Source organism: Podarcis vaucheri (assembly GCF_965113315.1).
Source record: "Podarcis vaucheri genome assembly, chromosome: 3".
Classification (NCBI taxonomy): domain Eukaryota; kingdom Metazoa; phylum Chordata; class Lepidosauria; order Squamata; family Lacertidae; genus Podarcis; species Podarcis vaucheri.
Window position 1 is genome coordinate 34,917,403 of NC_138761.1, and position 71,716 is coordinate 34,989,118.

The window sequence follows — 71,716 nt, forward strand, 5'->3', positions numbered from 1 at the left end:
CCATGGGCTTTAAAGGAAAGATTCCTGATTTACTCCAAGAGCATACACATATATATCCAAAATCCCTGGCAAAACCAAGTCAGCTATTGATTAAAAGGTGGTTACACAAACACACACACACGTTTCTTTTCATTATGTGCTTGTGGGTGATGCAGGGATTCTAATTTGTGTTGAGAACTGAAGGAGGAATTGGTAGACATTTCAGATTAGCATGGACTAATGTGAGACAAGATTAAGTTTCCTGGGAAAGGAAGAGGGCATGATTCTTTCATGTTAATATTTAGAGATTGACAACCCAGTTTTTAAACCATTGAAGAGTAAGTGTTCAACCAACATCAGCTGCTTTAGTCTTCTGGGTTCACAGGGATGTAGACAAGCTCAGGCTGAGCACCCCAGATTTAACGTATATAAAGTTATTCTGTAGCCAGGCTAATCAAGGTGGATGCTAAGTTGCAGTCTCTTCTGCCCTGATGTAACCATAGAAATAACACACAAAGAAAATTCTGCCTCCACTATCTTCACACTAGGGTGACCAGGGGTGTGTGTGTGGGTCAGTCCTTTTGGGCTTCACACCAGGCCTCCATCATAGCCCTGAATCCCAATAATTCACTATTTATTATGCATCTCAGTCAGGTTACAGGTAGGTGACATATTACACTGATTCCACTTAGGTGATTACAGCTTTACGCAGATTGCCAAAAACAATAATAGTAATAAAAGGGGTGGGAGGGCAGGGAAAGAAACCTGGATTGGCAGTCTGAGATCTCGTGGGAACCCTTGTGACTTTCCTAGAGCGGTAGTCTCGTAATCTGGGGAACCGGTTCGCGTCTCCGCTCCTCCACATGCAGCTGCTGGGTGACCTTGGGCTAGACACACTTCTCTGAAGTCTCTCAGCCCCACTCACCTCACAGAGTGTTTGTTGTGGGGGAGGAAGGGAAAGGAGAATGTTAGCCGCTTTGAGACTCCTTAAAGGGAGTGAAAGGCGGGATATCAAATCCAAGCTCTTCTTCTTCTTCAAAAAGCTCTCTGCCTTGTGCTGGGTGTGTGTGGAGAAGGCCCACTCAGTGCTGGCTTTGGACAGGTTGGGATGCAGGTCCATTCTAGGGATCATCCAACTTCGTGCGATTTTTGCATATATGCATGATAGCCAGGACTGTAACCCCTGCGTAAGATGAGATCTATTTGTATTTGAAGGCAACGAGGTAGTGGAGAAGCACAGCTCTTCACCTTCCTCTCCCCTTCAGAGCAGGAGTGCTGATGTCATCTCAGGGTACCTCAGAAACACCCCCCCCCCACCACCACCTTTGCTCTGGTAAGTAAATAAGGTGATAACAAGGCTTTCAAGTTTGTTTCTGATGGATGATAAAGGGCACATTTGGAGAATGAGGAAAGGATTAAAGCTAAGGCTTCACGGCCTTTTCCCAAGATTGGTTTTTGTTTTTTCATGCAAGCAGTTCCAATGGTAAACTGCCTCTTTGCAAAGTTGTTTGCATTTCCAGTTAAGAGATAAAACCTGCATTTAGGTGGCTCAGGGTCTTTTGTTAAAGCTCAGTGTGCCTGACATGGTGAAGCCATTATAAGCAGAAATTAAGTACTGGAGCTCATGTTTGAAAAGCCATTCTTCTCTGGATTTTGCAGCACAGTTCTCCAGCCAAGTTAAAATGCGTATACCAGGGTAAAATGCAGATTATTCCCAAAAACAATGTACCAGAATGCGTTAAATGTGGGGGGACTGCTTTGCAAAAATGTGTATATTAGGCAAAATTGTACAGGAAAATGAATATATTAGGAGAAATTTGCAGTAAAATGCTGATAAACTTTTTTTAAAAAGATGTGGAATGTGGAAATCAAGAGAAACTGAAATTGAGAACCACCCATCTCTATTGCTATATTGGTGTACACTCACCTCAGGATGCTAGAATTGTTGGTGTGGGAAGTAACCACTGCACCAGTCTCAGGCATATGACTTCTTCACTTCAAACAAGACCGGAGTGATGTAGGAACAGCTATGCCACAGTGACTGCCATGCTGTGCAAGTAATGAGTGGATTGGACCTGATTTCTTCCAAGAACCACACAAAGAGTTTTTCCACCCTTGTACTGTTGGCAATGCCCTTCCTTATTATTCATGTTCATGCTCCCCATGTGGATGAAAGCAGCCCTCCTGCCCTCAATGTGAATAGCAGAAATGGCTCTGCCGGCGTTCTGAAAATGTGCATCTCGGGGGCTGATTCCCTGCCTAAGTCATATGGGGAGGACTCAAACCGAGTAGAATAAACTGTTACTCAGCACTGACGCAAAAGTGAGGCAATAGGGAGAGCCAGCCTTTCAGCTTTTGTTCAACTTGAAAATTGTCCCTTAAAAAAAACACCACCAAACAAATTGCCAACTACAGCTATTCACTGCCTGCTTCTGCCTTTCCCCCCTCCTTGTAGCTGTGCCCACGTTTCAGTCTATGCATACAGCACTGTTTAATGGAAAACATGCTCCCCCTTCTGGCAAGAGAATGAACCGGCAAAAGCAGCAGAATTATATTTCACATCAAAATTACAGGTAGTCATTTGGGCCTCTTAGGAAAACAACCACCACCATTGCCCATTCCTCTATTAACCTCTTTCTGTCAGTTGTATCCATGGACTCTCCCTGTTCTGCATTGTTTTAAAAGCAAGAGGGCATTACTTCTGCAATCATTTAAGAGTCCTATACAGTGGTACCTCAGGTTAAGAACAGTTTCAGGTTAAGAACGGACCTCCAGAATGAATTAAGTTCTTAACTTGAGCAACCACTGTAACATGATGCCAGCTATCATTTCAAACTAAAATGGTCAAGCTATGTACAGAATGGTCTCTTAGTAGCCATGCTCAGGTTTCCACAACACCTATGGACGTGTACTTGGGTCAAATGGTGCTGCTCCCCAGGGGTGCCAACTCGAATAAAATATTGGAGGGGCCCAGGTAAGCCCCACCCCACATAATCACATGATGTGGTGGATGCACAGTGTCCATCAACCTGGGGGGGCGGCCCCCTCAAATATTTTATTGGGGGGCAAAAACGCCTAGGCCCCTAGGAACTGGCTTCTATGCTGCTCCCTAAGAGGCAAAATAGGGGCAGTGTTTATCAGGGATTGATACTAGCTCATCCAGAATTCTGACCTTGAACATTTATATAGTGCCCCCCCCCCAATATCAGCGACAGAATGAGCAAATTACCACTTTATAAAGTGCCCATCCTACAGCATCCAGACTCACGAAATCACTTCTGCATGGAACTCTGCTCTTTTCTGGTGAAGGTCTGGAGCTGTTTCCTTAAAGCACTCTTATTCCCATAAATACTGAAGGAAGAAGATTCACAATAAGGTATTAGTTATAATTAGAAAGATGTACGTCAGCAGCAGAGCCTTCCGCAAGCTAGGAAGTCTTAATGGGATCGTGAGTGACCCTAGATCGTTTCTTGATGTGATCTCCTTTGCCTCCAGTGGAGTTCCACCTGTGCAATATTTGCTTCTAAGAGCCTTAGTAAGTCATCTTGGAGCGGTATTGGCTAATTCCAGCTTGCAGAGGCATGACCTGGCTGAGTTAACAGTAGCTCCTGCCCCCTTTCCTCGGTAGGGCTGTCATCCAGATCACATTCCGGGAGCATGTAAGCTTATACGCACAGGAAACCTGGCCTGGTTGGAAGCAACCCAGCAGAACAACAAGCCGCAAGGAATTGGGTTAGAATGATAAAATGTGTTCACTGTAGAAGATCAAATGGCAGGTATGCTTTTTGCTGGCAGACATCATGGCTGCAAGATATGATGATGGTGATGATTAAATTTATTACCTGTCCTTCACCAAGCAGGTCGCAGCGTAGGTGACAGCAATTTAAAATTGTTAATTAAGGACAGGCAAAACAGCACAGTCACAGGAATAGAGTGGACCCAGAAAACACACATCTCAGCAGGGTCAAAGGTAAAGTGGTACGTCTTTAACAGTCACTTAAAGTTGTACAATGAAGAAGCCACACCTCTGTGGGGAGGGAATTCTACAACTTTGGAGCTGCCACAGAGATTCTCCTCTTCTAGGTCGTCCACCTGAACTTCTGTGGGAGGTGGAACTATCAAGAAGGCCCTCTCCACTGGCCTTAACACCTGGGAAGGGCAGTAGGGAAGGAGATGGTCTTTCAGAAATTTGACGACCGTTTATACAAGGGATGGGGCATTTTTGTGGCACTCCAGATGTGGTTGGACTCCAACTCCCATTAGCCAATGATCAGATCTGGTGGGAGTTGAAGACCAGCAACATCTGGAGGACCACAGCTTTCCCATCAATGCTGGATCAAGGTACAGTACCCTGCCACTGAATGCCAACTGCTGGGGAACTGCAGCCAGACAGGGCTGCTTGGGGTTCATCAGAGGCATGTGGTTGTCAACTACAGGAAATGGGGTGCTGGATTAGATATAGACCCTTGGACAGATGCAGCAGAGCTCTTCTTAGGGAAACTCACATCCACTGCAAGATAAAGGAGTTTTCTGCATATTGAGAGAAATGTGCCATATATCAAAATGTTATGTGTAGTGGGACTCAAATTCTCACATGCAATAATTTCTTTTCTTAATTCTCTTCCTTGCACTTTAGAGTTGCAAATTGATTATGATGATGACGACGATAATCTTATGCGCAAGGATGAACTTAACCCTATTGGTCTCTATTACCATGTTGAATATGAAACAAAGGCAGGCGGGGCTTAACCCTGTGTCCCAAACACACATTTCCCCCTTTTATCTTGAAGCTGAAGCCTCTCCCTCCTCTCTTAACATCCTCAACCATAACACAGCCAGATCGCCACGCCTACAGCAACACTAACAGTGTTTGTTGTTGTTGTTTGTCGTTTAGTCGTGTCCGACTCTTCATGACCCCATGGACCAGAGCATGCCAGGCACTCCTGTCTTCCACTGCCTCCTGCAGTTTGGTCAAACTCATGTTTGTAGCTTTGAGAACACTGTCCAACCATCTCATCCTCTCTCATCCCCTTCTCCTTGTGCCCTCCATCTTTCCCAACATCAGGGTCTTTTCCAGGGAGTCTTCTCTTCTCATGAGGTGGCCAAAGTATTGGAGCCTCAGCTTCAGGATCTGTCCTTCCAGTGAGCACCCAGGGCTGATTTCCTTCAGAATGGATAGGTTTGATCTTCTTGCAGTCCATGGGACTCTCAAGAGTCTCCTCCAGCACCGTAATTCAAAAGCATCAATTCTTCGGCGATCAGCCTTCTTTATGGTCCAACTCTCACTTCCATACATCACTGCTGGGAAAACCATAGCTTTAACTATACAGACCTTTGTTGGCAAGGTGATGTAATTTGTTTTACTCTGCATCCCAACTGTCCACCTTTCCCATGTTGCCTCAACACAATCCTGAATAAATATTAATTTAAACTACTGGTTATCCAGGTATTGTTGATAACCCAAGGCCAGGAAGCTATTTGGAAACATGGTTGTGCTAAGATAAGGACAGCTAAGCCAAATTGACAATGTGAGAGACGCAAGAAATACATTGTTGGGGCAAGACTGGATTAGCACAGAAAGCCTTGGGGAAAAGATCAGAGAGACTCCCCTTGGCTTCCTTGTCAGCTCCTGTCTCTACAAGGAGTAGAGGCTATTACTAGGACTAGGACTGAATTAAGCGCTAGCCCTGAAGCTTGGATAGCAACACACGATATTGATCCATTCTAGTCCAGTATAATCTCCTCTGAATGAATCTTTCAAAGGTCTACAACAGAGATCTTTTTAGCTATGAGACGCGGGTGGCGCTGTGGTCTAAACCACTGTGCCTCATGGGCTTGCCGACCCAAAGGTCGGCGGTTCGAATCCACACGATGGGGTGAGCTCCTGTTGCTCGGTCTCAGTTCCTGCCAACCTAGCAGTTCAAAAGCACGTCAATGTGCAAATAGGTACCACTCTGGCGGAAAGGTAAACGGCGTTTCCATGCGCTGCTCTGGTTTCACCAGAAGCAGCTTAGTCAAGCTGACCACATGACCCGGAAAAACTGTCTGCAGACAAATGCCGGCTCCCTCGGCCAGTAAAGCGAGATGAGCGCCGCAACCCCAGAATTGGCCATGACTGGACCTAATGGTCAGGGGTCCCTTTACCTTTACCTAAGATCTGTTGCACACAAACAAAGAATTGGAAGGGACCACGAGGGTCATCTAGTCCAACCCCTGCAACGCAGGAATCTTTTGCCCAATGTAGAGCTCAAACCCATGACTGTGAGATTGTTTGATGCTCTGCTGACTGAGCTTACATGTGGTATATTACTGAACTGTGGGCTCTTCCCTACGGATTTTGGATGACTTTAAAAGAGGATTAGACAAATGCATGGAAGACAAGGTTGATCAGTGGTTACAGCAAGCTCCTTTGAAAGCATGCTCTCAGAGGAGGTTGCTGTAACTGCTGATCAGCTGATCAATGGTTACAATGACCTCCTTCAACAGCTCTCAATCACCTGACATCATTGTGACATCTGGCGACTGACAAGCGGCACTGCTGCACACCTGTCAAAACTGGCCCACTGGAGGTAGAGGAAATAAGGATCCAATTCTCCACTCCTGATATAGGGAAAGGCATTCCTTCAGATATTTGGCCCACAAGCAGTTTAGAATTTTCTGCGTCAACATCAGCACCTTGAACTGGGCTCAAAAACGTATATGCAGCCAGCAAACGTGCCCCAGAAGTTGGACCATACAACTTCTTAACAGCTGCATTCTGCAAGAGTTGCCATTTCTGAACTGTCTCCAAAGGCAGCCCCATGAAGCATGCATTACAGAAACCCAGTATGGAGGTTACCAGCGCATGGGTTACTATTGGTAGGCAATCTCTGTCCAAGAATGACTATAGCTAGTGCATGCCGGCAATGATGGCCTTGTTAAGCTGGTCAGATAAAAACATGAAATACGGTACATGGGTGCTGACAATGGATAAATGCCCCAGCATGTGCTAATTACCTTGCTTTTAAGTTGTTTTTTGTGCTTTTATTGTATGGTTTTAAAAATATTTTTACTGCTGAAAACTGCTCTATTTTTATGGTTTAGCAATATACATATTTTTATAAAGAAATAAACAAACTAGTCTGTATACTGTATTGAAATCTTCCATATAAATTATTGCTAAGGAAACGGAGTTCAAATTCACAGGGGAGGGTTTATCAATGCAAGTGTTACAAAATGTGGGCACCCCAGAAAGCACAGCAGAACAGAGAAAGCATTCATTTTGTTTCTTTTCAATGAAGGTGTTTTGCACCAGGTGCCTGCATAAGAATACAAGGGTTGCTTCTTAAAAAGGAGTGCACTGACGAAAATTATCCCAACCGTTTATGTGCTTTTCTTTCTGAGCAGCAGGAGGAGATGTTGAGCTACCTTGAAAACTGCTTCCAATTCTTTATACAAAACAAAACACGAATAACTTGGGTTGCCCACTGAGCTAGGTTCCTGTAGTAGTCAGCAACAGATGATTTGAACAAGCGTAAGGAGTAAATTGCCTCTCAACGGTCACTTGAATTGGTTCTTCCTGTGTGGTATCAGCCATTCAGTGTGCAGAATTTATTCTGAGTCTCCTAAGGTGATGACTTCTCTTTGGAGCCACGATCATCCTAAAGCCAATTTCATTTCCTCCTCCAATTGACTTCCCACGGTGGCTCATAGACTCATGTAATCTTCTTCCCTCTTTCAGCATGCAACAACAATATGAGCCACAGCACAGCACTGTATATTCTCCAAGTATAAGCACAAGTGCATTGAGGACAAGGCATGAGAATCAGCTTGGTGACCAGTTGCTTGGAGTCATCTTCTGCAATGATTGCTTTACTTTTTGGCCAGGCTATAGTGTAAGGGGAGGCAGGCAAGGTGCCAGGAACAGGAAAGGTTATGTGGGCATTGCTAAATGAAATCCAAAGCTACTTAGCCCTCCTTTGTTCCAGAGATTGAGAGCTTCTCTAGCTGTGAAAACTAGTTTAAACTTTCATCTGCAAAGACAGTATGGTCTGTCAGGCTGTAGCAGCAGGTCATGCTTTAGACATCCAGGTTCCTGGACCCAGGGAAACAAACTGGAAGTCATATGATGAATCATTGTGCAGAAGTGGATGCTGAATTAGATGGAGCTTTGGTCTGGTCCAGCAAAGGCTTTCTTAGATGCAGTTCTAATAATAATAGCTGGTCCTTCTACACAGAATATGAAAACACTTCCAATTATAGATGCACATTAAGCATGGCTCAGAAGAAACCCAGGACTCCAGATGTCCACTTAACACAATCTTACAGAGATCATGCTCAAATGTAGCTTGTCAACTCCTCAAGGCAGAAGCCCAGCTTTTTGGGAGTGGGTGAGAGAGGAGTCATGTTACTCTGCAAAGCACCATGTACATCAGGGGAGCCAATCAAAGACCCTCCAGATGTGTTGAAGTCCCATCAGTCCCAGCTGGCACAGCCAATGGTCAGGGATGATAAGAGTTGCAGCCCTACAATATCAAGCCTGGATAGCTCAGTTGGTTAGAGTCTGGTGCTGATAATGCCACGATCATGCATAATTTCGAAGCTATACTTAGAATCATAGAATCATAGAATCATAGAGTTGGAAGAGACCACAAGGGCCATCGGGTCCAACCCCCTGCCAAGCAGGAAACACCATCAGAGCACTCCTGACATATGGGTGTCAAGCCTCTGCTTAAAGACCTCCAAAGTAGGAGACTCCACCACACTCCTTGGCAGCAAATTCCACTGTCGAACAGCTCTTACTGTCAGGAAGTTCTTCCTAATGTTTAGGTGGAATCTTCTTTCTTGTAGTTTGGATCCATTGCTCCGTGTCCGCTTCTCTGGAGCAGCAGAAAACAACCTTTCTCCCTCCTCTATGTGACATCCTTTTATATATTTGAACATGGCTATCATATCACCCCTTAAACTCCTCTTCTCCAGGCTAAACATGCCCAGCTCCCTTAGCCGTTCCTCATAAGGCATCGTTTCCAGGCCTTTGACCATTTTGGTTGCCCTCCTCTGGACACGTTCCAGTTTGGCAGTGTCCTTGAATTGTGGTGCCCAGAACTGGACACAGTACTCCAGGTGTGGTCTGACCAGAGCAGAATACAGTGGCACTATTACTTCCCTTGATCTAGATGCTATACTCCTATTGATGCAGCCCAGAATTGCATTGGCTTTTTTAGCTGCCGCGTCACACTGTTGGCTCATGTCAAGTTTGTGATCAACCAAGACTCCTAGATCCTTTTCACATGTACTGCTCTCAAGCCAGGTGTCACCCATCTTGTATTTGTGCCTCTCATTTTTTTTGCCCAAGTGCAATACTTTACATTTCTCCCTGTTAAAATTCATCTTGTTTGTTTTGGCCCAGTTCTCTAATCTGTCAAGGTCGTTTTGAAGTGTGATCCTGTCCTCTGGGGTGTTAACCACCCCTCCCAGTTTGGTGTCATCTGCAAATTTGATCAGGATGCCCTTGAGTCCATCATCCAAGTCGTTGATAAAGATGTTGAATAAGACCGGGCCCAAGACAGAACCCTGTGGCACCCCACTAGTCACTCTTCTCCAGGATGAAGAGGAACCATTGATGAGCACCCTTTGGGTTCGGTCAGTCAGCCAGTTACAAATCCACTGAGTGGTAGCATAGTCAAGACCGCATTTTACCAGCTTCTTTACAAGAATATCATGGGGCACCTTGTCAAATGCCTTGCTCAAATCAAGGTAGGCTACATCCACTGCGTTCCCTTCATCTACCAGGCTTGTAATTCTGTCAAAAAACGAGATCAGGTTAGTCTGACATGACTTATTTTTCAGAAATCCATGCTGACTATTGGTGATCACAGCAGTCCTTTCTAGGTGCTCACAGACTGTTTGCTTAATGATCTGCTCCAGAATCTTCCCTGGTATTGATGTCAGACTGACTGGGCGAAAATTATTTGGGTCCTCTCTTTTCCCCTTTTTGAAAATAGGGACAACATTTGCCCTCCTCCAGTCTGCCGGGACTTCGCCTGTTCTCCAGGAATTCTCAAAGATGACTGCCAGTGGTTCTGAGATCACATCTGCCAGTTCTTTTAATACTCTTGGATGCAGTTCATCTGGCCCTGGAGACTTGAATACATCTAAACTAGCCAAATATTCTTGTACTATCTCCTTAGTTATTCTGGGCTGTGTTTCCTTTGCTGAATCATTTGCTCCAAATTCTTCAGGTCGGGCATTGTTTTCTTTATCGGAGAAGACGGAGGCAAAGAAGGCATTGAGGAGTTCAGCCCTTTCTGTGTCCCCTGTTTGCATTTCACCATCTTCTCCTCTGAGTGACCCCACAGTTTCTTTGTTCTTCCTTTTGCTACGAACATACCCATAAAAGCCTTTTTTGTTGCTTTTAACCTCTCTAGCAAGCCTGAGTTCATTCTGTGCTTTAGCTTTTCTGACTTTGTGTCTACACGTGCTGGCTATTTGTTTGAATTCCTCTTTGGTGGTTTCCCCCCTTTTCCATTTTTTGTACACATCCTTTTTAAATCTTAATTCAGTTAAAAGTTCTTTAGATAGCCACCCTGGCTTCTTTAGGCACCTTCCATGTTTCCGTCTCATTGGTATTGCCTGACGTTGTGCTTTTACTATCTCCCTCTTAACAAACTCCCAGCCATCATGAACTCCCTTTCCTTTTAGTATTGTTGTCCATGGGATCTCACCCAGCACTTCCCTAAGTTTTATGAAGTCGGGTTTCTTAAAGTCAAGAAATTGAGTCTTATTATGCTTGGCTGCTCCTTTCCGCTGTATAGTAAACTTCAGAAGAGCATGATCACTCGCGCCTAATGATCCTTCCACATCTACCCCACTAACCAGGTCATCAACATTGGTTAGGACCAGATCTAAAATGGCTGTTCCTCTTGTTGCTTCTCCCACTTTCTGGACAATGAAGTTGTCTGCAAGGCCAGTGAGGAATCTGTTTGACCTTATGCTCTTGGCTGAGTTTGACGTCCAACAAATATCTGGGTAATTGAAGTCCCCCATTACTACTATCTCCCTTCCTTTTGCATGCTTGGCCATCTGTTCCAGGAAGGCATCATCTATGTCCTCCGTTTGGCTTGGGGATCTATAGTAAACTCCCACAATGAGGTCTCTGTTATTCTTCTCTCCCTTAATTTTGACCCAAATGCTCTCACTTTGGCTTTGAGGTTCTAAATCTTGGATCTCTTCACAGGTATACACATCCCTAACATATAACACCACTCCTCCTCCTTTCTTGTCTGGTCTGTTTCTCTGAAATAGATTGTATCCCCCCATTATTACATTCCAATCGTGGGACTTATCCCACCAGGTTTCAGTGATGCCTATTATTATGTCATATTTAGTTTGCTGTACCAAGAGCTCAAGCTCATCTTGTTTATTTCCCATGCTTTGCGCATTAGTGTACAGACATTGAAGTCTATTAATCATTCCCCCGTGTCTCTTATTTAAGGATTTTTTCCTCCCACCACTAGGTCCGCGTGCTGTTTGCTCCATTTGGTCTATGACATTTGGATGATCATCTTCATTAATTGATAGACTCCTACCTTCAGGAGCACTGTCTCCCTCCCCCACATTAGTCAGTTTAAAGCCCTCCTGATGAGGTTTCTGAGATTTTTGGCAAAAACATTTCTCCCAACCGTTGTGAGGTGCAGCCCATCACTTGCCAGAAGTCCATCTTCAAGAAACTGCAGTCCGTGATCTAAGAATCCAAACCGTTCCTGTTTACACCATTTGCGAAGCCAGCTGTTCACTTCCACTATTTTCCCCTCTCTCCCTGGGCCACGTCGTTCAACTGGGAGGACAGACGAGATGACAATTTGTGCATTTAGTTGCTTCAATTTCCTGCCGAGAGCCTCGTAGTCTCTTTTGATCTTCTGGAGGCTATTGCTTGCAGTGTCATTGGTTCCCACATGAACCAAGAGGAAGGGGTATTTGTCAGTGGGTTTTATGATTCCTTGCAGTCGTTCAGTTACTTCCACATTATTTTTGTCCCACTGAAAGGGCATCTCGTGAACAAAACATATTTTTTATCCAGATCCTTCCTGATGCAATGATTGTTTCCTGCCTTTAATTAGCTGTCTTTGACCACAGGAAGTCCTCCCAACATCTTATCTACACATAACCTGGCAACCTTGCTACGGTGATGGTATGTACTGAACTGACTGTGGGGACAGCCTCGCATATCAAAATGCAAAATGTGAGTTGGCAGATACTGTAGTAGTGATTAAGACGTTACTAGTCATGTCTTCAGCATGTGTATCATATCAACAGATTTCGTGGTGCATGACTAAGATGTACTATCAACAGCAGCAGTTCATCTGAGAGGAAGCATTTGTCATATTTGGGGCTGAATTGCTGTTCCTTTCTCTTACAACTTTCTTAGAAGAATGGCTTTATGCCCAATGAACAGTCATGACTGGAGCTTCTTGAAAGTTTTGTCTGTTAAATATCTGTTTCATGTGCACCTGTTCAAAGGCACAGAAGCCCTGGCTGAGGGATAGTGGATGGACCGGCCCACTTGTTAGGCAGAGTGAGGCTGCTACCTCAAGCAGTAGATCTGGAGTGTCATAAACAGGCAACAAATTGTTAGTAGCTATTACTACTACTATTTCTATTAAGACTACAGCTTGGGAGGTGCTTATGGGATTCTATGCCTCCACTGCCAAATTAACTTGCTCCATCTCAGACAGCAAAATGTCTTGGGCTGGCTTAATTATGAAAGCAGGGAAGAGAGAGAGAGGGAGTTCATTGGAATAACCTGTCCCCTATGGGTGGAATCCAACTGGTGCCCTTGCACTCATGTGGAACTTTTGCCCTTCTGTAGGCATGGCCAGTAGGCAGGAATCCAATGACTTCTGAAGGAACACAGGTTTATCATAAACCTGCACTAACTAAAGCACAGGTCTGAAAATCAGTTCTGGTGTTGGAGGACCTGCCAGAATAGGCTGGGAAGTGATGTGGGGAGTTTTAGGAGGAGAGGGATTGGCAAAAAATAATCTCCTCATCTCTTTGTTAGCAGATACCGCCACTGGATCCAGTGTATTCCGTTGAATGTTTTAAATCAGGGGGAGGCAACCTAAGGCCCGTGGGCCGGATGCGATCCAATTGCCTTCTAAATCAGGCCCGTGCACTGTCCAGGAATCAGCATGTTTTTACATGAGTAGAATGTGTCCTTTTATTTAAAATGCATCTCTGGGTTATTTGTGGGGCATGGGAATTAGTTCACCCCCCCAAATATAATCCGACCCACCACATACGGTCTGAGGGACGGTGGACCGGCTCATGGCTGAAAAGGGTTGCTGACCCCTGTTTTAAATCTTTTTCATGCCTCCCTCAGAGCACATCAAAGAACAAGAAGTAGGGAGGGCACATACATGTGGGACAAGCAGCAGCAGCTTAATGCCAGAGTCATCCACCTCCCAACTTTATTGATCTCTGCCCATCCCACACCTCTAAAAATTGTCTGAACTGGAGGATCTGTGATGCATGCACCAGATATAAACCCAGTGAACAAAAATAACCTGGCTTAATTCTTTCCTTTACTCACCGGCCTGCAAATGAAGGACAGTGTAGGCTGTATTCCCCCACCCCCCCCCAAAAAAATGGCAGCCTGGAGCATGCCCAAAGGCCTGAAAGTGAATCACCATCTATCTTCTCTGCTGCTAACTAGCCAAACCCTGTAGCAGTCTAAATCATAAGGCTCCATGAAGATCTGCTCATGAAATGGTACAAGGGTTTTGAGACTTTATATCACATAAGTGACCACGGGCGTAGCCAGGATTTATGTTGGAGGGGAGAGGCTTTATGTTATTGGAGGGCAGTTAGTTAGGTATTTTTATTCATTTACTTGATTTTAGGGGGGGCAGCTGCCCCCTGCCTCCCCTTAGAGATGCCTATGTAGGTGACCCTATTTTTGTGATTGTGTACATACACCAAAAGCATTCATAGAATCATAGAATCATAGAATCATAGAGTTGGAAGAGACCACAAGGGCCATCGAGTCCAACCCCCTGCCAAGCACCCTACTGTCTCTAGGTGCCTACAAGGCCTTTGCCCCCCCAAGGATTGGGACTTTATCCCTGAAGTTTCGTGAAAATACCGAATGGGAGAAAAGTTCATACAAACCATCACTACTACGGTAAATCATATCAAGAGAACTATGCTGTACTCCGCACTCGTTCATATGATTCTCAACCCATAAAGCTGGTCAGGGAGACTAAACAGGCCATCCACACTTTTCCCCACTCTGGAAACACTGGCAATTTCATTGCATGATATTATGTATATCCAAGGCCAACAGACTGAGGGTTAAGAACATAATCATATAAGGCTCTATGCAGACAACATTGCCATTAGGTTGAGTGACCATTGCGAGCTACATCACATTTAAAGATAGATGAGAAAATAGTTGGCTTAAAAATTAACTTTGAAAACTCCAATATTATGTTTTCAGTATCAAACCAAGAGATCAATTACCGTATTTTTTGCACCATAACACTCACTTTTTTCCTCCTAAAAAGTAAGGGGAAATGTCTGTGCGTGTTATGGAGGGAATGCCTACGGGTGGCATGCCTACGGATTTTCCTCCTCTAAAAACTACGTGCGTGTTATGGTCGGGTGCGTGTTATAAAGCGAATAATACGGTACATCTTCAGAAATTATTGAGTAGTTGAATTCATCCCCGGTCCTTTCAATGCTTGGGAACTAAATATACCATGAAAGTTGAGCAAATCATACGACCTAAATTCCTCCCTTGCTGATACAGTGAACAAAGAAACTGATTAAACAGTGGAAAAACAGGAACTTACAACTCCTTGGGTGGCTTGCTGCAGTCCAGATGAAGGTCATACAAAAATATCTCTACCTATGCCATGTTCTCTACATCGTGCTCTGGTTGGTGCAGCTGAAGCAATAGCAGAACATTCTAAATGACTATGTGTTTCAAGGTAAAAATCCTAGGCTCCCACCTGAACATCTGTATGTTGAACCAGCTGGAGGGGCATAGGGGCTCCTAAGCTTGGTCTTATATACTATGCATTCTTTCAGCTCTGCATCATTATCAGCATCCTTACAAAGACACCTAAACATGGATCAATATAGAAGTGATTTGTTTATAGAGAAATGCATACGGGTACAACCCTCGCTTAAAAAATAAACTTAGCTGACATTCAAAACCTCTTAATCAAAAATACCTTCTCTATACAGAAAAAATCCCTGACATTGCATCTCACCTCTTTATTACCTATTACTCACCATCCATCAATTCAAAATGATGCTCCTAAATGAACAACATTGTCCTGAAAGAATGAGTGGCAATTTAAGCTGTTGGGAGTTTACAAGAATGAAAGAATAGTCACTATAGAGCAACTTCAAGCATGATATTAGAAACCGAAACTGTTAAAAGCAGAGGAGCCCTGCCAGAAGAAAAGTTAGAGACTTTGTTTGGTCTGTGTTTTCATCACCAAAGAGTGTTTGCAGTCTGAGCTATACCGTGAACAAGGCCATAGTAAGATATTTAGTCCTACCTCACAGCATTTTTTTTCAACCACTGCGATAAGCAGCAGTGGAATATTTCTGGAAAAGGAAGACGCAGGAAGATTAATTAGCTTTCTCAGGGCAGTTCTGGGAGTAGCCTTAGAATCCTGTTGACAGAAATGGAAGAATATTACTTATGAATAAGAACCTAATTATCTCCTCCCATTGTGAGAGTGCTCTCAGTACTCTTTGTGCTACATCAGCCCCTTCCTTAAAAAACAAGCCTACTTTTCATCAATATGTGTGGAAACTGTCCAAGGGTAGGGGAGAGTTACCTCAGGCTTTTGTACCTGATTTTGCTGATCAAAGGCAGAATCTCAGTATAGCTCTTGCCTCCGTCTGTCTACCACTCTAGGAACAATAAAGCTCATATCTATGTATAATTGGAGGCACAATAACATGGGTTCATCCATATCAGTTAATTACAAAGTAACTCCAGCCACTTACATTCTCGGGCAGTCACAGGAAGTTAATAGGACAACCTCTCAAGATTTATAGCAATGTTCCAGACAATTGAGATAAGAAAGGGACATCCAGGAAAGTTTTTGCTAACTGAGTTTCCAATGGAGGCAAGAACATAAAATAACATTTAAAAAGAGAATTGTTTATTCACATACATTTATTTAAATACTTATAAGCTGCCTTTCTGGGTTGAGTTGACCCAAGGTGGCATAAGAAATGCAAGCATAAAAATACACAGCATTTGTAAGAAAGCTTAATAAGTTCAAAATAAACAACCCTGGTGCATCAAAATATACTTCCACCACTTTGAAAAATCAGTTACAGAGCCAAAACAGTGAAACACCAGTACTAAAGAATCAATAATACACTTCAAGGACCAAAGAGCCTTGTGGTAGCCAACAGATTTTTAAACAGCATAAACCAGAGGTGGCCAACATGGAGGTCAGCAGATGTTTTTGGACTATAATTACCATCAGACCCAGCCTGAATGGCCAATGGGCAGGGATGATAGGAGTCGTAATCCAGCAATCTCCCACCTTGTTGATGGTTTCTATTGATGGGTTAATGACTGGTCATGTCAGCCTTTGTTTCTTAATGGCTTATCCCCAGTCAGCTCTGTCAAGGTGGGCTAACTTTGGCTTTTTTTTGCACAATAGCTTTTTGGGTGTGATCACCCACTTGCCCAAGGTCAGCCGCCACCACTGAGCCCAAGCTGCCCAGAAATTTGCTTTAAGAGGTAAAAATTCCGCTGGATGGGTATGTAGGCCACCCAATAAAGAATTATCCTAAACTTAACCCAGCAGTGTTTGGCAGAGTTGTAACCAAATCTTGAATAATTATTCTACCAATTTCAGAAATTATGGGTGCCCCTGCACCCACAACTCAGGGATTCTTAATGCATTATTAAAATGTGACACCAGAGGGAGCTGCAGAGCACCTAGCAACAGGCAGCAGGGAGACAGAAAGAAACCAAGGTAAAATTTGCTAACTTCAGCTTTTGAAAACAGATGTCTTGTATAAAACTTGAAAAGCACAAAAGTTGAAACTGCTACATTTATTTTAAATCACAAGAATAAGTAACAATCCTCAAATACAAAAGAAAATGCTTTAGCACACAAATCATTTTGAATAATCTCCTGAGATGTGATGTTAAAATTCAAGTCTCTTAAAAGTGCTGGTGCTTGGGCATGTCCAATGGATCTTGTTGCCAAGACAACTAGTCTCCTTTGCAGCATTGCTGAACGTATGTAATTTTTTAAAAACAAGTTTGAGCTTTGACATCAAGAATCACAAAACAGAGAAACCAGTAGGAGAACACTTCAATCTCCCAGGACATTCTATACAAGATCTCAAAGTAGCTGTTTTACTACAAAGGAATTTCAAAAATAGACTGGAAAGAGAAGCTGCTGAATTGCAACTCATTACCAAACTTAAAACCATGGAGAGACCTGGTCTGAACAAAGACATTGGATTCTTATCTCATTATACATGACAAGCCATTTTTCACCTTCTCACCCCTTGCCTTTTCCTGTAAGACCTATTGCAGTCGTTAAGAGTCGTCAACAGGCTCATCCCAGCTATCTGCCAATCTCCCATTCCCACCACCCTTCTGAGTAATACCCCTCCCCACCTTCTCACTATATAGAAGGATCTGGCAACTTCTGTTTCAGTGTATCTGAAGAAGTGTGCATGCACACGAAAGCTCATACCAAGAACTAACTTAGTTGGTCTTTAAGGTGCTACTGGAATTTTTTTATTTTGACTATGGCAGACCAACACGGCTACCTATCTGTAATTTGAGCTTTGAGATACTGTACTGCGTTCAAAATATAAAAGTAAAATATCAGGAATTTATAAGATACTGTATAGCAAAAGCTAATCTGCATAAAACTGTGCCCACCAAAAGTCAGTACTGCTTCCTTTTAAGGTCTGCACCCTAGGCAGCTCCCTAATAATAATAGCCCATGACTTTATATGTGAAATTAAGATATATATTTTTGCACCTCCTTGAATCACTTTACACTAGTGTACACAGGATTGGTTCGCCACTTTTTGGCCTTCAGAGATGGCTAGCCACCTCTGTGCAAGGCTGGCGGTTGGGGGTGCGGAAAAAAAATACAAAAACGATTGGTGATTGCAAGCCATAAAAATCAGCTTTAAAGACCCATTTCCAAGGCGGAGACTGCGCACTGGGGTAAGTCTGAGCCAAGCGCTGCTACAGGCATCAGGTAAAAATTAAGTCAAGGTTCTGAGGCAAATAAACGACCAGTACCTGGGCTCAGCAAAAGCAAAAACAACCACCCCAAACTAAGCCACATTATAGCGCCGGCGGCCTCCAAGCGTCGCCAACAGAGACCAAATAAAGGCATTAAGCTGCTCGGCGCCTGGCTCTTTAAGGAGGTCCCGCCTCTCTTCCGCTTTGCGCCCCGCCCCACCTCGGCGTCCGCCTGTCGCCGGCAAGGAGGAGAGCGGGGAGGCGCGGCACGTGCCGGGAGGGGCGTGGCCACCGAGACAGCATGGCGGCGGAGGCGAGGCGCCGTTGGGGTGGGGCGTGGCTTCGAGCGGGGAAGAGGCGGAGCCAGGGGCGGGGGCGGAGGAGAAGGGCCGGAGAGTGAGTCTCACCCAGCCAGCTGAGTTGAGAAAGAGAGAGAGAGAGAGGCCGGCGCTGTTTAAGCAGCGGCAGGGGAAGGAGACGCGACAACTCCCCCCCCCCACAGTCGGTCAGTTGGTTGAGGCCGTCGCGTGGCCAGTCAGTTGCTGCGTCCGCCCGCAGGTAACGGCTGTTGCTCGCGCCGGGGGGGGGGCGCGGGGAGGAGGTCGGTCGGGGAGGCGGGTCGCTGAGGAGGGGGGGGGCTGCCTGGCTGCCTCCTTCCCGTCTCCCCCCCCTCCCTGCTTCGGCGAAGACCCTTGTGCCTGTAGGTATGGTGTTTTCCCTGCGTGTTTTCTTAACCCACGCGCAAAACGCTCCCCCTCCCCCCGTTTCCCCCCCTCCTTACTTCGTTTGAGGAATAAACAATAACAGCCTCCCCTCCCCCCCAAAAGCAGGCCCCTCCTTCGCGTTGTCACAATAACGTCCTCGTCCTCCTCTCTCCCACCCCCCCCTTGTCCCTTTGCATCATCCCGCGGCGGCCGCACCCCTCCCCGGCCAACTCCTCACCCTCCTCCACATCCTCGAGCGCAATAACAGGCCCTTCTGCGGGAGCTTGGGCGGCCCAGCCTCCTCCTCCTCCGCCAGCCCTGTCCCTCCCCGAGAGCGCAAAAGGCAACGTCGGCCGCAACAACCACGACGACAACAATAACAACACAACGCTCTTTGTGCAGCCTCAGCCGCGTAGAAACTGTAAGCTCTTTCTCTCTCTCTCTCTTTCTCTTTCTCTCTCTCTCTCTCTTTCTTTCTTTCTTTTTCTCTCGCCACCAATGGATCCCTAACCTCAACCAAAAACAGTGAAGGGTCCTGTCGCGCTTGGAAGGCTTGCCGATTTTACTGGGGGCCTTGTTCCGCTGCTGTTACTGTCTTCTTGTAGTGTCTTATGTAGCTGTTGCATGACTAGCAAGTTCTTTGTCGTGTTAAAAAGACTTTCTTTGTTTTCTTCTTCCCCCTTTCTTTACCTTCTCGGAAAGCTGCTTTTCGGGTCCGGACGGCCGAGTCTGTTTGAGATGTTCACAAATAGATCAATTACTATAGCCTCAAACACTTAACAACTGTAAATAACATATGTTGGAAAACAGGTCAGGCTCTGCTTCCGGTCTTTTCCTGCTTTGCTTCTTTCCCCTACCCTGGCTGCTGCATTCTGTGATCCAAAACAGGCCAGGGACAATAACTTTTTTCTCTCGTTTTGCCTTAAACAGATATTGGCACCTTGCTTTTCAATTCCAGGAGGACACCTGCTCAGAATTATTAGTGCCCCCGTCACTTCGTTGTTCCAAATGCTCTAGTTTTGCATTAGTATGCTCACTTCCTTGATTTATAATCCTGTAAGCAGCCTCAGCGCTCTTTCCATAATTTATAAATGCATGGGATCAGTATTTCCCGGAGCAGAGTGTTGATAGGAAGTTTTTTTTTTTGTGGGGGGGAGACTGTTGATTTGCTTTTCTGACTGTGTGGTACCAGTGACTTGGGGCCCACAGGTCTCCCTTGTCAGCTGTTTCCTCTTATTTGTTGTCAAATCGCCTGTGCTTCTGGGAAAGTCTCATTCTCAAACCAGACATGGGCAGAACCTTTGCTGATTGGATGTCGTAGGCCATGTGACCAGAATCAGGGTGCGCTCCCTTCCTCCTCCACCTTCTTTGTGTGTAATTACTGTTTTGGATAATAAGAGCAGGACTGTATGTTCTGGGTCTTCTGGGGGAGGCGGCAGAAACACACTCCTCTTGCGGTGCTCTGCAGTGGCTGTTGAGAGAGGAGGATCCTGCTGCAGTGGGGGTGCTGCTGCTGTTAACTGCTCTCGTCTAGCTTTACTGTCTACCAAATAGAGCAGCTGCCCAAGTGATTAAAACATTATCAGAGCGGAACAGGCTCTGCTTCCCTTCCCTTCTAATGTTTTAGTTCTTTATCCCCAAGTATGGTTGTATATGACTCACAATGATTTCTGCATTCTTTATAAAGGGTGGAATTTTTTTATTTAACTGTTGAATAGTGATTTAATTCTTTTTCAGATCCTTCCTACCTCCCATTCCTGGGCTTTGTTTTATATATATTACCTTGAGCTCAAACTTAAAAAAAATAATTTAGGGTGTAGTGTTGATAACATTTAGTACTTAGCATCTCATTGAAATCAATGGCTGGTTCAAACAGAGTTCAGGTTACTGTTGTGCAACAAGGTACATTTTGCAAACATACTGAAAGCATCATATAAAGTTAAGTAACAGTAAAGTGTTTGAAGCACTTTATTTTGATTCTCCTTACAGGTATATGTGAGGCAGAGAAGGTTTGTCATGAGGTAGTGGAAAGTGTGAAATATGAATCGGATACTACCTTTTTTATTATCAGTCTCTTACTTCTCTATGCCAGTATATAGTACCAGTATGAAATACCACATTGCAAACAGCTCTTCTCCCATGATATTGAGAGGAAGAGGAAACATGTATACCACTGTTTTGTACCCTCATACGTGGCCAGAGCATTCTCTGAAGGCACAAGATGCAATCACTTTGCTGCAGCTCTAGATGTGATCGGTGTCTGGGTGGGAGACTTCCTGGGAAGTGACTTGTGCAGACTTACTATTCCAAAATGGATGAAAAAAGGTAAGGGAAATGGGAAAGGAATTTCCTTTATTTTTTCCTGAACTCTGGAACCTGTGGACCAGGGGAAGCCTACGTGTAAGACAGTAACCTCAATGATAACAAAATTATAGAAAGTCAGTGCTCCGTGTTAAGGATTTCCCAGACTTCTTGGAATTCCTAAGTAGGGGAAACCCTACATTAGAGCTCCCATAGCTTAAATAAGTTGCAAGTTATCTCAAGCATGCGTCTTTTGAAATTGTACTTAAAGGACACATACAACCAATGTATTTTATTTACAGAAAAACAATTTTCATCTTATTCTGGATCTGGACTCTGATACTCCACAAACAACTGTACTTATTTTACATGTCTTTGTATCTTGTTTTGTTTTCTTCTTTTTCTGATGCCCTGTTACAGCTATTTTTCTTACTTTATACCTATTGAAAATGAAATAATATTTACAAAAACCAACCATGCTTTTCTGCTGCTAGAATACTAGTGCAATTGCTCTTAAATGGCTGAGCAGTGGTGGTAGAATCGGGTTAATCCCAATGCATGGATACCAAATACATCTGGGACCTCTTGAGCTTCACCGTATATGCTGTTGTTTCAATGTAGCGGTACAGGAGAATACTTTTAACCATGTTTAGCTTTTTAAAAGTGCTCACAAAAAATACTACACCATAGACCTGAAAATAGTATGTTAGTCATTTGTGACACTGATTGCTTTAAAAGAAGAACCAGTTATCTTCTTGGTGGAATCAAGTCTTTTATAAGTTGACCCCAACTTATGTGCATTTATTTAACTTGTGTGAATTCAACTTTACATGTTTGGCCAGGGGGGGAAGTAAAGGGGGGTGGGGGGTTTCAGGCGGGGAAATAATTGGCAATCCCTCCATCACACTCATCTTGGGTGAGTGTTCAGAGTTGCAGGGAGAGTATGCTTTGACTATACAGTGGTACCTTGGTTCTCGAACTCAATCCGTTCTGGAAGTCTGTTTGACTTCCAAAATGTTCAAAAACCAAGGCTTCTCATTGGCTGATTGGCCCCAGAAACAATGCCAACAGCCGAAACGGATGTTCGACTTCTGAAAAACATTCACAAACCGGAACACTTACTTCTGGGTTTGTGGCGTTTGGAGCCGATTTGTTTGTCAATTAAGCCATTCAGGAACCAAGGTACCACTGTACATGATTTTGGCTTTATACACTATCCCTGGAACATAACCCTCATATTAGTTGAGTCAGCTGTATACCATGCAAGGGGCTGTTTAGAAACTTGAGACTATATTTAATTTTGAATTCTTTGTTCTTAGAGTTAACTCTGATTATCTGTTTCATTTTCTCATCAAAGACAGATAATGTTAATACAGTGGTGCCCCGCAAGACGAAATTAATTCGTTCCGCAATTTTTGTCGTCTAGCGAATTTTTCGTCTTGCGAAGCACGAAATCCCATAGGAATGCATTGAAAATCAATTAATGCGTTCCTGTGGTCAAAAAAAGTCCAAACAAAGCCAAATTTGGTACAACAACAGTTTATTAACTGCTCTTTAAAGTCACACATACTGTAAAGAGCAGTTCAAAAATTTAAGGGAAAATAAATTAACTTTATAAACAAAACATGTCTTTGTTTTTAGTCAAAGAAAAAAAGTCGCGAGACGTTTTCGTCTTGCGAAGCAAGCCCATAGGGGAAATTCGTCTTGCGAGGCAAATCGCGAACGGAAAAAACTTTCGTCTAGCGAGTTTTTTGTATTGCGAGGCATTCGTCTTGCGGGGCACCACTGTAACTGGGAAGCAATTTTGTGAGATTTTAAAATGAGTGCTTAGTGTTTTTACATATAAGTTGCCATCTCCAAACCCTATGAAAATAGTTGTAGTACATCATTTCCATTGACATCTAGTGAAAAGTTGAGTGCACTATACATGTAGAAGTTTCCAAACAGTTATGTATATTGGTGGCATTTAAGTGTAGAAGAGCTCATTTTAGAAATTTAAATATTGTGTAAATTGAATAAATATGAGTGTAAAATATCCATTATTTGCTTAATTATTTTTTTAAAATAATCAGATTACTTTATCTAAAACAAGCATGAGAATTGTAATGCGCTGTTGAATGGTGTCTATAAGAATGTGGGAAGAAAGCATCTCAGTCATAAGTAAAACCTGCATGTGCATGCTGCTTGCAAGGACGCCTGGGTCTTCTAGGTTTCCAATTTGCTGGAAAGTAGAATACAGCCAGTATCCTGGACACTTCAGTAAATTATACTCTCAAGCATTGCTGTTGTCTTTGTCTTTCCATTGGGACCAGAAAAGCAGAAGTCTTTATGGCAGGAACATGATGTTAAAAAATTACTTTGAATCTCCTTCATATACATCTGCGTTTGGGAAGCTTTAGTGTCATTGGGTAGAAAAGGCAAAGTAATAGAAGCCAGGTTATTGTAGTGGATGTTCTCAAACTTCCAAGCAATAGTTGAGTAACTTACTACACCAGTACTCGACTCCTAAAAATGGCCATAGAAGGGTGGGTAGCAGTATTAGATTGTTCTCAGTGTTAGAAACTCAGATATATTAGCTAGTTGCCAAATGGTTCTTTGAGCTAAGGTTACAGTCGCCAAAATGGAATGTCTAGTTGCCATTTTGGGGTATTGGTGTCTGAAAACAGTCCAGATCCAATGATCCCCAGGCATGTACTTCCAGATGGTGAAGACTGTCGGGCGCCATCCTGGCATTCAGGTTATCTTCACTTGGTTGTAAGTGGTCGATAACCGGGAGCAAAATGCACCTAGGTAATTTTGAACACTTGATTGTTCTATTCAGGGGAGTGCCTTTGCCATTAGTAAGATGGCTGGATTTGGATTCTCCAATGTTCTGGGACAATGCATTAGGCTTATTGAAAGGGAAAATACCTTAATTAGGCTTGCTGCATTGTCTAGCCATCTAATGTCTTCTTTAACTGGCTGTGGCTTCCCAGGATCTTGGGCAGAGAGGTATTTCCCAGCATTGTGACCTAAGGTTCCTTTACCTAGATTTGCCTTCTAGTAAGTTCATGTATTTAGATCTTTGCTTCCTAATCTGAATAAGTTATGTGCCTTTAAAATTTGCACCAGCTCATTAGAAAGTGGTGCCAGATTTAGAATATAAATATCAGCATGGGGGGGATAGGGTGTAAACTAGCCTTTTAACTGAGCACAATAATTACATGTAGTCAATGCTAACTTCTTGTTTAAACCTATTCAAGTAGTGGTAGGAATTGCCTTACAGCAGAAAAAGGAATGCCCAGTTAGAATGAGTGGTGGCACCAGTTTCAAGAATAACTTAAGTACTTGAACATGTTTCAATTCATGGAAAAAAGGATCTGTATAAAAGGAAGAAAGTGTTGAAAAGTTTAATGATTGGTTGCCCTGAGGCTATGATTTTCTAAATTTAGTCCCTAACATGAATACTCAGATCTTTGTGCTCAAATTGTTCATTTTAATAATAGGTTGTTTATCCAAATTCTACATATAGCCCACACAAGAACAGAAGTGACAATATAAAACAAAAGGAAAGTCACAGTGCGTTTGGATTTCTCTTCTCTCTAGCGCACTCTCTCTTTTCTTTTATGCCCCGCCCCCCGGTTAATCACTTCTACTGGGTCGGTTTTGGTGGCTTTTTGTTGTTCAGCTTGCATCATTCTTGTGAGCCATTAGTAGTATTTGTCGTTTTATAATATGCATTCAGGATGTATGGTTATAAGTTTATAGGCACCCCATCCCTGGCTATAGCCATTATGTTGGTCAGACAAGCTTGCTTTCACATAAATTTATTGTGTTCCATTTTAAGCCAGTAATGGAAAACTCTTGCTTATTAATTAGTTTCTCATAAACTTTCAGGCTTAGGGTTGTTGATAAACCCTTTTTAGAAGACATCTGAAGGCAGCCCTGTTTAGGGTGGTTTTTAATGTTTAATGCTGTATTGTGTTTTTAATATTTGGTTGGGAGCTGCCTAGAGTGGGCAGGGTATAAAGATATTATTATTATTATTATTATTATTATTATTATTATTATTATTATTATTATTTTATTGAACTAGGACAGCACTGGGAATATTTGACTTCCCTAATGTAAGTGACAGCTTCTGTTCTTAAGAGTATTTTTCATGGTATACTTGAGCTTCTTAAGCTTCAGGATAATGGATGATATCCAGTGTTAAGTCATACACAGGAGGAGTTTCAGCTGGTTCCTCCCACCGTTCCTCTGCATCCAACTAGTCCCTCACAACTTGATACCAGGGATTAAACTTGGGACTTTGCATGCAGACATGTTCTATATCATTACAACATAGCCCTTTCCCCAGCTACTCTTTCTCCTTGGGCCCATCCATAGTCTTCTTTCAGCATCTCTGTTTGCTATACTTAGCACAGAACCTATGGGCTAAACTAGATATTTAAAGGATTTTTACCCTGCTCTTCAGTTAAAAAGGCCTCCCAGAATAGCTTGCAAAGTTCAGTAGTAAAACAGTCCCTGTCCTCAGGCTTACAATCTAAAAGGCAAGAAGGAAAAAGGATTGAAAAGAAAAAGGGAGAAGAAAAAGCAAATGGACATTAGTTCTTAGAGTTCTTGAAATGATAAACTAGAATGGAAATTGTTCAAGGCCAGGAGGAGCCAAAAGTTGCAGGCTTCTCAACAGAGATAATGGAGAAGCCCTTCTGTCCCATTTCTTGCTCTGCTATAGCCAGTCACATGTGACAATATTCTGACTCCTTGTCAAAGAAAAGCAATTTTGGTTGCTGCAAGTTTCAGCAGAGGATTAGCTGGGATAAGGGACTGCTGCACAAAATTGATTTTGCTCCCCACTGCTTTTCTATCAGGGGTGTGTGTGTGTGTTTGTGTGTGTGTGGAGAGGAGAATTCTTTATTCTAAATGTAGCACTGCTGGATATTTACTCAACAGCTCTTACTGGAAATCTCTAACATAAAAACATGTATTCCATCCCAGCTTTTTTCAAAGGTGTTGACATAAATTGGTGACATTTTCAGCTTTGCTCTTTCTCTCTCCTTTTAGGGCTGTAGCATTCTTTAAAAATGGGCCGGATTTTCTTGGATCATATTGGTGGTACTCGCCTGTTTTCCTGTGCAAATTGTGACACAATCTTGACCAACCGCTCAGAACTCATATCTACTCGCTTCACAGGGGCTACTGGTCGAGCCTTCCTATTTAACAAGGTTAGTTAAAGAGACCTGCAACTCCTTAAGTGCCACCACACTTTGTTCTTGCAGTGCCTGTTATGGTGAAACAGAATTGCACGCTGGAGAACAATGTGATGTTAACAGTGGCTGAGGTTGTAGACTGCATGCTAAGTGGTTAACAAAATGTGTAGCTGGACCTTTCTGGAAAAAAAGTCAGTTCCAGATTTGAAATGGGAAAGTAATAAATGCCAAAGCACTGGAAACTAGAAAGTAAGCAAAGCCAACTTGTGAAATCCTCTTATCATCGTCTGAAAATCAAAGTCACATTTATAGGGAACCAATGGGTGAGAGGGATTATCAGAGGCCTATAATCCATAGTTCATTATAAAACACTAGGCAACTGTATTGATTTAATTAATTAATTAATTAATTAATTAATTAATATAATACACTGAGTGTTGTCTACTTTTTTCTTTGTAGAGCTCCTTTCAAATTTCCCCAAAACCAGTGGTTTGCTGTATTAGGCTGGGGCAGTTTTAAAACCTGGCACTGTCAGCTTTGGCAGCAGCTGTATTGGTCTGGATGCAGCCAGAGTGCTTCTTTCACAGAGTGCCCCAGGAAGGTCATTACTGTTAATGTGTCCCTGCAGTTAGAGATGAAGGCTCTAAGCAATTCCTCTGTAGATTAACTACATCTCAAATTCTTTCTATCCCTTTTATCTGCTACAGGTAGTAAATCTGCAGTACAGTGAAGTCCAGGATCGGGTCATGCTCACTGGACGCCACATGGTTCGTGATGTGAGCTGCAAGAACTGCAACAGCAAGCTAGGCTGGATCTATGAATTTGCCACTGAAGACAGCCAGCGGTATAAGGAGGGCCGTGTTATCTTGGAAAGAGCTCTAGTCCGAGAGAGCGAGGGGTTTGAGGAGCATGTTCCATCTGATAACTCATGAATGAACATCTCAGTTGTCTCCAGGCTTTCTCTGTTGAAACTTTAAAAAGAGAAAAATCAACAACAAAAAATATACTTACATACACTGTCACCTTAGCATCAGCGTTGGATTCATGAACTAGAGAATGGGAAAGATTGTGAGAGAATTTCAGACGGAACTTTCCTTTATTTCTTTCTCCTTTTTTATCCCTTTCAGTTCATAGGGAATGTTGAACGGATGTTGTAACTATGCTTTTTCTCTTAAAGTCTCACATATGTAAGCATTTGAAGTTACAAATCCTCTGAAAGCAATTTGGAATATTTCTTTCATTTGAGAGAATACAGTTGGATTTTAGCTTGTAAAACCTGTTACATCAAAAGGAAAATTTTAAGTGTAGCAATCTTTTAATTTATTTCAATTTTTTGTCCTTCCTTTTAATTCGATTTTAGCCAGACTTTTCACCTGATCTGCTGGCTTAAGAGGTCCGAATTTATGATGAGTGCTAAAGGTTCAGTGTTTAGTCCAGTTTGTGCTGGCCGTTGATTCATATTCTTGTTGGGGTTCATTGGTAGTACAGAGCCTGTGCTTGTCTGTACCTTTTTTTTTTGTAACCCAATTTTTTTTCCATTCCTCATTTACCTAAGCACCCCTTCCACCATAAGGCTGGTGTTGACTTTTTTTTTAATAGGGCAAAACTGCTTGTCTTCTCAGTTTCCTGATGTAACTTACCTAATTATATAGACAAATGGCTGTCCAGTCTTGTGTTGCTTCAGAACTATGTAGGTAGTGATGGGTGGGACTTGAGCAGTTGCTGCAGCTTTTTTGTTTGTTTATTTGTTTGTTTCTTGGCTGACTTCCTTAAATAGAAAAGTTGCAACTCCTAATCTGAGAATTTCCCTCCTTTTTAATCCATAGCTTTGCATTAGAAACCTAACTATAAGGAAGAAGGGCATGCCAGCATGTACAGCCATGCATACAACTAGGCATCTGATCTAAATCTGTTTAAGTGGCTAACAACTTGTCTTCAAATGCTGCTTCTGATATCAAAGCTCTTACTCTTAGTTGCATCTTTCCATTGTGGTGCTGCACCTTTACTGCTTTCACCAGCAGAAGTTCATCTGGCTGTACTTAGTCACAGGTTATCTGTTGCTTCCTGTAGCAGTTACTTGTGTTGCAATACTGGATCTTGCTCACCCAAAAAACCTTTCTGTAGACTCTTTACTCAGGGGTGCCCAAATGTTGCTGCCAGCATGGCCTGCCAAGCTACATTTCTTGGAAGTCCAAGACCTGCATCTTAAAAATATTAATCACAATTTTGTACTCTCCTTGTCAGTACCAGTTACTTCCTAGACAAGGTTTTTGCCTTACTGTAATTGATCCTCAGCAATCAGATAGCACCTGTTAAGTTCTGCCACTGATCAAGGAATGCAAATAAAGCATCCATATATCTGGAGGATCAGTAGTCCTTACTTCAGTCCTAACCACACTTGCACAGGCTGGGGTGAGGGGTTGCCTTTGCAAGTGCCTTTAGGAATACTGTTTCATGAGCCATGCCTCCCATATATAACTTGCAGACTGGATGAGGAGTTGTATCTTGCACTCCACATGTGGCATTCTGGCCATTGAGCTGTAGTTTGGGCACCCCTCTTAGATTGATAAGTAGCTTTAATATGCAACTTAGAGGGGCAACATGTAGATTTGTGTACTGGAGCTAAGTCAAATCAGGATACTTAAACAATAGTGTACTTGTGCCTCAGATGAGTAAACTTTACTATTGATTTCAGTTGTTCCCGATTATTTTAGTAACTTAACTGGCAACTTGTGATTGGCAGTCCTTGATGTACTCTACATGTATTTTTGATGTTGCAGTACAATAAAGTATGTTTTGTCCTGCATGGTCTCCAGCTCTATGCTTCACTGGCAAGAACACTTCTTGAGACTTTTTTTTTTTTTGCTTGTTTTAAATATACAAATGTAAGGAAGGAATGGCAGATATTTACAGTGGAAGGAGATAGCTGTTGTTGTATATTGCAACACAGCTTGGTTGGAACAGTCTGCCTGGCTTCCTGTAATGGAATCTCTTTTTGTTCTCTCCAGGCCAAAATAAAACCTTCCTTCTCAGGTGCAAACTATTGCAGCAAAAATTTATTTTGTTTTTTAAAGGGTGAGTTATTACAAGTGGGTAAAGCAACATGGATTGCTGTTTTCAATGGAGTAGGGTGCATAGCAGATTCATTTCTATTTAGACAGTACATACCTTTTTGACTACAAACATGCATCTGTTAAAATTGTCCACCTTCCGCTCCTCCTCAGAATCGGATACTGTAGGATGATCAGCTGTTCTGTTTGACTTAGTTTGGTTCCATATAATAAAATTTCTTACTTCAGATTGCCATAGCTTTCTAGAATCATATTCAACAACCATAAATACATCAATAGATGATATTATAATATCCCACTTGTGATTCCCAGTAACTGGTATTCTGTGGTATATTGCCTCCAGCCTGGAGAACATAGCTGTTGTAGCCACAGATAGCCTTATACACCATGAGTTTTTCTAATCCTCTTTATGCCATCCAATGTGGTGGCCATTACTTTTAACTTTTATTTATTTGTTTCATAAGTGTCTCAATCACTATTCAAAATGCAATATCCTGCCCCCTCACAGTGGTTTGCTACATGTATAATAATGTAAAACCATATAAAATATAAACGAGACCTAGATGGTGCCTTGAGTGGATTGCAGCATCTGTTGTTCCTGTTTCCATCATATTATCTGGGGGTTTGGTGGGGAGAGACTGAAAGAGTTGTTGTGGGTCTGCTGCAAAGTTTCCCAGAGCATAACCCAACTAATGCATCCAGGGCTGCAAGGCACAGCACTAGTTGATTGGTACCCGAGGCTGTCCTGTTTCTTTGGCTTTATAATGTAGCAATGGGGAAGCAGTACATCTGCTCAAGGCTAGAATACAAGAGCCCAACAGAGATAAACATCTTACCCAGCAAATAAATGTTTGGGAACAAAAAATATCAGCTGGAACCCCTGATCCAAGAGTGAGATAGTGCAGGGATAGATAGCTGGAAAAACAACAGCTTGTGCCAAATCAACCAGCTGTTGTTGTTGTTTTTTTAAAAAAAGATTTGATTGAATTGTTATGTCCACTTAGGGAAGATTGAAAATAATGCTAATAAAAGGAAGGAGCCCTTGGATGTGGCATACATTAGGGCTTGGAAAGCTGATTCATTTTTGTACTGCACAGCTAAAGCAGAGGAAATCCACTTAATGGATTTCTGTTCTCAGGCCTGTATGTAATAGCTCATTAGAGGAAATACTCCATGCCAACATTTTGGAGCAGCTTCAGCACTCCACAGTAAGATGCAGTGCCATATTTCTCTGCGTGCTTATTAGACAAGACAGCAGTGGGATGCTTCCTTTGGATCTGCACTGAAAAATTAACTGTAAATAACAATCTTGAGGGTTTCCAGAGTAGTAGTATTGTAGTCTTGCAGAAAAGGAAGTCTTGTGGCACCTCAAAGCTGCTATTTTGGTGAAAAACATCTCTTTCTACCTGCCTTGCCCCACCCCCTGGCCCTGGGACTCCTCATGAGGGAGCTGTTCCTGGAGAAAGAACAGTGAGGGGAGAGACTTCGTCAGCTTGTAAACCGCCTTGAGTATTGTAAGATAGAAAGACAGTATACAAATAAAAAATGATGATGATGATGATGTGGGCCCCGGGCTGACAACTTGTGCCACTATTTTTTGAAAATCTAGTAATAATAATAATAATAATAATAATAATAATAATAATGATAATAAATTTTATACCCCGCCCATCTGGCTGGCTTCCAACAAAATATTAAAAATACATTAAAACATCAGTCATTAAAAACTTCCCTAAACAGCTGTTTCAGATGTCTTCTAAACATCAGTTGTTTATTTCTTTGACATCTGATAGGAGGGCGTTCCACAGGACAGGCGCCACTACCAAAGAGGCCCTCTGCCCAGTGGCGGAGCTTCATGCCTCGGCACCGGGGGGGTGGAGAGCAGGCAGGGGCGGGGCAGGGCTGGCGTGTGTCCCGGGGGCATGGCACACCACCCGCAGGGGCGTGGTACTCGTCCTGGGGGTGTGGTGCCCAGTGCGGGTGGGGGTAGCTGCAATGGCACCCCACCAGGATCACGCTGCTGGGGGCGGTGTGCACTCCTCTTCCTCTGCCTGGTTCCCTGTGTCCTCACTTCTTGCAGTGAGGGCCAGAAGGCCCTTGAAGCTGGACCTCAGTGTCTGGGTTGAAGGATGGGGGTGGAGATGCTCCGTCAGGTATACTGGGCTGAGGCCATTTAGGAGGTCTTTCAAGACCAGTGTTATGTGGTCTCGGCGGCCGCTCCCAGTCACCAGTCTAGCTGCTGCATTCGGGATTAGTTGCAGTTTCGGGTCACCTTCAAAGGTTGCCCCACATAGAGCGTGTTGCAATAGTCCAAGCGAGAGATAACCAGAGCATGCACCACTCTGGCGAGACAGACTGCGGGTAAGTAGGGTCTCAGCCTGCATACAATCTGTCAATCTACTAGCAAGCCAGATTCAAGGTCCTTGTATTTACAAAACCCTGAACAACTTGGGTCCAAGCTGTCTTAGGAACCACCTGAAGCCTTATATCCCAGCTGGATCCCTGAGAACATCTGCAGGAGTGTTGTTGGTCGTCCTCCAAACTGGCGAGATTCATTTGACAGCAGCAAGAAACTGAGCCTTTCGTGTTGTCAGCTCAGTTTTGTGGATTACTCTTTCATTAAAGATTTAGCAGGCGCATTCTGTTTTAATTTTTAAATGCCTGCTGAAAACTTTTCTGCCAGGTTTCTGCAGGCAATTAAGACTGCACATTTCCACAATAGCTGATTTCTGATTTTAACATTTTTGTTTCTTGTCGCATGGTTTTATGCATAACTGTTGTAAACCACAACGATACTTTTCATGAATATGGTATACTGTATGCTTTTTAAAATATAAAATAACTACACTAGATTAATCCATTGAGGGACTGCATCTGTATGGAGAATGCGTATAAGTGACATCACACACACATGCCCCTAACAGTTCTAGGAGCACATAAACACCAGGATGCACACACACTCTGTTGCAATAGTTATTGTAGCTTTGATTGGGCCCCGACTGCAGGCAGAAAATTGCTCCTTTTGCAAAGCTAATTATAGTCCCCTGCAAATAGCTCTCTCTTCGGCTGTTAAATCACAGCTATCTGTATTCCATTAACCTGCGCCGAACAGAGAACCGACTGCATTTACTGCGTGCTTGCATGGCAATGGTTAACTGAGCTGGCGAGATTCTGCTTACCTCAACAAAACCAGCCGCAGTGAGAAAGGGAAAACAATGAATGGGTGGAGATGAACAGCCCGTCAGAGAAAGAGCTATGCATTCCGGCTAGTGCAGTCCAGGCTGCTGCAATGACAGTCTGAAGGTTGTAGCAGCCTCTGGAATCTGCATTCAAACTGAACATCAGCCTTCGCTTGCAAGTGGAGCCCCCCCCTTTTCTTTTTGGCACAAAAGGGCTTGTTCACCATTGGGACTTCCGAGACATGGCCAGTAACCAGGCCAGCTTACAGGATGACCAGAGCAGGCATTGCAAGTTCTTATCCTATATGTTTTACCAAGCTGTCAGAGATCACAAACCTGTCTGGATGCTGGAAGACATGAGGACTATGGAGTATTTCTACTGGGAAGAAAATGCCAGCCTGAGGACGTATTCCCCTTCCGAAGCCCTGCTCTACGCCGTGGTGCACAACCACCTGCCTTATGCCCAGTACCTGCTGTCTCATTTTCCGGAGGAGGCTCTCAAAGTCCCTGGGGAACATTTCTGCTATTGTCCTTCCTCTGCTCCTCACTTGGCCATGGCTGTCACCTACGACAGGAGAGACATTTTGGGGCTGATCATCAGCATCTCCCACAAGCTGCCCAGCCTGAACTCCTACATCAACCGAACCGGCTGCTTCCACCTGGAAGATGGGAAGACCCCTCTGCATCTCGCCTGCGAGCTCCTGAGGTCAGAGACGGTTCTGATCCTCCTGGGGAACGGGGCTTCTCCCAGGATAGAGGACAGCAAAGGACTGACACCGCTAGATGTCATCTTGGAGCAGATGTGGGACTCGAAAGTCAACGTGGCGTCCAAAAAGCTCTGCCTCGATTACCTCTTGCTTTTCATGCCCAGCCCCCGGTTCAAGATGAGGAAGGTGCTGCAAGAGCACCCAGAACACTGGGCAGTTCTGCTAGGGGAGGACAAGTTCAATAGCCTGGTGGGGAACATGCCTGCATCTTTATACCTGCAAGCTATGCAAACCATCCTTCAGACTCTCCCACCCTCCCATTTCCCTAAAAGCATCCAGGAACTTCCTATACCTCAGGCATTAAAGCCCCTGCCTCGCTTCGGCAAGCAGCACCCAACAAAAAATATGGTAAATGTTTTTCCATGATGTTATGCTTTTTTAAAAAAAATGTCACATTCAAATTGTATAATTTGTTCAGGTGGGGTTTTCAAAGGTGCTTCAGGCTGCAAACCAAACCCCCAACGCACTTCCACTTGAGCTAAATAGGACTACTCTCAAGTAGGATTGCTGCCTTAGGGGGATTTGCTGCCCAGTTATTACTGAATTGGTATCGAAATCTGGGCTACTGTTTGATGCAGCTGAAAATCCCAGCCTTAGTATATGTTGTCAAATGAAATCTCTCTATTTTTTCAGATTAAAAACCCCCTCCCATTCTGTGCATGTGAAAATATTACATTGAACTGAATGTACATTTTGCTCACTGAAATCAGTGTAGCAGCACTCCTGATTTATTGTTTGTATTTTATGTAAATGATCCAGGTTTTGCATTGTTGTTATTATTTAAAAGGCACTGTTTTCACAAGGCATTATATGGACCAGGGTCCCAATCCTGTACATTGCTTGATGCCTTAACTTCTATTAACATCATTGAGTTTTAAGGATCATAACTCTATGCAGGATTGCAGCCTACCAGATCACTGTGCTGTTAGGGAAGCGTGTGGTGGGGGTTAAAGGAGGAACTCTTTTTAAGTTTTCTCAAGTGCTGCATAATGAATCAGCAGTTATGATCATAAATGTCTTGGCCTTCAGTGCTCCTGCAGTGGTGAGGAGTCCCTCTGGCTGCAGGATACTGTTGTGTCACCTTAAAACATTGAGCCTTTCTAGCAAAAGCTAGGTAGGTTGGTAGTGTGGTGGAAAGGACCCAATGAAACCTACATAGATGGAATTCCTTTTCAAAGCTGAGTGGTAGGGGAAAGACCAATTTCCACGGCGCATCACAATGTGCCAGACATACCCTTCCTCTCCCCATTCCTCTCTGCTCACAGTAGTTTCAAGAGTGAGCATACCTACAAAGGAAGATATGGCATGGTCCTTAATGCTAGAGACCTACAGTGGCTGCTTGCATTTTTTTCACTGCAAGAAGCAATGTAATATTAGACAGCTGATGCCCCCCTTCCCTGCAAGAAATGCAGTGCAATCCTTGCAGCTGCTGAGAAAGAATGCTGGCGGCCTTCGCCTTCCAGATGTCTTGAGCTACATCTCCCATCAGTCCCAGCCAGTGCGAGGGCTTTTGACTTAGGAAAAAGGGACCCTGCCCACCTTAGAGGATGAGACCTTGTGAGTGAATGTACAAAGGTCACCATCGTCAACCAAAGAGTTTGGCCTGTTTGCCTGTAGACAGGCTGCTCCTGCCTCTCTGCCCATCCCAACTTATCTCTCCCACCCAACCATGACCACTGATGTAACCTGCCTAAATAACGACCTATCAGCATTCCTTCAAGCTGCACAATCTCTGTAGCTCCAGGTGCATGGTTTCTGTTTTTTGTTTGTTCATTCGTTCATTTTACCTCTGCCAGAAAGGATTGTGTTCCCTACATGCCCACGTTGTAGATGGGCAACACATGTTTGCTCCTCTGATTTTGGATCGCATGCTGTTTTCAGCAAGGCAAGGATTGGCCAGAAGAACACTGAAAGCCAGGGATGGGCCTTGATGCTTTCCTGGAAAGAGAAGAACGAGAGGCTCTCTCCCCCTCCCCCCCACCCACAACCCCAGAATTCCACAAAGAAAAGCCAAGCAGACTGGCAGATGAACCTTACCTCAACAGAGGTGCCAGGCGAGCAGCCGCCACTGCACTTGGAGGCAGCAGGCTGGCTTAGGGGTTGCAGGGTGGGTTGTGTAGCTGCCGCCCCCCCCTGCCTGAGGCACCTGTCTCACTCTGCCTTATGGTGGGGCCAGTCCTGAGTGAGAGCCTGGCCCTAAGCATGTTTCCTGGGAAGCAACTCGTATGGAAATCGAGGGGAGCTGCTTCCTCCTGAACAGGCTTAGAAGCAAGTTCTAAAACCCTAGATAGCCCCTGCCAGTCTGTGAGTACAGTGCTGAGCTATACGGACCGAGTGGTCTGATTAAGCATCTGGCAGCTTCGTAGGATCCTATGGAAACGGGGCTAAAGCGTTTTTCTTAAGGCAACTTGGCTGGATAATAACCATTGCTCTGTAGAAAGCTGACCTGTTTTTCACAGATGGGTCCAAATTCCGTGATGGTGGGCAATGCGAAGCTGTCCCTTTAATGTAAATGCCTAAGAAGACTCAGAATTTGAAACAGATAATAGTCAGTGCAATTTCATCCCTGTGAACAAATGAACAGGTGTTTGCTGTGTCTATTGGATGCCTAGGAGCTGGTGCCCTACCATACGCCAGGCATCTTGAGGATACTATCTCAGTCTTTGAAATTTACCTCTGCAACAAAATGTAAGCTATGCGTTCTGTTAGAGCCAGTGGGTTTGAACAGATCTACATGATTCGCAAGAATCTCCTATTACGTTCTGGTATTGGCAACTCCCCACAGGTACTTGACAAATCAGACCAAATGCCGCAATCTAGCCCAGCATTTTGTTCTCAAAGCCAGCCAAATGCCTATGGGAAGCCCGTCTAGAGGACATGAGCACAGCAGCACCTGCCCCCCGCCAGCTCTGTGACATAATCCTGCAGCAAACTGAGAATTTGTGCCTGCTGAACTTCTGCCATATAGCTCTTAAGGGCACAAGAGCACCTTAAAAAACTAACAAACAAAAAACAGACAGTTCAGTATCCCTCTTCCTTTCCATGATTAAATCCTCAGGACCCTCCCTCCAGCATTTTGAAGTTCACAGGGTTGCCTTAGCCTTACCCCACCTATGTGAGGACATAAAGGAGAGGCATCTAGGAAACATTTGCAGTACATTTCTGATACAGCAAAACAGAACCAGTTTCTAGCCAACCAGCCACACAGACAACACAACTAAATGCCATCCAGAGTAAAGAATGTTTTAAATGAACTAGACAACAAACACACGTGTGTGTGTGTACACTTGAATCAAGCAATGCTAAAATGATAATCAAATTGCAAATAAAGCCCACATCAATAAAGCTAACCATGTTGCAGCAGGCAATCTAATAAATCTCATTTTGGTGAAAAATGATAAGGGAAAATGTATGAAATATCCCCACGCAATACTAGCAATTATCTTGCTTTATATTATATGCACCCTATCCTAGCAAACATTTCAAATGCAAGATCCTCTTTAATCATTGGAAAACGACACATCCTTTAAATTGTTGTCCCCCTCGCCCCATATTGTATTAGCCACAGCAGACAAATTTGGCAGCAATTCCCTGAACTGTGAAGGCTGTTCACTTTGCAGTCTTGTCACTGCTCAGAGTTTCCTTCCTTCCTTACAGAAGGGAGAATGATTAGGGTAGTATTATATGCTTCCTAAGCCAGTCTCACAGAAGATTTAGAGGTGTGTCTAACCATATCTTTGCAGCAGCCTCCAAAGTCAGGCTAAGAACAAAGGAACCGCTATCCACTGTGACTGATCTACAGAACAACAGAGGGGTTGTTGGGACTGGAGCCCAGCCTGTGCCAAAGAGACACCAGCTGTTGGAATCTGTGGGGAAAGGGCTGGGTCTGGTGTTATTTTCATTCCTCTTGCAGCTGCAGCTTCTAATTTGGATGTCAGCAAAGCTGGGAACAAGGGTAGCACTCTTTAAGCAAGCGCTATATAGGAAGAATCCCACAAGGGAGATATCTGCACACTGTTTTCGACCGGATAAAATCTCCCTGAATGAACCAAACCTTAAAAAATCCAATCCAAATTCAAACAGAATTTAAAGGTCAAGGATGAAACTGAAGGAGGTTCAGGGAGAAATCCATGGTCACTGATAGGCATTGATGAGAGGAGATGAAGCGTACTTTTAGACCGGGAAGAGAATGGAAGATTGCAAAGTTACAGAATAGAGGCCACTGTTTGCTTTCAGGCACAAGTCAGCAGCCTGCGAAAGCTACGGTACATCAGAACTGGACAGGGATATCATTGGTGATAAAATTTGTAGGGGTTTGCTTTCCAGAGTGGACAGAGTGAAACACCAGAACTTTAGGGTTAGAATATTCTGGAAACCCTCCAATATTTCTCCGATGAAAATAGGGACATCATATTCAATAATAATATTTATATCCTGCCCACCTGACTATGTTGCCCCAGCCACCCTGGGCAGCTCCCAACATATATAAAAACATAATAAAACTTTAAACATTGAAAAACCTCGCTCTACAGTGTTGCCTTCAGAGGTCTTCTAAAGGTTGTATGGTTATTTATCTCCTTGGTTCGGGGGTTGCATAACTCCATACCCGCCAACATTTCGCCAGTGAAAATAGGGATGTCCTAAAGGAAAATCGGGACATTCCAGGATCAAATCAGAAAGCAGGTTGGCTTATGTAAATCTGGGACTGTCCCTGGAAAATAGGGAAACTTTGAGAGAATGGGTCGTTCATTATTACTCGTGAGATGAAACTGACATAAAATAACAGTACCAATCCATTTGAATCTCCACCCATCCCCAGAATCCAGTATGGGGTATCTAATGACCCTGTATCCCTGAGAGCCCAAAAGAAAAATTCTAGCTAGCCCATGGCTAAGAAAAATCTCTCGGCAACTTGTTTCAATGATACTCAGGGATTCTGCAGGTCCCTCTGCATCGTGGAAAAATAATCAATTTTGAGGGCTACTACTTGATCAATTTCCTATGGGTTTTGCCAATGAGATTGCCAATTGATAGGGGGCAGAGGAAGGAGGGCTTTGTGTGTTTAATAGCAGCTTATTAAGTGCAGCACGACAGCAAACATCATTACCTAGTATCTGTACATTATGCTGTCGTTAAATCACAGCTACAGTGCCTACTTTATAAACCATAGCAGGCTATGAGCTCAGCTTTTAAAAAACTAAATTGCAGTTTTCTGCAATGCATATTTTGCAAATGCACATATACTTGCTTTTATTGAGTAGGGTTGCCATGTTTCAAAAGCTAAAATTCCTGTTGAGCTTTTTTTTAGGAAGACCGCAAAATTTTGGACCCCCCCCTTTTTTTAAGCCTCCCTGAAAAATAGTGATTTTAAGCTTTTTGGAGCTGTTTCTGCTGCTTTTTCCACTTCAGCAAAATTACCCCCGACATCATTTTTTTCAGCCAAAAAACAGGACATTGTCAGGAATATTTCTGATGTATGGCAAGCCTGTATTAAGACATGGGAAGTAGCTTAGCATTTCCTTAATTGTGGCACAGTTGCCCATTCTCCCACTACAAGGGCACGGGATAGGCTTTCAGTACGTACTACTTCCAGTCAACCTGTAAATGTTTTGCAACACTGCCTGTTATTATTGCTAACCCAACCCTTGCCCCTCAAGGTCTTTAAGCAGAGTCTGGCCAGCCATCTGCTAGGAATCCTGCATTGCAGCTCCTGCATGGAGCAGTCGGTTGGACTGGAGGAGCCAAAGGTCACTTGCTGCAAGTCTGTAATTCTCTGTCACTTTTTATTAGAGCTGTGTACACAAATAGCCTGTCAACATTCTCCACCCTCGGCACAGAAACTGGAGGGAATTCAATTGAATTTCTGCAGGGGAAGGGCAAATATTTCATCAATTTTTTCTCACATTTCACATAGGCAGTAGCTCCCTCCCCCCGGGAGTTCCCCCCCCTTTCACAGCCACTGCAAGTCACAACAGCAGCAGCTGTGTTGACAGCCCAGCCACCATTTTGCATCCCTACAATGCCCCTGGAATCGTGTGTGTGTGTGTGTGTGTGTGTGTGTGTGTGTGTGTGTGTGTGTGTGTTTTGGTGGGGTGTGTGTGACAAGAGGTGAGGTGGTGACCACCACAAATATGATGGAGAATGTTGGGAGGAAAGTCTGCAAAACTGCCTCCTTTTCCTAGGGGGTTAAGGAAAAAAGCCATAGATTTTATTTTATTTTTACATGGGGGAAAAAGCCTGATGAGAAATTTTGGCTCAGCTCAGCATAGTATACAATGCTGCCATCATCAGCTTGACAAAAATCTGGAATATTGGTCCAAATGGCTGCTAGTCATGATGGCTGTTTCCCACTATATGCCTCTGAATATCAGCTTCCGGGATATCACAGATGGAGAGAGTGCTGCAGTGCTCAGGATTTGATTGTGGGCTTCCCATGGGTATCTGGTTAACCACTGTGAAAGCAGGATGCTAAACTAGATGGGGCTTTAGGTTCTTCTTATGTTCTTACGTCAGACCACTGGTCTATTTTGGCTCATTATTTCTGAATCTTTGCTGCATATTGTGCATTAATGGGTGGTGATACCATTAGGGTTACATCTGCTTCATTAGCAACCATAGGCCTGGTTTCTATACAGGCACCATGCCTGCTGCACAAGGTATGGCATACCAGATGGCTGCTGATACACTTTCCCACCGAAAACAAGGTAGGGAACAGGCTACCTGCTCAGATGACTGCACCACAGTTTAAGCGGTAAGAATACAATGGTATTCAGGCTTCGCTGGCACACCAGACTATGTATGAATGAAGTCACAGGAGAGTATTTTAACCTGCCCTTAGGAATGATATATTTGCCTAATGCAGGGTTTGCCAACCTTGAGTCTCCAGCTGTTTTTGGACTACAACTCCCATCATCCTTAGCTAGCAGGACCAGCGGTCAGGGATGATGGGAATTGTAGTCCAGAAATAGCTAGCCACCCAAGTTTGGGAAACCCTGGCCTGATGCCTTGCAAGTCTTCTGTACCATAATGTAGTCATTCTACAGCCAAGTCTACCTCAGGTCTATTGGCATTTAATTTGGTGAATGTTTCACTCAAGCAGGGGTGTAGTTATTCTAATGTTGTTGGACGCCATCTCCAATCATTCCCAGCCAGCATGGTCAGGAATCAAGACTGCTGGGAGTTGTGGTCCAACAACACCTTGAGGGCCACAGGTTAGTCACCTCTGATTTAAAGCTTGCTCATCACAGACAGCTTTTAATAATAATAATAATAATAATAATAATAATAATAATAATAACCATTCCATCACCCTTTCCCATTATGATTTTCATGAGATGTTTCGGACTGCAACTCCCACCATCTGTAACAACTGGCCATGGAGACAGGGGATGAGTCCATAGCATCTGGGGATGAGTCCATAGCATCTGGAAGGCACCTAGAGAAAGCAACCTTCAAGCCTTTCTGTCCATTTCTTTGGGCTTACCCAGAAGCGGGGAAGTCCATGCATTTGCATGGTGACAAATATTAATATAGTTTATTTTTGTAACCAAACAGAATGAATGTCGACGGCAGATGTCCTGTGGCATCTTTTCAAGGGGAGGGAGAGGGAAGGAGGGAGGAAGGAAGAATGTATTTGTATACATGAATAAGAAATCTCATTTTTTTTAAAATTTGATGTCAAGTCTATGAAACATTGCAAAAGACTGAACTGCTAGATTCCTCCAGAAAGAATTTGGTAATAATGCACATATGTTTTTAATCTGTGGCAGAGAGTCCTAAAATCTTCTGTCAGGATCTACTGTTGCAGTGACATCTCTCTTTCAGTATTCTATAACTAGGAAAATGGGGCACCTCTCCCAGAGAACTCGTTGGTCACCCTTGTGTTAATATTGTAGGACCATGATTGTGCATTTGTCACGCTTACCTGAGGCATAATTGGTGCTCGTACTGGCAAAGTGTAGAGTCTGAGAGAAGGAGCTCTAGCCCAGGCAGCCGCTAGTTCAAGCCTTAACTCAGCCACTAGGTTGCTTTAGGCAAATAACCATTTCCCTCAAATCTCACCGCCCCCTGCAGTCTGTAGTATGATATTAATAATACTGATTGACATTACAAGGCTATTGTAATGTTTGATGTGGTTCAGAGCATGCTCAGAAGAATCTGTTGCTGCTTGGAAGCTGGAGAAATAGAGTCCCCAACCCAACCAAGATCAAGGGATTTAATTCTGCTTTTTAATTCTGAGCTAAAAGAAAAAAGATCACATTAGAAGCACACATTTAAATTTGGCTTTGAAATTTTGCAAATTTGCAAAGAATGACTAGTGAAACTGGGAAAATTGCTGATTTTCATACATTTGCAATTCTTTGTTTCAGCTATACATTCTACCCCTTTGTATTAAGTATTTGCTTAAATGGGCACATGCTGCCATTTGCTGAATAACATGAAATCTTGATAAATCCATTTTACCACTTATCAAGTTAAGCCATATTTTGTAATTTAGACTCTGCCTCTCCCCCATCCCTTTAGTTTTACAATGGAAAAACCTTTTATCCATGTGATTGTACTTTTACCCTCTGCATGCTAAAAGACAAAGATTGTAGTATATATTGCAAAATTTAAAAAATATGCTGATTATGCCGATTGCAAAATTATTTTATCAGATTGTAATGAACCATAATAAACCTCCAACGTAAATTGGATTAGTCTTTTTTATTGCCTGTTGAGTTGGTTGTGGGTTTTATTATCAGTTGGATTTAAAGTGCTGGGTTAATTGCTTTCCCCTTTGTTTTAAACTGCATATGTTCATTACCGGAAAAAACATATTTGAGTTTCGGAATTATTATTTTCACTCATACCACAGAGATGAGTGCTCCAACTTAACGTTTTTAGATCTCTGGAAGGGCTCAGTGCCCAGAAACTCCAGGTACGGCTGGAAGTGTGTCTGTGCCTGGGGAGCCCACTCTGCACCCCGACTTTTTAGTGTGCAATAAACAAAGCTAGACAGACCAATGTAGGTCCAAGTAGGGTTGCCATCTCCCATCTGTAGTCTGAAGCAGTGTCCTAGAAAAAATTGGCAAAATGTCCAGAAAAATCGGGATGTATGCCAAGCCATGCCAGCAGTGCTGTTTTTGCTGATTTTCCTAAAAAAATAGCTCTGGGTTTTCACTTTTTGAAATATGGCAACCCTACATTTTGGAGCAAGAAGAAAAGATGCCTCCTCAAAAACTGGACATTGCCTGTCAAGGTGGAACAAGAAAATTGGGTCCAAGGATCTTTGCCATGGGCATGATTACCCCCAGCTTCCAATTGATTCATTCCATTGCTTTTTTAGCCCCATCTGTTTCCAAGGGGAGGTGAAGAAGAACGTGTGAAATCCTCTGCAAAACTGGAGAAAGGCAAACAGGGCAAATTTATACATGACATGTATCCGTGGCATTTAAATAAGGGATGGCTGCAGAATTTGCCTCTGTTGTATTCCACCAGAGACTTTAAGGTTCTGCTCTACTAGAAATGTTTTCTGGAGCAGAACTCAAATCTTTGGAACTTGTTTTCCTTCCAGTATATTTGCTACCGGTCTGGACCTTTGAAGCCATGAATAACTTGGGACCCAGTTACCTGACACAACACCTCTGCCCAGTTGCTGAGATTTCAGAACAAGTCACTGCCTATGGAACTCCACCTGGCAGCTACAAGTGAGTGGAGACTTTTCCATCATGGCTCCCACCACTGGGGGAAAAAAAGGCAAATGACCTTGTTGAGTTTTCAGCACTTCCTGTACTGGTTCACTCAGGCTTTTGCTGGTCACTCATATCAAGCCACTGATAATATTTCAGCTACTGTGATTTGATTTGATTTGATTTGATTTAGCTGCTGTGTTTTAATTATTTACTGTACATATTAAGTTTATATTGGACTTTTTGTTGTATTGGTTCTTATGTGTTGTAAAACTGGCTTGGGATTTTTAATGAACAGCATTCATTTTGAATAAAGAAATAATAAATTTATTTCCATAATTGCTCTTGACTTTCCAGTCCCTCTTCCATCCTGCACTGCACTGAGTTCAACACACTGGTTGGAAGAGAGGGAGAGCAAGGCAACTGTTGTATGCTCTGCATTTATTTTATTTTTACCAAATTCTGGAATTTTGTGTGTCTCTGTGTTTTTTAATTAAAAAAAAAAATTGAATACCAGGTGCAGCGCCAGTTCTGCCACTACCCCCAAATCCCAATCTCTAACTGAAATTCAGCTGGAAGAGAAACAAAGCAAGGCTAATCTCAGATCAATTACAAATCCTCTTATCCCTAGTTTTTAATGCATTTGCTACATCTTTTGGGAAATTTCTTCTTGATCCACATGCTTAGGGTCACATTACACTTCCCCGTTGTTCAAAAAATGTGAAATTATCCCTGGAATACACCTGTTAGCTTCACAGAAGAAAAACAGATTCACTCCCAAGAGGACAAAGATTTGTCTCAGGTCTCATAAGCAGAATATTCAAAGCTTGTGCAATCTCCTCTTAGCCTAAGGCCTACTATGTGAAAATAATAAGAGCTGTCATAAGCTGTGGACATACTACACTTTGGAGTGCCTTCGCTGTGCTTCCTGACTCGGTCCACTTATTTATTAGATTTCTATGCTGTCTTTCTGCCAAGTGATTTACAATTCTGAAACACGAAAACAAACACATTATATAAAATACAGAGGGACGGAGTCCTCTCAGGCCAGCTGGGAGCTGATGGTACGTGTGCTCCCTGGCCCGGACTCCTTGACCTCTGCCTTCCCCGAGGGCAGCCCCAGAACTGACACAATAGTTCTCACTGGCTATGGAAGGTTCTTCATGAGCTTATGGGATGTTTGTTTCCTCTTGTCCATACAAAGCAAGGCAAATTGTGTACCAACACAAAGGTCACCCTTTGGTGCAAAAATGAATGTTTAAAGCTACTGAGGCTCAGAGTCCAGACAACGTCTCATCATTTGGCAGTGGGGATGATCTTGAGACACATGACCTGTGACCTGCTTCTCTGCCTTCAGATGACAATTCATGTTGGTGGTTCTGCCTTTCCACCCCAACGTTCCTCTACTTCCTTTAGACACATGAGCAAACCAGCAGGCACAATTCTACATGTTTTCCTGAGCTCTATTCCATTAGTATTAGTATTAGTAACTGCTTAGGTGTCAGTATTGCACCTGGGCATTGGTAAGTCTTCCAGAACCGCTGTTTAGAGCTCTATTTTAAATTTTTGAGCCTCGTTTCTACCTGCCTACACCTGGGCATTATTTGGCATTTGCAGGTCTTTCAGCACTGCTGTTAAGAGCCCTGACGCGGGTTAAACCACAGAGCCTAGGACTTGCCAATCAGAAGGTCGGCGGTTCGAATCCCTGCGATGGGGTAAGCTCCCGTTGCTCGGTCCCTGCTCCTGCCAACCTAGCAGTTTGAAAGCACATCAAAAGTGCAAGTAGATAAACAGGTACCGCTCTGGGGGGGAGGTAAACGGTGTTTCCATGCGCTGCTCTGGTTCGCCAGAAGTGGCTTAGTCATGCTGGCCACATGACCCAGAAGCTGTACGCCGGCTCCCTCGGCCAGTAAAGCGAGATGAGCGCCACAACCCCAGAGTCGGTCACAACTGGACCTAATGTTCAGGGGTCCCATTACCTTTACTAGTGTTGAGATTCACATTCCAATGCACCCTTTGGGCATGAAAAACAAGTGCACGCAGGTGAGTTATGGACTAAACTGTTGCTGCTGCTTCCCCTTCAGTTGATGACGTCCGTGGGAGAGAGGCTATTGTTCAATTAAACAGGTTGGTGGGACATCCAGCCTCCATGTAAATTAAAGAAAAAAACTCAGTTACCTCCTCCCCACCTTTTTTTTTTTGCTCAGATATCGTGGAGTTCACATCATTCCTGCTTGGCTGGGGACATGCCATGAATAAGAAAGAAGAAGCTTCACTGAGTCTGTGTTCTTGTTTTGAATGGCGCGGCAGCAACTGCAGAATGGAGGAATAATGGTGGCAAAAACAGATGTGGGCTGCCCTTCTCCCTGAAAAAGTCCACAAACAAAAATGTGCTCTTTAGCAAGGATAGTATATCTATGACGCCTCCAAAACTACCAATCCCTTCCCACCGGTACAGCTTCTCCTGATGGAATAGGAGCAGAGCTTAGATGCCACACCTAGCTTAATGTCTCCTATAAACCGGAGTTTATCAACAGGGAAATTGGAGTTAATAAATCATGGTTCATTATCATACCCACTGTCTTATACTGCCTATCCTAAATTTGTGATAGGATCAAATAACAATAGATAAAACCCCAGAGTTTACAAATGTATCCTTGTTACCAAACTTGCACCCTGTGCACAACTGTGGATTAAGTTCTAGAATATAGACAATAACGGAAGGTTTTTATTTTTCGGAATAAGATCACCCCTCCAAGTTTTAGTGTGATGGCACAGAGAGAGCATGAGAGAGACTGGATGGGGAAGCTAGTAAACTAGCAACCCTAGCTCCCAGTATGCACTGTGCCACTCGCCTTTTGCCATGTTTAACATGTCTATGAATGAAATGGGCAAAAATAGGAAGCAGTACAGTCAGCCACCTCTGTACACCAATATGTATCTATATATCCTCTGTATATCAACACACCAGCTTCCAGCTCCTCTGGAAGATTGCGAAAAATATTTTTTTTTAAAAAAGCAGGTTTGTGGAAATGCTAACGGAGGAGAGGGGACTAGAGAACAACGTTGCACACTAGTTTGAAAGCATGCCCACCTGTGTGTATGGACAACACAGACAGCAGCTTCAGATGACATTACTGTGTGAATGTGTGCACAACTGCAAACCACTGTGTATAAAGCACACTGGGGGGGGAATGCCCCCCCTTTACAAAGCCCTAATTGTGCCCAACAATTGACACCTGGAATCCAGTACTTGTGACAATTACAGATCCTTGCTCCTCACAGCAAACAACAGTGAGTGTCCACAAAGAGTAAGAGGGGCAGCAGGGAAGAAAGCGATGCCCTTTTGTGAATCTCTTACTTGAGTAGCTGTGCCCTTCATCCTGCTTCATGGCGCAAAAATAAAGGCTCAACGGAAGATGGGTTATACTTTAACCACTAGATGTCACCCTTGTTCTAAACTTAGGCAGATTTATTTTGGGGAAAACCTACTTCCATAATACCCAACGCAGCCATTCCCAATATAGGCACTGAAATTGGTACTTGAGGAACTTTCTAAGTTACCCTTTCAGTACTGGTAACTGGGTATTATTGCCTGTTCTAGAATTCGTAATGTGGGAATGAAAGCCAATTCTGACACCATCTCAGATGCAAGTCCCCATCGCATCATTTCCTGTGTTATGGAATGGAAATATTAAGACAATGCTATTTAATTACTTGTTAATTTCAGTGGCCAACACACAACTAAGAACTTGAGACTGGCAGCCCATACAACAATATAATAGAATCCTTTTAATGAGTCAGAGTCAGCCCTAACTATTCAGCATGGTTGAGGTGGTATAACTCAGAAAGTAGATTCTGACGCACCGTTTGGGAAAACATATTTGCCTTATTTTGATACCATTTAATTTTAAGGTGGTTTTGTTGAGCATTGCTTAGTGGGAAAAAGGCTATTATCTGAGATAGCCAATATATATCAGTCTTTGAGGCTGAAAATTTAAATGGGGCCCCCACATGTATGTAAAAGAAACAAAGTCATTCCTATTGTGCCTGCAGCACCATTTAGATTTTCAGACTCAAAGACTGAAACATCATGGCTATCTTAGATAATACCCTTTCCCAAATTATCACCACCGGACAAAACAGGCTTAAATGCAAGGTGTAGAAAAGCTTTCTTGAACTTCTAGGGTAAGAGAGCTTTTTAAAGTGGGGTGGGCAAAACCTTCCAATTATTACATTTCTGTCTTGTCTTCAAGATGGCCTGCCGATGGCCCCCTTGTAGTCTATTTGACAGGCACAGGGGTGCTGCGTCAAAGGGGTTCCAGGAAATGCCATGGGCCCAAGCATGAAAATTCAAGGGGACATTCTCAGAGTCTTATGTGAAGGAACAATTGTTAAGGCAATACTATCACATCATTTTGCTTCGATATAGGGCATTTCAGGATTCAACACACTTCAAAGCACTCTCAGTAATCTCCCATTACCCCTAGCCATTGACCATGCTTGCTGGCACTTAGTTCAGCAATATATGGAATGCCAAAGGTTCGCCACACCCAGTGCCATTTTTAAGAAAAAGACATGCCAGAATTCACTATGAATGCCTCCCTTGTTCTCTTATAATGCCAATGGCGCTCACCTGAGAGGTGCTGGAACTGAATTCCGGTGAGTTCTGGCTGATAAACAGCCCAGCCACACCTGCTTTACAACAAGGAGGGAGAACTCCAATTCCCATCAGCCCTAGCCAATAGTCAAAGATGATGGGAGCTGCAGTCCAGCAATGTCCGGAGGGCCAGTTTTCCCACTCCTGCCTTACAATCCCTGTGGAACATAGACCAGTATTACCCTTTTACCTACTACACTGATATTGCAGGTGTGCTCGCTCTAGGCAAATAGCCACGGATCTGCCCTCTCCACTCCTGGCAACATCTTAACTGGCTGCCTGGAGCCCCATTCAGGCATTTTGGCAGAGTCCGGACCACAAAGACAACAATCCAAGGTCTTAGTGCTGGCCTTCAAACCTCTACACGGCTTGGGACACCCAAATACTTGAACAAATGTTTCCACATGAAACTACCCCTTCACTGAGGTCCATAACTGAAGCCTTCCTCTGGATTTTCTCCCCATCTGAGACAGGGACTGGAGTGAGGGTCTTTTCGGTGGTGGCGCCCCATTTGTGGAGTTCCCTCCCTAGAAAGGATCTCCTGACACCCATTGGCTACCAGTTTGTCAGCAGGCAGGGACTTCAATCTCCTCCCAGCCTTTTTAAGCTTTTGAGCCGTGAGCTTTAATTGTTTTAATCTGCTGGTTTCGCTTGCTGGCCTCGTTGTGTGCGTGTGCTTTGAGCCATCTGTTTTTATCCTGTTTTATATAATTTTGTATTGTTGGTAACTGCATTGGGAACCAATTGGTTGGAGGGTGGTTTAGAAATTGATTAAAACAAGCAAGCAAGCAAGCAAGCAAGCAAGCAAGCAAACCAACAAACCAACCCCAGAATGAATAAATGCAGCTTGAATTCACACAGGCTCTGTGCAAAGGGCCTGATCAGTACATGGTGGGTCCAGGGAAGCCATTTCCCCTCCCCTTCCATGTATTCATTCTCCTCTCATCATTTGCTGTTCACACAGGGCTAGCATTGTGTCAGAGCCACTGAGATGCATTTCTTCCTCCATCGCAGGCATGCAATAGTCAGTTCCTCCCTTGACAGCACACGCCACTAATCACAGGCATCTGACTCTTATAATACAAAAGGAGAAGATAATTTCTTTTCTCTCTGTGTGTGTATATATGCGAGTGAGTGAAAAGGTCAAGGATAATGAAAGCTGCTAATTAGAAAGCATCTGGCTATTCAGACCAGCCACTTCCCTAATGCATACAATACTTTTAATGATGCTCTTGTTCAACAGTACTTAGCCAATTTTCTATAATGCAATAATAAGTCTGATGCTTCCTTGCCAAGTCATAGCAGATGTTTGGAGTTCTGCTGATCGGCTTCCCCGCAGAAGGAAAAAAACCCACAGTCACCTTGATTCAGAGTTCATTCGAAGTGCAGTCGAATTGCATTACTTACATCTATAGGGAATCATTTCCTCAAATGTGGTGCACCAAATGAAAGGGAGTGCAGTCAATGAGGTCTTATCTCGAGTTGAATCTGAAGTTCCCCACCTGGACCTGGATGTTTCACCTGGTCCAGGTGGGGAACTTCAGGCCTGGGGACTTCATGTCATCTCCATCTGGCCCTGGGAACTCTTCCCAGACCATGCTGACGGATTGTTACTATTTTAAAAAAATTAGTTTCATTAAATTTCTATTCAATGCTTGCTCCCAAAGGAGCTCAGGGTCCCACTGAGGGAGCGGGGGATGACTACTGTGGGAGGGGAAATGGAGTATCCTGAAAGAAAGCAAGGCTAAATCCAATGCTGGTGCTGATAATGCCAAGCTTGCAGGTTCGATCCTCATATGGGGCAGCTGCATATTCCTGGGGATGATGATGATGATGATGATGATTATTATTATTCCACCCATCTGGGCAACTTACAGCATATAATCAAGCACTAAAAACTTCCCTAAACAGGGCTGCCTTTATATGTCTTCTAAAAGTTGTTTAGTTCTTTATCTCCTTGACATCTGAAGGGAGGGTGTTCCACAGGGTGGGCGCCACTACCGAGAAGGCCCTCTGCCTGGTTCCCTGTAACTTCGCTTCTCATAGTGAGGGAACCAGCAGAAGACCCTCAGAGGAGGACCCCAGTGTCTAGCCTGAGTGATGGAGGTGGAGACGCTCCTTCAGGTATACTTCAGGGCTTGGATTAGATGGTCCTCCAGGTCCCTTTCAACTATACAATTCTATGAATCCTGAAAAGCAGCACTCCACATTGGAACATTTTGTTGCTGATCCCTCCTTAATGATCACCTCTTAAAAATTCCCCAAGCTCCTAGAAGTTCCTATTTGTCTTGGGCACAAGAGAGCTCTTTTATTCTGGTTTCTTCTTCCCATTGCACTGCTGCCAGCGGCCTTTCATTCACTGAATTACAGATGGCATTGGATATAAGTCCTGCTCCCACTGAGGCTGTGAACTTCCAGACTGTAAGCAACTAGGAGTTGTTTCTCGTTCTGTAGTTCCATATCGTTGCTGAGGTTGAGTATCCAACTGGTATGTCAATGCTTCAGTGAGTATACGTTTGGTCATACATACCTCCAGAATTATAGCTTAATATCCTCTAAGTGCTTATATACCTTTATACAGGTATACAAGACCCTTCAGAGTCCCCCTGCACTATGAACTGAGGCACATAAGCATGGCCAGAGAGAGGGAATTTTCAGTAGTGGCACCCCAGTTATGGGACAGGCTCCCCATAACTTGGCCAACTTGTGCCATCTTTGCAGTACTTTCAGCACCAAGTGAAGACCTTCCTGCTACACCAGGGTTTTTAAATAATTCATGTAATCTGGGCTTTTCTGTTTCGAATTTCTATTTTAACTTTTGGTGTGCAGTGTGGGAGTTGTATTTTTGTTGCATTGCTTTTGATGTTATGGTTTTGCTTCCCAGACAAATTTATGTTATGGAGTGGCACACAATTGCCATAAACAAAATACAATAAAATCTATAAATAAGTTAATTGGGCACAGTCCACCAAGCTCTGCATGTGGCCACCCCTCTGGACCTCATTCATTTCGAGAATGCTTGCAAGAAATCATCACACAGGGGACAGTTGGTATTTCTAAACTGGCTGATTTCCATAAGATTTGTTCTTTATCTTAGCTTCTTGAAAAGAAAAGCAATTGTTCAAAATATAATAGAATCGAGGGAATAAACAGATTCTCTGCAGCACTGAACTTTTTTTTTTGAACAGAGTTTCTAAAGCACTCAAATCCATATTCATATCTGGAACAAATCTCGGAGTTGCATCAGATTTTGAAGGATGTCTCCCAGATGGCTCTTACGGATTCTTGTTTTTCACTGTACAGAAAACATATTTTCCTTGCAGCACAGTTTTCTATCAGCAACATTCCAACAACCTTCGTTGGATGCCTTTTTGCAGTTCCAATTAAACAAATTAGGACTAGCAATAAAGGCCCATTTACTTGTAAGCTGGGAGTTTCTTAATTACCCACACATGAAATCTTTTTATTTGCTGCTGGTTATTTTCGGCAAATGCTTTGTTTGAAAACCCTCTGTATCCAATCTGGGCACAAATGAAATAATGAATTGGGCCACTTTGGGATGTTCATTTTGAGCACACTGGAGAGGAGGCAGTGGAAGAGAGTGCTGAGTTACTGCGTAATGGGGAATACAATGTTTGTTCTGTCATTTTCTAAGAAAGGTGAAACGCAAACAAAAAATAAGCATGTATTTTCAAACAAATGACTTGCCACTACCAGCCCACACAAACTGTTGAGTCCTTCTGGAGTTTGATTGCATATGACTCAGTCACAGTCATCCTCCACGCAAAAAAATAAAATAAACACATGCTGGGGGGGGAGCATATATATGTGAAGCAATACCCAACTTAAAATTCCAGATTGTGTTCTCAAAATTGAAGGCCTTAATTAAATTGAATCATAGGTAATTAAGGATGGAAGTCCAACCGAAGCATCTAAACATACTTTTGAAACAAGCTGTGTCATTCAGCTCCCCATAACAAAGGAGAACACACATCTCAAGCCAGCAATTCTTGAGGAGGAGCAGGTCACCTTAACAGACTATATTCATGCAAAATTACAGCACACAGAGAGCCATGGGAAGAAACTGTGGCTCAGTGATGGGGCACGTGCCTTGCGGGCAGAAGGTTCCAGGATTAATCCCTGGCACCTTCAGTTTGACGGGCCAGGTAGCAGATAAATAGCAAAGGTCACTTTCTGAGACACTGTAGAGCTGTTGCCAGTCAAAGCTGAATAGAAAATACTAAGCTAGGTATAGTCTGACCTGGAGTGATGCTATAGCAGTCTTCGCTGTAGGCCCCATTTGCACTGTGCATTTAAAGCAGTGTCATACCATTTTAAACAGCCACAGCTTCCTGCCAAGAATCCTGGGAACTGAATTTTGTTAAGGGTGCTGAGGGCTGTTGTTGTTTAATCGTTTAGTCGCGTCCGACTCTTCATGACCCCATGGACCAGAGCACACCAGGCACTCCTGTCTTCCACTGCCTCCCACAGTTTGGTCAAATTCATGTTGGTAGCTTTGAGAACACTGTCCAACCATCTTGTCCTCTGCCGTCCCCTTCTCCAGGGTCTTTTCCAGGGAGTCTCCTCTTCTCATGAGATGGCCAAAGTACTGGAGTCGCAGCTTCAGGATCTGTCCTTCTAGTGAGCCCTCAGGGCTGATTTCCTTAAGAATGGATAGGTTTTATCTTCTTGAAGTCGATGGCACTCTCAAGAGTCTCCTCCAGCACCACAATTCAAAATCATCAATTCTTCGGCGATCAGCCTTCTTTATGGTCCAGCTCTCACTTCCATACATCACTACTAGGAAAACCATAGCTTTAACTATACGGACCTTTGTTGGCAAGGTGATGTCTCTGCTTTTTAAGATGCTGTCTAGGTTTGTCATTGTTTTTCTCCCAAGAAGCAGGCGTCTTTTAATTTTTGTGGCTGCTGTCACCATCTGCAGTAATCATGGAGCCCAAGAAAGTAAAATCTCTCACTGCCTCCATTTCTTCCCCTTCTATTTGTCAGGAGGTGTTGGGACCAGTGGCCATGATCTTCGTTTTTTTGATGTTGAGCTTCAAACCATATTTTGCGCTCTCCTCTTTCACCCTCATTAAAAGGTTTCTCCTCACTTTCTGCCATCAAGGTTGTGTCATCTGCATATCTGAGGTTGTTGATATTTCTTCCGGCAATCTTAATTCCTGCTAGGGATTCATCCAGCCCCGCCTTTCGCATGATGAATTCTGCATGTAAGTTAAATAAGCATGGAGTCAATATACAGCCTTGTCGTACTCCTTTCCCAATTTTGAACCAATCAGTTGTTCCATATCTAGTTCTAGCTGTAGCTTCTTGTCCCACATAGAGATTTCTCAGGAGACAGATGAGGTGATCAGGCCCTCCCATTTCTTTAAGAACTTGCCATAGTTTGCTGTGGTCAACAGAGTCAAAGGCTTTGACATAGTCAATGAAGCAGAAGTAGATGTCTTTCTGTTAGGAGATCCCTATTCTTCTCAGAGGCACAAGTCCAAAGTTGGGGCTGATTGTCAGACCACTCTGGAAATGGTAGCTCCGTGAAGAGGAAAGGACTCTCCTAATAACTCTCATCAGCCTGTACAAACTACAGCTACCAGGATTCTTGGGGGGGGGGGAGCCATGGTTGTTTAAAGTGTTATGATGCAGCTTTAAATATATAGTGCAGATGGGCCTGGGAGGGTGAGGAAGCTTATACCCTGCTGCCCTCATGGATGGTACTTTATTCTCCCTCTGCCCTTGAAACTCTGGAACCTATTTACTAGCCCAGCTGGGTATAAGGTAATTTCCTACATCTCCATCACACCTCCTCTCCTGCTTATGCTGGCATAGGAGATGCAACACATGCAATGAGATCCCTTTCATGCCTTACTGCCCTAACATTTCTTCTGCTTTTTGCCAGCTGCAGAAATATGTCAGAGAAAGAAGACTGGGGTCAGGGAAGCTGTAGGTCTCTGTAATATCAGAATTACTGAAACAGACAAATCCATATACGCCTCTTCAGGGGACAAGGCCTCCCTGGTCTAGACTACATATGCAAGTAAATCAGATGGCAATGCCATGGGAGAATACTGAGGTGGTTTCCTCAAGTCAGACACCTTAAAAACAAAAGCAAAAGCAAAATGCTCTCAGAATACAATAAACTTGCACATCAGGGAAAAAGCTCTACCCCAATCCTTTGCCTGCTGCTGGCTTTCTATCTAGGGTTTCCTACAACAAATTTACTTGGGTATTTCTATTTATCTGCAGTATGTTTTATCTATTTATATGGTATATATTTATCTATTTGTGTATTATCTGTTGCAGTATGTATTTGAGTACCTCCATTTATGGTAAGTCTATTTGTAGGGTTTCCTGCAGCAAATCCATATTTGTTTTTGTTTTTTAAAAAACAATGGGGAGAATTTAAAACAAATTCATTACCTACTTAAAGGTAAAGGTAAAGGGACTCCTGACCATTAGGTCCAGTCGTGACCGACTCTGGGGTTGCGGTGCTCATCTCACTTTATTGGCCGAGGGAGCTGGCGACTCAGCTAAACTGGTAAAGAAAAAGCATTTTATGTGTGTTGTATATGCAATATAGCATTGTGCCACCAGATGGCGATGCAGAATCCCATTTTTCTCAGCCTGTTTTTCCTGTTTAAATTTACAGTGCTTTCTTTAAACTGAAGCGCTTCTTTGATGTGTCTAGAGATCCAGCCCTAGAATCTGAAGTGGTACAGTCCAACCTGCCATATCAGCCTTCTGCTACCTCATCCTGTTTCATGTACAGCAGAGCTGCATTGTCTACTGAAGTGTGCCTCCCTGCTAGTCTTCCTATATTTCCATTTCTGCATCCTTGGAAGAGTGGGCAACTTCCATATTCTGAGTGTGCTTGACTGTCTTTCTCCTCTTTCCAAGAAAGGATCTGTGTCTCATTTCCCCAACCCCACGGTTTCCCCCACTCATTAACAATGATAAATTACCTTGTTTTCCAGACATAGGGACTTGGGTGCTATTTTCAGTTCAGTGTCATCATGCCCAAGGCAGCCAGATGTTTCTGAGATTGTGTGTGTGTGTGTGTTTGCTTTTGCTATGCTTCTTTTTTAAAAAAAAAGATTTAATCATTTTTTTGATACAAACATCAACTGCAAAAGACACATACAACAAAAACCATAATAACAATAATAACACAATTTGACAATTCAGATTTGAATACACTGATATACCTATGACTACACCTTTTTAAACAATATTTTCCCACCTCTCTCTCCTCCGCCTGCTTCCCACCACTATCCACCTTATCATTTAAATATTCGTTCCATATTTCTTCATATTTATCCATTCTTATTTTGCATCGACATGCAATTCATTCATATGTAGCTAATCTGTCCATATTATCAATCCATGTGCTCTTCCAATTCATCAAAACAAGTTTTTTTTGCTTTTAATATAGCATGGTACATCCTTTTTTTTTTTTTTTTTTGACCCCTTGAAATCTCCCACGTTTCTGGAATAGAATTTAGAATTAAATTCATTTCCCCTAAATAACAATTGCTTTTTATTACTCTTGCTATAAATATCCTCACCTCACACCAAAATGATCTTATCATCGGGCAGTTAATCAACATATGTACTAAGTTCGCATTTTTACTCCCACATCTTCAGCAGTTGTCTGCACTTGTTATTTTCTTTTAGTATAGTTTTGCTGGAGTCCAGTGAACTCTGAATATTATTTTCTGTTGAATAAGTCTTAAGTCTTAGATCCACAGAGGCTATTTCTGTTGATTTTATACTTGACTCCCATATATCATTTGTTATCTTTTGCTATGCTTCTTAATGAAAGCTTTCTTTTCCGCAAAATGTTTCTTTGCTGTGGCCTCTCCAGTTGCTTCAAGACTCCTTCTTTGGAGGTCTTTAAGCAGAGGCTTGACAACCATATGTCTGGAGTGCTCTGATGGTGTTTCGTGCTTGGCAGGGGGTTGGACTCGATGGCCCTTGTGGTCTCTTCCAACTCTATGATTCTATGATTCTATGACTCCAGAGAGTCGTTACTTGATTACATTTCCAGCTACTCAAGATTCCAACAAGCAAACTTTATTCAGTACAGAAACAGAACTCAGTACTAAGTATTGAAACAGTACAAAAACATGTGGCACGTTGTTCTAGCTCCAGTGCAGGAGTTTATAGCTACTTGATAAATGTTACAAAAAACAAAAAAATACAAAAATACACAAATGGATATGTGATAAAGCCAGTAGATTTCCCTGAGTATTACAACAAAAGACACCTCATGAGATTCCTGTGGGATGGAGAGACCCACCTTCGCAGCCTTAGCAGAATTTATCCAAGTCTCCTGCCATTAGTTTTGATTCCGCCATTTTTCTCTCCCTTCCATAGGCTTTCAGCCAAAGTTCATGTGACTTAGAAAAGGCAGGCCACTGTGATTTCCTCCATTCTGTCCCTGTTGCATATTCCCAACCACATCATTTTTTGCTATATAATACACTGAAGAATGTGCAAATATTTCCCCACGAAATGCCATTCAGATAAGCAAATCCTAAAAGCAAATACACTTTGGAAACTGTCAGAACTGTCAGAATTTAAAACAGTTGTTATAAATTACATCACACTGCCTTATTATTATCTTGGAGCAGATTACAGAGCAGTATAAACTCAAACGAGTGTACACAGGTGAAAGTAAATATTAGGTTTCCTCCTAGCCACAGCCGTGGTACAGAATACAACTGAACAAGCTAAACTGGGGGAAGAAGTAGAATATAAACAATTGGTGCTCAGCCTTTGTTGTTCTGTGACCTTATGTTCCCAGCGAAGAATATGAACAGCGTGAGACCTGCCTTCCCTCTAGCATGCAGAGTTATTTAAAAACAAACACACAGCCCAAACCCTGAAGGAATGGTGCAGGTCAATCCCTGTACAGGGAGCAGAGTGTACAATGGCACTCATAGATTCGTTGGCATTTGTCTATTTTGGGAGACAATGGAAGAGGGCCCTCCACAGCGAAGTCAAACTATTGGAAGGTTAGAGCACCTGCTGTGGCTGTAGAAACCCATACGTGAGAGAGATGTATTTGTTGCAGCTGGGCGGCAGGTGAAGGCATCCGGTTGTGCTGATGCCAGTGTACTGTGGTGTTTCTTCTCAGAGAATATGTTGTAATCACCACCCCTTCCTTTTCTGATGCCACCCTTCAGCCGAGTGCCTTGCTGCTGTGCAGAATGTGTTGCTGAATCCTGGACCACATTTGCATGCATGAAACATATTGTCCTGCTGCTCTCCAGGCTCTTAGGTGAAGGCAACTAAGAGGCTGGTGGTCCTCAGATTACAGTGGTACCTCGGGTTAAGTACTTAATTCGTTCTGGAGGTCTGTTCTTAACCTGAAACTGTTCTTAACCTGAAGCACCACTTTAGCTAATGGGGCCTCTTGCTGCCACTGCTGTGCTGCTACACCACGATTTCTGTTCTCATCCTGAATCAAAGTTCTTAACCCGAGGTACTATTTCTGGGTTAGCGGAGTCTGTAACCTGAAGCATCTGTAACCCAAGGTACCACTGTACTAGGGATAGCCAGGTACATTTCGGTGTGTTTAGCACAACACTGACTATTTCTTTTGTTTACAAAAATATTCATAGGGGTGGAGTTACCTTTTCTGTAAGCCCTGATGGCCATCTCCTAAACAACAGACTGGAGAGAGAGAGAGAGAAAGAGATCTCCATTTAGCAGACTAACTCATATTCATGCATTGATGAACCCACAATCAACCATCCTTAGTTATATTAACCAGTAATTGGTTTGCAATAATCCTGAACCAGCAGCGGTAACATCAGTGAAAGGCTTGAGGGGGAATTAATCTCCACACCTGAACATGCCCCAGATCTAGTATCCTGGCACAGCATATGCCTGATGTCAGCAACAGGCAAGCTCCAGAACTTGCTGATCTCCAACCCCTATCAGTTTAAGGCAGCATGACCAATAACCAAGGATTATGGGAGTTATAGTTCAGGAATATCTGGAGGGCCACAGGTTCCCTATCTCTGCTTTAAAGGTAAAGGGGACCCCTGACCATTAGGTCCAGTCATGACCGACTCTGGGGTTGCGGTGCTCATCTTGCTTTATTGGCTGAGGCAGCCAGTGTACAGCTTCCGGGTCATGTGGCCAGCATGACTGAGCCACTTGTGGCAAACCAGAGCAGCGCATGGAAATGCCGTTTACTTTCCTGCCGGAGCGGTACCTATTTATCTACTTGCACTTTGACGTGCTTTCGAACTGCTAGGTTGGCAGGAGCAGGGACCGAGCAACGGGAGCTCACCCCATCACGGGGTTTCAAACCGCCGACCTTCTGATCGGCAAGTCCTAGGCTCTGTGGTTTAACCCACAGCGCCACCCGCGTCCCTAAAAAAGGGACTCTCTGCTTTAGAACCCAACAATTCCGAGAGACAAGGAGGGATTTGCAATGGTGAGAAAAGCCAGGAGGTGGCACTGCTGGATCGCTTTATTGCTGAGTGTGTGCCATTTCGTTTTCCTATTTCTCCCTGCTAAATTCTGCCCTCACCGCACAAGCTCTTTTTATTAGTGGCAGAGAAACTAAAAAGATCCCACCAGGATCACTGGTTGCCCTAGGAAAGCCTCTCCTGCCTCTTCTGTTCTCTGGCTCTCGGTTTACGATCGCATAGCCCCACAAGGAACGAAGAGTGTGTCAGTTTGCTTTGGTATTTGGAGCATTTAATGTGACCCTGATGAGACATTTCTGATTCGTGAGTGGTAGGAGGTTGAGTCTACACAGCCTGTCACAAAGAGATGATGCAGGCTTCCTGCTCCCAGGTCCCAACGACAATTTAATGCATCACGCATCACTACATTTATTCATCTCCAATGGGCCACAGAGTGACGTGGACGATTTTTACGGATCCTATAAACATAGCATGTGGCGTAATGGATGCAATCTGTTGATGACGCCTTGCATGTGCAAATGATGTGCTCCCATTTTTGGCTGCTGGAGCCCATCAAAAGCTCCACCTCCCACCCCAGTGCCTCCAATTCTCTTAATAGCTTGGCTCATAGCTAGACATATGAATAACAAAAAGTGGTTGGATAAATAGGAGTGCATCCTGAAGATCAAGGGTGGTGAATTTCAGGCTCAAGAGGCCACATGTGGCCCCCAAGTCTCTCTAATTGGCCCTTGGGAATCAGCCTAGGCACACAGCCTCCCTACTATCTGGCCCTTTCCCATACCCTCTTTGAGAGTTCTTGCTTGATCTTGAACCGTTGCTTGCCTGGATTGAAAAAGTTGTGCCCATATAGGAACTTTTGACTGACTGTAGAAACCTAAGAACCATACTTCTTGCTCCACCCACTTTTGCCTCTGGCCCCACCCACCACTGGCATGTGCCGACCCTCTACTCTCAGGGTTACTGTCCTGACCCTCACTGCTGGACGAAGCACTGGAACTACGAACTCTGTTTCCTCCCAAGGGTTTTAATGCATAAATCAAAACAGTGCCTAGGCGAGGCTCAGATTACACAGAGCAACAAGTACTAGGTAAGTAGAGAGGCACAACTAAGCACAAACCAAGATGTTGATCCAACAAGCAAATGTCCCCTGCACCAACTTTTTGAAGGATGGGGCAGACATATCACTTAGCGTGGCCAGCAGATGGAGTCCTGTGATTAGTTAAGGAAGCAGGCACTCCTTTGAGAGGGCTGGGTTTACGAAGTGTGTTCATGCTCACCTTGGAGTCTCTGTGTTATTGGCGGAGGAGGAGAAGCTCAGCATCCGATTTACTGTCAGCCATCTCTCTCAAAGGAAGCGGCTCTGCACTGATATAAGGAGGCACCCAACAGGAGGTGTCTGTCTAGGATTGTCCAATGTCATAAGTGTGGAACTCTCCTACTAGGTGCCTTTCTTGGATCCAACTCTCCATTCCCCAAACTTCTGGCCCCATCCCTGGACGAAGACACCTCCCATGTCTTTTGTGTGGCTGTAACGTGTCCTTTTTCGTCTGGATGGAGGAATGTGAATGTGTGCTGAAACTGGTTTTCTGTGCAAAGGTAAAATTTACATTTGTTGCTCTGCCCAATCACATGCCTTCCTCACTTCATATATGAAATGGGTGGGTGCATGAATGACAGACCTGGCACATTTGATTCTACCCCAAGAGAGCAGTCTGCTGTCCACAACCACCCAACCAGACAGACCTTGATCCCTAGGTTAGGATGTGCACGTTTAAGGCTCAAACCTCTGGACTTAGCAACTGAGCAAAAAGTTGCAGCATGGCTGGGGAGGGGCACCTCCAGCCCACGGGCTAAATTTGGCATAAAAAGGTAAAGGGACCCCTGACCATTAGGTCCAGTCGTGGCCGACTCTGGGGTTGCGGCGCTCATCTCGCTTTATTGGCTGAGGGAGCTGGCGTACAGCTTCCAAGTCATGTGGCCAGCATGACTAAGCCACTTCTGGCGAACCAGAGCAGTGCACGGAAACACCATTTACCTTCCCGCCGGAGCGGTACCTATTTATCTACTTGCACTTTGACATGCTTTCAAACTGCTAGGTTGGCAGGAGCAGGGACCGAGCAATGGGAGCTCACCCCGTTGCGGGGATTCGAACCACTGACCTTCTGATCAGCAAGTCCTAGGCTCTGTGGTTTAACCCACAGCGCCACCCGCATCCCTTCATGGCAAGGGGCTATTCCTCACAAACCATGCGCACCTGCCCCACACTCAATGTCATATGCCTCACCTACCCATCAGAGTTGGCTTGTGCAGGTGGGGACAAATAAAGAACCAGCTCCAGGTTCATGGTAGCTCCAGGTTCAATCCCCAGCATCTCCAGGCAGGACTGGAAGAGATTCCTGCCTGAAACCCTGCAAAGCTGTTCCAGTCAGTGTAAACAACACTGAGCTCAGTGGACCAATGGTCTGTATATGGAAGCTTCCTATGTTCTTCCTAGGATTCTAGCCACTCCATTAGTCCCGCCTGCCCACCCTCAACAACAAAGGTCAGCCAGCATTTTGTGCCTCCCATGTCCAATCCTCAGGGGGCTGCTTTGGGGCTCTTCCATTTTCCTAAATATTTGTTGTTGTTCAAAGGGCGATGGCTTGGAGTGGCTGGGCTATTTAAATGTGCAAAGAAGCCCTGCACTTGCTGACCGCGATCTAGCAATTCGTATGTGCTCACCGCTTCCGCCAGAAAGAATTCTCCCAGCGCAGAATTCTCATGCTAAATGCATCTGCTTTCTTTCATTATTCAGCATATTAACCTGAGGTCACGCTCCACAGACGTTTGAAAGAAGTGACTGTCAACCGTCAGTCACAGTTATGCAGAGAAGCAGAATGAAAGGAATTTCAGGCTAATAGCGTGAGGTTGCTAGCCACAGACTACTTCAAAGGGCACATTCTGCACTTATGCATGGAGACGAAGGGCAGGTTGGCACTGCAAAAGCAGTGGTCCACCTCTGTAGGACAAAAGGAGAGAAGAGGAAGCATTTTATGCAACAGCTATGTCCCACTGGGTGATTGTTGGTTGGTTGGCATCCATCTGTCTCAGGAGACAATGGAAGCATCAGCATTCAGGGGTGGTCAAAGCTTTGGAGAGTTACACCGCCTGCTGTAGCTGTAGAGACCGATATGGGAGAGACATGTTTTGTTGCAGCTGCGGCAGGTGAAGGTGTGATACAATATTAACAAAATAATGCCTTGTGAAATTTTATGAGTGGCTGTGTTGTGGAGGTGGGTTTTCTTTTTTAAGACTCCCCAAACCTTACTCTCCCATTATCTTTCTCCCACTCTCACCCCATCAGAAACCCCAATTTCTGCCCTCATCACTGTTGGGAAATGCCAAGGCCGGTGCCTCTCCCCCAACGCAGCGCTGCCAGGGACGATTTATCACTCCTGTGTCCCATTGCACTGATGTGACCCATATCCAAGGACATGAGCACACGACACTAGCAGAGTCCAAACAGAAGCTGAGCCTTGAGGTGTGACATCTAAGCCTAATTTATTATGTACAAAATCAAACGTAACAGAACAAAGAAAATATGGCTCCTCTCTCTCTTTCTTCCTCAGAGAGACAAGAAATTGCAAAAGCAACACAGAACGGAACTTCCGTTCACAAGACTCCAACCATCAGCGCTGGAATGCAAACACAGATATGTGATAAGTAACAACCCCACACATCTGCAGCACGGAGGAATGAAATTCCCAACAATCAGCACAGGTCTTCCATCTTGGTTCTGGGAAAGCAGATTTGGCTTCATCTGTTCCTGTACTATTTAAAGGCACTGAATCCAGGAACACAAGAATCCCCAGATAGCAGGACCTCCATCTTGTCTAAATTGAACTTCAGTTTGTTTACTCACTGATACTAGACTTTGGTTCAAGATTTCTGCTGCCTTTCTAGAATCAAATGGTTGAAATCATTTGAAGCAGATCCATATAAGGGATGGCTACTCCAGCTCAAATATCTGGACAAATCTGACAGATAAAGGGCGTTGAAGAGCTCCTTCTCTTTCTACACAATGTATGGAGAAAATGGAAGATGAAACTTGAGTGGAGTTACTAAGGATGAACGATATGCCTCTGTAGACTCTCCTTCCTTGGAGGTTTTTGAGCAGAGGTTGGATAGCCATCTGTCATGGATGCTTTAGCTGAATTTCCTGCATTGACTCTGGGGGTCCCTTCCAACTGCACAATTCTATGATTCCATGGGGAAAAGATTTCCGTCTTTCTATACTTTGTAGAGGATTGTGCAAGTGTGTGCACGCCAACACACATGATTGTCTATGCATTAAGGAGGTGTGATTGTGTGGTACACTACTGCAATCCAATGCCCCCAAAGCTCTCCATCAGGGTTGTGTAGCCCTTGGCTGGAAAAAAAGATTCCTTACCCCTGAACTAATACATAAGGTGATGAATTAACCACTGTGCTGAGTGGCATGACACCCCTTGAGCCAGCATTGATTGAATTTGTGAATCTGACTGCCAGTCTCAGAAATTGCCCAGTAATATGATGAACTCCATTCTGGGAGGGAAATGCACATTCATCTCACAAAAGCCCAAGGATTCGTATCCCAAGTAAATGACTTGGAAGAAAGTTCCATTTAAATCAGTGAAAATCATATCCTAGCAACATGTTGGCTTCTTTGTTTACTAAACAGAATTGTTCATCCTGCAGGCTTGTGATGGCTGTAAAGCCTGACCTCTTTGACCCAAGATGGAAGCTTTTGCATTCAAGATGGTTATGGCTTTGCTGTTCTATGCAGCCATATTTCTATATTTCAGGTTGTCAACTATTATTCCATAGAATTCTCAGCTGATTGAACATAGTTTTTCAAATGTTATGGTTCTCCAGGGCAGTATTACCATATATTGTGCTAGTGGGCTGTGAAACCAGATATAATGAAGCTTTGCTGGCAGACTGAAGATTTTTCTTAACTACCACTTAGAGGGAAAACTGAAAGAACACTGGATATTCCATATAGGAAGAAGTACCAACCTTATGTGCTTATTAGAAAATAGCACCATGTCATATTGCTCTATTTCACAGATTTAACATCTTCATTCCAACCATGAACCCCACCCCCCAGCAGAGATTATGGTGTTAAAATAGTCACCTCCAGTTGTGATGCCAACTTTCCACAACCATCTAAGGCAAGGATGGAGAACCTGCATGGCCTTCCAGATTCTTCTGGACTCAAACTTCCATGAGCCCCAGCAAGCATGGCCAATGGTCATGGATGAAGGGACCCCTGGTCCAACAACACCTAGATGGCCACAGGTTCCTCACCACTTGACTAAGGGCCAAAGGAAGCATTCTGCTAAATGCATTGTTGCATTTAATGTGCATGTTTTTAAAAATCCAAACACAGCACCTACCTCCCTCTCCAATAAATTTCTCCTAATGCAAATAGCACATTCAGAGGAGAATTTCCCCCCAGGATCATAGCAGAGAATAAAATTATCAGCTCCTTCAGGTGATGCTTATTTGCATTCTTAAAAAAAGCACCCCTGTACATTAAGCTTTCTTGCCAACTTGTCAGTGCCTTTTTGATTTTGTGGGCTTTCATCTTATGTCTTCTGAAACTCTCTTTCAACTTGAAGAGGAAAGTTGGTTACTGGTGAGTAACAACACAAGACCACAGCTGGGCATAATCTCTCCCCACCCCCAGCCCCCAGAATAACAGAAAGTAGTGACAGAGTGGTAGTATAGGTTCAAGGAGAAGAGTTTCGACTGGCCCACCCCAGCTAAGGTAGGCACACACCTGATAGTTAAGTCTTTATTGACAAAAGAAGCACTTACAGCAACTCCCACAGTGCTCTGGATGTGCTGCCCCTCAGATCTGCACGTTGTGGGGTAGTTGCAGCAACAGCGAGACTCTGCCCTTCTGCTGGCTTATATATCCTTTCCCAATGGGTTGTGTGCTTGTAACCTGAGACTTCTCCTCCACAGAAGTTGCCACTGCTCTTCCCACTTCAAGCCCCTCCTAGTTCTAGGAGCCTGTGGGGGGCAGAGTCTACTGACCCATCTGTCACCAGAACAGCTGCCTCTTCCGTCTCATCCTGCACTCCTTCCTACTTCTTGGACAGCCCTGACTCTTCCTTCTCCCCCTGTCCTGGCTCCTTCCTTGAAGGTGGTGCCATACCCCATTTATTGCTGGTCCCCTCTCCAAGGTCACTCCCCTGCCTCTGCCCCATGCTCTTCAGAGCCCTGCTAGTCCCTGAGAGCAGGTGACCATGACTAAGAGCTAGTAGAGTGACAACTTTTCTTAACTTAACAGGGAAGGTTGAAATAACATTGGGAAAGGTGAATTCCAACTTTTGTATATTCCATACCGAATAGTTCCAAGTGCACAACATCTGAGAAACATTATCCTGGGAAATGCTGTCCCACATATTTTTAATATTCCCTCCCTGCAGGCATAAGGACTAGAAACCTGTATTTTAAAGATATATAATGACTGTTTCCCCAGTGAAGTTGATTTCTGTGCTCAAATGTTGTCTTGCGTGCGTTTCTTGAGCATTAATCTAGGCATAAATTTGAAGCTTTGCCATATCATTTTGTTAAAAAATGGGAAGCAATATGCAGCTGCACAGAAAACAGCCCCTAATGACTCAGATGGAAAGGAACGCAAACATTCTGATAACGTTTGTGCTGACTGCAGTCACTAATCCATCTCGAAGGTCTTTTTTTTTTTTACTTGATTACGTGAACTGAAAACATTCCTGTGCAATACATCAACGTCTTTCTTTGAATGACTGAGAAGTTTTGCATTACTTTCATCTTATTAAGGTATTTATGTCGAGTTAGGATCTGCACTTGAGCCTACCTTGAGGGGGTAATTGTGTGTTGCTAATGTAATGGCTGAAGCTGGTGATCCAAATGGAAGTATATGAAAGGTCACTATGTACAATGCAAGGACACATGGAGGAAATGCAATGCATAGCCTAGTTTCACACTTTGGCAAAAGTAAGAAGAATGTGTGGAATTTAATAACTGCTTACATTTCCTTGGGACAGCAAATGGAAAGCAACTGTGCATTTTCAACTTTCTCACGATTAAGTCTTACAAGCTTAGGGGGTGGCTAAAATTTAGAAGGCAACTGAACAGACCCAAATGCCAGCTCTGTCCCCATCTTCACTCTGGCCACACCCGCACAGGATCTAATACTATCATCCACAGCATCAAGGGTTGTGCTGATCTTCCAAGGTGATATAGGCCATCATCTGGCAATGCCCTCCTGCATTATATATAGGACAAACAGGGCAGTCTTGATGCAGAAGGCTAAATGGATACAAAACCTGACATTGGAAATGGCAATATTGGAAACAAAAACAAAAACACAGCGGGGAACACTTCAGCCTGCCAGAGTATTCTGTAGCTAACCTTAAGATGCCCATATTGGAACAAAATAATTTCAAAGGAAGACTATGAAGTGAAATGGCTGGATTGTAATCCATCAGTTTGATCACACTGCTTGTATGAATTGGCTTACCAGTGCCAGAATGTCTGCATTATCAGAAACTGACGGTTGCCCTTTACAGAAAGTGGGACAAAAGGAGTGCAACCTTGCTCCTGCTTCTTGCTCTCTCTCTGGCTTTTGATACCATTGGTCATTGTATCCTCCTGAACCAGCTCCTTGGAAAGGGAGTTGGGGGCACTGTGCTTCAAGAATGGGTCCAGACAGTAGCATTGGAAGAGTGCTTTTTGCCCCCCCCGGCAGCTGTGCTGTGGGATGCCACAGGGCATTATTTCATCCCCAATGCCATTTAATATCCAAATGAAGCCACTGGGAATGGTCATTTGACGTCTGGGGGCAAGGTGCCCTTGGTACACTGTTGACACTGTTGAATGTAACATATGAATCAGAAGCTGCATAGCCCTGGACCAGCTCTTGGACACAGTGCTGGGATGGATGAGGGAAAATAAGCAAAGCAGAGGCACTGTGGGCGAGTGGTTCCCATGTTCAAGGAATCTGCCAGTTGCATGTCCTGGAACAGGAGTGCTTGATCCACAGTAGTTTAAACACTGGTGATTTCAAGACTGGATTACTGCTGTGCACTGTATGTGAGGCTTCCCTTGCGCTTGGCATGGAAACCACAGCTAGCTACAGAAGGCTGCAGCTCAGCTGCTGGCAGGAGTGAGATCCTACCAGCATATGACACCTCTGCTCAGAGACCTGCACAGGTTACCAGTTCAAGGTGTTACTATTGGCACCAACTGTTGCAAGATTCGACTGGTGTTTCGGCAAGACCTTGGAATCTTATTACCTGTTGGAAGTCTTATCCAAATGCAGAATCTGGCTGTCCCCTGAGCATGTCACTAAATTCCTTGGCTCGTTTAGCTTCACTCAACAGATGGCTGGGCAAAGCAGGAGTCTCTGAAAAGCATCACAGAGAAAGTGGGTCTTGTTGTAAACTAAGTAGCTTCATTAATAGGAGACAAACTTGCCCACAGTAACTGGGAAAGGCAGGCGCTAATGCCCAGTTCTGTTTTTGATCCTTTCATCAAACACAAGCCAACACAAGCACAAGCTCAGCACCAATCAGTAGCAGTTGTGTGGCAGGGCAGAGCTGACCTCCTAACATCAGCAGTGCTGCAGCTTACCTGGGTTGGACAGGGTGATAGCGAGGTGTGATTACACAGATGCACCAGCAGTGTCAATCCAGGGTTTTGGTGTTTTTTTGGTGGTGGATCCATGCCTGCTTGCCTCACTCTATCCCCATCCAGGTAAACGGCACCCATTCTGATGTTGGGAAGGTGGCCCCACCACACAGGCCACTGCTGACCTCAGTTTATAGCTATGGTTAGTCTCTGAAGTCAGTATGACTTAGGAAACCCACTCCTCCATTCCTTGGGAGGGGTATTTATCAGTCCATCTGTTTTCCTGTGTCTTTCCAGGACACCCTTCCCTAATTCTCGCCTGTCTCTCCCTCAAGGGCAGAGGGTCCATAAACAGCCTCCTTACCCTGGGACAGAAATCAATCTCCTCTTTCACTGAAACCGACAAAGCAGCAGACCAAGCACTTATGAAGCCCATATTATAATAGCCACGGTTTGAATAATAATAATAAAAAAGACGGGGTCGAAACCCTACAAACGTGGCATGCAACACTCACCTGCTTCTGTCTCCCACCCATAGCTGTCAACATTTCCCTTTTTTAAAGGGAAATTCCCTTATTCCAAATAGGATTCCTCGCAAGAAAAGGGAAAAGTTGACAGCTATGCTCCCACCTAATAATAATAATAATAATAATAATAATAATAATAATAATAATTTATTTATACCCTGCCCATCTGGCTGAGTTTCCCCAGCCACTCTGGGCAGCTTCCAATTGAGTATTAAAAACAATACAGCATTAAATATTAAAAACCTCCCTAAACAGGGCTGCCTTCAGATGTCTTTTAAAGATAAGATAGCTACTTATTTCCTTCACATCTGAAGGGAGGGCGTTCCACAGGGCGGGCACCACTACTGAGAATGCCCTCTGTCTGGCTCCCTGTAACCTCACTTCTCGCAATGAGGGAACCGCCAGAAGGCCCTCGGCGCTGGATCTCAGTGTCCGGGCTGAACAATGGGGGTGGAGACCAAGCAGGGAAGATCCACAACCACAGGCTAGCACCCTGGAGAATGAAACTTCCATGGTTCCTCTGCTAGTGTCCCCACCAGCAGTACGGAGAACAATTCCATACTGCTACGTAACAGCCTAGCTTAAAACAACAAAGAGTCAACAAAATAAAAGGAAAAAAATGACAACCCCAAAGGGCCAGTTCTTATTGGCGGTGTCCCTTCTCCATTTCCCCATCAAGGTGAGCTGCATGTTTTACAGCTCAATAGACTTAGTTCTAAAGAGAGTCACTGCTACTGAGAACTTCCTTGCCAGCTTCCCAATAAGCTGGTTTTTGCTGGAGGTGTTTCTTCTTTAAGCGAACAAGGTTACTGGGAGCTGGGAGGGCAGGTGTGCTAGACAACAAACTGCCTCTCTCCCATCCTTCTCTGCCTTTTAGCCCACCAGTAGGTAACTAAGCATCCGGTTTCCTATCCTTCCTCAAGTCCTGTAAGCCTAATTTGGAAGGCTCCCCAAGTCTCTAAATGGCTAAAAAAAAAAAAATCTTTTTCCTCTTCTGCTGACAGATTCCTTCTACTAATGGATGGACAGAAATGGATACCACCCCTTGTAATTGGAAAATAACCTGCTTATAAAATGTTATACTTTGGGGCATTTTTTTTTTCTGAGCCAAAAGGGTTTGTCAGAATTAAGTAATGGGAAAAGTTTTTGTTCTGGAGCTATAAAAAAATAAAAATGAAACCCAAGTTGGAAAGACATAACTAAGATCTTAAATGGCATGGTGTATATGATAGTGAGATGTTCTATTAAATTGATTTCTTTCACCGCTTTTTTTCTGGATTTTAAAAAATGGAATAGACTCCCCTGCCGACTCCCCCACCGATGAATATTACAATTTAATGGGCAAGTTGTTGATGGATGATAGGAATAATATCATCAGAAAACAGAGCAGTGACTCTCTTCCATCAGTCGATGCATGACTGTCAAAAACAGTGGACTTTAATGGAGAGGAATAAAATTTCATATTTCGAATCAATGAGGGCTTCGTTCCACCATCTAAATGTTATGACATCAGTGGAAACAATTCATAATACTGTAGAATAAATAGATGTTTGAATAGTACATGTGATCCATTGCCTGTGATTGAAGTTCCTAATGGATTGAAGTTGAATCCTGACAAGACAGAAGTACTGTTTTTGGGGGACAGGGGGCGGGCTGGTGTGGAGGACTCCCTGGTCCTGAATAGGGTAACTGTGCCCCTGAAGGACCAGGTGCGCAGCCTGGGAGTCATTTTGGACTCACAGCTGTCCATGGAGGCGCAGGTCAATTCTGTATCCAGGGCAGCTGTCTACCATCTCCACCTGGTACGCAGGCTGAGACCCTACCCGCCCGCGGACTGTCTCGCCAGAGTGGTGCATGCTCTAGTTATCTCCCGCTTGGACTACTGCAATGTGCTCTACGTGGGGCTACCTTTGAAGGTGACTCGGAAACTACAACTAATCCAGAATGCGGCAGCTAGACTGGTGATTGGGGGCGGCCGCCGAGACCACATAACACTGGTCTTGAAAGACCTACATTGGCTCCCAGTACGTTTCCGAGCACAATTCAAAGTGCTGGTGTTGACCTTTAAAACGCTAAATGGCCTCGGCGCAGTATACCTGAAGGAGCGTCTCCACCCCCATCGTTCTACCCGGACACTGAGGTCCAGCGCCGAGGGCCTTCTGGCGGTTCCCTCATTGCGAGAAGTGAGGCTACAGGGAACCAGGCAGAGGGCCTTCTCGGTAGTGGCGCCCGCCCTGTGGAACGCCCTCCCATCAGATGTCAAAGCGATAAACAACTACCTGACATTCAGAAGACATCTTAAGGCAGCCCTGTTCAGGGAAGTTTTTAATGTGTGATATTTTAGTGTATTTTTGGTTTCTATGGAAGCCGTCCAGAGTGGCTGGGGAGACCCAGCCAGATGGGCGGGGTACAAATAATAAATTATTATTATTATTATTATTATTATTATTATTATTATTATTATTATTATTTGATTTGAATGGTAATGCTATATAAGTGACCCATGGTGGCATTCAACTCACATTTTGTACTAGTGGAAGGATTAAAGTTAGAGCCAGAAGGTTTCCCCCCACTCCTCTTTCCCCTACATGTGCCCTGCACGGCCCTCCAAATTGCTCTGGAGGGTTATGGGGAAACCTAGAACAGATTTAGTGAATGTGCAAGGGAAGAAGAGAACATTCACTCACGCAAGACGAAATCTTTGCGCTGTTAGAACATTCACCTTAGTGCTACATTGAATACAACCCGAGGTGTCACTCAGAAGGGTGGGAATAAGTTTGAACACTTAGCCAGACATTGGTACCTCAGGTTAAGTACTTAATTCGTTCCGGAGGTCCGTACTTAACCTGAAACTGTTCTTAACCTGAAGCACCACTTTAGCCAAAGGGGCCTCCTGCTGCCACTGCGCCGCCACTGCACGATTTCTGTTCTCATCCTGAAGCAAAGTTCTTAACCTGAAGCACTATTTCTGGGTTAGTGGAGTCTGTAACCTGAAGCGTCTGTAACCTGAAGCGTACGTAACCCGAGGTACCACTGTACTGTTGAGTTCTAGCTCCATAGATGGCTGAGTGTGTGTAGTGTGAGAGCCAGTGTGGTGTAGTGGTTAAGAGCGGTAGTCTCGTATTCTGGGGAACCGGGTTCGTGTCTCCGCTCCTCCATATGCAGCTAGTCACACTTCTCTGAAGTCTCTCAGCCCCACTCACATCACACAGTGTTTGTTGTGGGGGAGGAAGGGAAAGGAGAATGTTAGCCGCTTTGAGACTCCTTCAGGTAGTGATAAAGCGGGATATCAAATCCAAACTCTTGTTCTTTTTCTTCTGAGTGCCAGCTCCAGCTTCTCTTTCAAGCTTGCTTTGCCAAACTTAGCTTCTCTTGGCAGATGTTTCCTCCTTCTCTTTGGCTCTTAAGATCCTTACCAGTCCTCACTGCCACTCAGCTGTCCTTCTTGGCAGTAGCTGGGCCAGCTGTTACTTATCCCCAACAGGGATGCTTGAGGAATTCATTATTTGTGAATTCTGATGTGAACTGACCTGATTCTCACCTCCTGAATGAAAGTGCAGATCTGAACATAATTATTAGGAGTATGAGCCAACCACAAGATTTAGTTAACACCCCATTCCAGCACTTTGGAAAATTATCCACCTTATTCTGAGGTTCTAGTTCAGCTCAGGGTCTGTTCAATTTGGTTTTATTCCCTCCCCTTCACTATTGTGATTTTTTAATATAAATGCTAGAACTTTTTTGGGGGGCAGTAGATAAAGCTTGCCAAATTTCAGGCAAATATGTCTTAGGGTTTTGTGCTGGACACCTTTAAAGTTTGTTTTTTGAAAGGAAATGTCTATAAGTTCTTTTTACTTTGGGGCAGAATAGGATAAAATTTGCTGGCAAATTTCAGAAAGATAGCTGCGGGGCAGCCATTAAAGTGTTGATGTGAGTGAAGTAGAAATAACTTAATCTCTTCTCATGTTTTTGTGTGCAGTTGGTCTGAAACTTGCAGATAAGAGAGACGTGACCCTGAAAGAGAAGGGTGCCGTCTCCCAGGTGGAAGGCTGCAGAAAGTTGTCTAATCATAATCAGCTACAAAGGTTTCTCAGAGGGCAGTCCTCTGTTTGAAATGGGGCTCTATGTGAAGGTCTAGCAGGGTTTAAAGTTAAGGAACCCCAAGAAGGGAGATTAGGGGCCTTGGAAATTGCCCATTATCAGTGAGCACCTGGGCAACAGACTGAGCAGTTCCACAGATCACCTGGTCACTGCCTTCTTCACTATGGTATTTCTACTTGAACTAGAGCAGTAATTTATCAATTTGCATCTTTGCATGTAAAGTAGC

At 43.8% G+C, this 71,716-nt stretch overlaps 2 protein-coding genes across 9 annotated transcripts; both read left to right on the forward strand.

The window, feature by feature from the left end:
• The first annotated feature begins 18,561 nt into the window (after positions 1-18,561).
• On the forward strand, positions 18,562-29,215 carry YPEL5 (yippee like 5). Of its 7 annotated transcripts, none has more exons than XM_082214914.1 (4): positions 18,562-18,772; positions 19,849-19,974; positions 26,266-26,426; positions 27,119-29,215. In XM_082214914.1, the coding sequence occupies exons 3-4, from the start codon at positions 26,286-26,288 to the stop codon at positions 27,341-27,343; spliced, it is 366 nt and encodes a 121-aa protein (XP_082071040.1). In that variant the 5' UTR covers positions 18,562-18,772; positions 19,849-19,974; positions 26,266-26,285; the 3' UTR covers positions 27,344-29,215. The 7 variants fall into 7 exon arrangements, with proteins under 7 accessions (XP_082071040.1, XP_082071038.1, XP_082071039.1 ...); XM_082214915.1 differs by lacking the exon at positions 18,562-18,772 and adding an exon at positions 18,800-18,914; XM_082214916.1 differs by lacking the exon at positions 18,562-18,772 and adding an exon at positions 18,943-19,339.
• A 2,973-nt stretch (positions 29,216-32,188) lies between these two features.
• Positions 32,189-43,429, forward strand: LOC309529111 (ankyrin repeat domain-containing protein 9-like). 2 transcript variants are annotated; one of them, XM_082216857.1, is made up of 2 exons: positions 32,189-33,776; positions 40,763-41,012. In XM_082216857.1, exons 1-2 carry the CDS (start codon positions 32,904-32,906, stop codon positions 40,826-40,828), a joined length of 939 nt encoding a protein of 312 aa, XP_082072983.1. In that variant the 5' UTR covers positions 32,189-32,903; the 3' UTR covers positions 40,829-41,012. The 2 variants fall into 2 exon arrangements, with proteins under 2 accessions (XP_082072983.1, XP_082072984.1); XM_082216858.1 differs by lacking the exon at positions 40,763-41,012 and adding an exon at positions 42,985-43,429 and having other exon boundaries at positions 32,191-33,776.
• Positions 43,430-71,716: the final 28,287 nt, after the last annotated feature.

What these genes read in the sequence shown, in the direction of transcription:
- LOC309529111 (XM_082216857.1), top strand. Translation starts at nt 32,904, where the DNA reads ATGGCCAGTAACCAGGCCAGCTTACAGGATGACCAGAGCAGGCATTGC. An exon ending in AGCACCCAACAAAAAATATG is followed by an intron (nt 33,777 to 40,762) that starts GTAAATGTTTTT and finishes GATTTTCATGAG; the next exon opens with ATGTTTCGGACTGCAACTCC.
- YPEL5 (XM_082214914.1), top strand. Translation starts at nt 26,286, where the DNA reads ATGGGCCGGATTTTCTTGGATCATATTGGTGGTACTCGCCTGTTTTCC. An exon ending in GAGCCTTCCTATTTAACAAG is followed by an intron (nt 26,427 to 27,118) that starts GTTAGTTAAAGA and finishes TATCTGCTACAG; the next exon opens with GTAGTAAATCTGCAGTACAG.